This window comes from Hypomesus transpacificus, chromosome 15 (assembly GCF_021917145.1).
Source record: "Hypomesus transpacificus isolate Combined female chromosome 15, fHypTra1, whole genome shotgun sequence".
In the NCBI taxonomy this organism is placed as follows: Eukaryota; Metazoa; Chordata; class Actinopteri; order Osmeriformes; family Osmeridae; genus Hypomesus; species Hypomesus transpacificus.
The window spans coordinates 3,961,776-4,025,243 of record NC_061074.1 but is presented as its reverse complement, the minus strand read 5'-3'; the positions used below and the strand labels follow the sequence as shown (position 1 = coordinate 4,025,243).

The 63,468-nt window shown below is 41.6% G+C and overlaps 2 protein-coding genes across 2 annotated transcripts; both read right to left on the bottom strand.

Moving 5' to 3' along the window:
• Positions 1-23,860: 23,860 nt before the first annotated feature.
• On the bottom strand, positions 23,861-41,339 carry tbx4 (T-box transcription factor 4). Its single transcript, XM_047036167.1, has 9 exons — positions 41,318-41,339; positions 35,947-36,092; positions 35,682-35,776; positions 30,486-30,605; positions 28,510-28,657; positions 25,623-25,775; positions 25,261-25,349; positions 24,784-25,019; positions 23,861-24,577 (listed from the first exon to the last, which is right to left on the bottom strand). Exons 2-9 carry the CDS (start codon positions 36,088-36,090, stop codon positions 23,919-23,921), a joined length of 1,644 nt encoding a protein of 547 aa, XP_046892123.1. The 5' UTR covers positions 36,091-36,092; positions 41,318-41,339; the 3' UTR covers positions 23,861-23,918.
• A 9,471-nt stretch (positions 41,340-50,810) lies between these two features.
• Positions 50,811-59,942, bottom strand: tbx2b (T-box transcription factor 2b). Its single transcript, XM_047035412.1, has 7 exons — positions 58,228-59,942; positions 57,082-57,349; positions 55,812-55,958; positions 54,400-54,476; positions 54,022-54,191; positions 52,656-53,257; positions 50,811-52,421 (listed from the first exon to the last, which is right to left on the bottom strand). Exons 1-7 carry the CDS (start codon positions 58,587-58,589, stop codon positions 51,984-51,986), a joined length of 2,064 nt encoding a protein of 687 aa, XP_046891368.1. The 5' UTR covers positions 58,590-59,942; the 3' UTR covers positions 50,811-51,983.
• Between the last annotated feature and the right edge of the window lie 3,526 nt (positions 59,943-63,468).

Sequence of the window (63,468 nt, the reverse complement as noted above, 5' to 3'; positions counted from 1 at the left end):
GAACAGAATCGGTGACATAGGGCAGCCCTGGCGGAGTCCAACCCTCACCGGAAACAAGTTCGACTTACTACCGGCAATGCGGACCAAACTCTGGCACCGGTCGTACAGGGACCGGACAGCCCCGATCAGGAAATCCGGTACCCCGTACTCTCGGAGCACCCCCCACATGAGCCCCCGAGGGACACGGTCGAACGCCTTTTCCAAATCCACAAAACATGTGTAGACTGGTTGGGCGAACTCCCATGTACCCTCCAGGACTCCGCGGAGGGTATAAAGCTGGTCCACTGTTCCACGGCCAGGACGAAAACCACATTGCTCCTCCTGAATCCGAGGTTCGACAATCCGACGGACCCTCCTCTCCAGGACCCCTGAATAGACTTTCCCAGGGAGGCTGAGGAGTGTGATCCCCCTAAAGTTGGAGCACACCCTCCGGTCCCCCTTTTTAAAGAGGGGAACCACCACCCCGGTCTGCCAGTCCAGAGGCACTGTCCCCGATGTCCACGCGATGTTGCAGAGTCGTGTCAACCAAGACAGCCCTACAACATCCAGAGCCTTAAGGAACTCCGGGCGGACCTCATCCACCCCAGGGGCCCTGCCACCGCGGAGCTTTTCAACCACCTCGGCGACCTCAGCCCCAGAGATAGAAGGGCCCCCCCCGATGTCCCCAGACTCTGCCTCCACGTCGGAAAGCGTGTTGGTGGAATTAAGGAGGTCTTCGAAGTATTCCTTCCACCGATCCAGGACGTCCCCCGTCGAGGTCAGCAGCGCACCATCCCCACCGTATACAGTGTTGACAGAGCACTGCTTCCCCCTCCCGAGCCGCCGGATGGTGGTCCAGAACCTTTTTGAAGCCGTTCGGAAGTCATTCTCCATGGCCTCGCCGAACTCCTCCCATGCCCGGGTTTTTGCCTCCGCGACCGCCAAAGCCGCGTTCCGCTTGGCCTGCCGGTACACATCAGCTGCCTCTGGAGTCCTACCAGCCAATAAAGTCCGATAGGCCTCCTTCTTCAGCTTGACGGCATCCCTCACCTCCGGAGTCCACCACCGGGTCCGAGGGTTACCGCCGCGACATGCACCGACCGCCCTGCGGCCGCAGCTCCGGTCAGCCGCTTCAACAATGGAGGCCCGGAACATGGCCCATTCGGACTCAATGTCCCCGGCCCCCCCCGAGACATGATCGAAGCTCTCCCGGAGGTGGGAGTTGAAGCTCCTTCTGACAGAGGGTTCCGCCAGACGTTCCCAGCAGACCCTCACATTACGTTTGGGCCTGCCAGGCCTGACCGGCGTCCTCCCCCACCATCGAAGCCAACTCACCACCAGGTGGTGATCAGTTGACAGCTCCGCCCCTCTCCTCACCCGAGTGTCCAAGACATGCGGCCCCAAGTCCGATGACACGACTACAAAGTCGATCATCGAACTGAGACCTCGGGTGTCCTGGTGCCAGGTGCACATATGGACACCCTTATGCTTGAACATGGTGTTCGTTATGGACAAACCGTGTCTAGCACAGAAGTCCAACAACAAAACACCACTCGGGTTCAGATCGGGGGGGCCGTTCCTCCCAATCACGCCCCTCCAGGTCTCACTGTCATTGCCCACATGAGCATTGAAGTCCCCCAGGAGGACGAGGGAATCCCCAGGAGGAGCGCTTTCCAGCACCCCCCCCAGAGACTCCAAAAAGGGTGGGTACTCTGAGCTGCCGTTTGGTGCATAAGCACAAACGACAGTGAGGACCCGTCCCCCCACCCGAAGGCGGAGGGAGGCTACCCTCTCGTCCACCGGGGTGAACCCCAATGTACAGGCGCCGAACCGAGGGGAAACCAGTATTCCCACCCCAGCTCGACGCCTCTCACCAAGGGCAACTCCAGAGTGGAAGAGAGTCCAGCCCCTCTCAAGGAGACTGGTTCCGGAGCCCACGCTGTGCGTCGAGGCGAGGCCGACTATATCTAGCCGGAAACTCTCTACCTCGCGCACCAGCTCAGGCTCCTTTCCCGCCAACGAGGTTGTTATTAGATTATAGTAAAATAACTACGCAACATTTGCTGTTGTAACCTTACACATACAATCAATTATACAATAAATGTGAATTCACAAACAAATCAGTGACAATTTGTATTGTAACTTGTATTCACCCACTGCAGTTAGTCAGTGCATGATGATGATGATGATTGTACCATTGGTTTGCTTGGGTAATGAGTAACCATGTCAGATGTCTGTGTTTGGGTTTAGAGACTCAGTCTGGCTTCCCTTTAGAGCCCTTTGGACTCCTGCACCAACCAGGTTTAAAAGGTGAACAAGTAATTATGGATGTACCTGCTGTTGTTACAGATAACTGTTTTATGTTGATTTAGTAGTTGTAGTTTAGCAGATATGGAATAATCTTTTAGGGTTACATTTTTAACAGTACAAAGTACCAAAGAATTGGATAAGATACTTAAAGGAATTACAATAGTAATTATTTTAGCAAGTATCCGAAGCAACGGTACAAGTCAATTTTCATGTATGTTCCTCATTGTTTATTTGAATGGAAGAAGAAAAAACTATGAACAATAATGCATTTAAGTCTTTTCTCTAATAGAACAGTTTCTTAATTTAAGCATGGTTCGTCTAATCGGGATGGCATTATGTGATTATCTGTAAATTGGAGAGGGCCTTTTTCATTCTGTCTGCTTAGACAGCTGCTAGATCTTGGCTTGAGTCATAGATTTGGAGCTCCATGGCCAATAAACCCAGAGGTTAAATGGAATTAGACACCTAATCTGTCTATGTGATTCCATAAGTAGACTGATCTTGCTATAGACATCCTCTGTTTGGGCTCATCATTTCGTGTTTGTGCTCTTAGCTGGCTAATACGATATGGCGATTATGTTGACCATTTGTCACGGGAGAGGGGAGCTAAAGCCTGGATAGGACTTTGGGTGTTTTAACCAAGACTGGGTCTCAGCAGGATAGCAGTAAACACTGGCAGGTTGCCACTTCTACCACCTCCCACCGTATGTTAGGGGCACCAGACAAGACTGTGATCCAATAAACAGCTTAACTGCAAGACTTTGTCAGTTGTACTAAGAGATTCTATGTAGGATTTTATGTACCCTTACTTAGTAGGTTCTACTATTGTTCTAATTCTATATTCTATTATGTCTATTTATTCAAATTGCTAAGATATAAGAATTTTGGGAAACACATTTAGATTTCATGAAAATTGTTAATGTAATATCTAGATAAATATGGTCACCTTGAGTTAACATCAGAATGGAGTGTCTATTTCTAGGATCCACAGAAATCAGCAACGATCCCAGACTAAGCCTTAACTGACTCCTGTTAGAGGGAGGAGGGAAAGGGGGGGATCAAGCATGTTACTTTGATGGCTTCCCCTCCCTGCTCTGAGGTGGTAAGTGATTGGGAGCCAGATGGTCTGGCTTTATGTGAAGATGGCGAGAGTCCCGGCAGGTATCACAGGAGAATGTATGTTCTCGGTTCCAGGAGATCCCAGGACTGAGCATGTCTGTAAATCAGACCAGTTCGTACCAGGCTCTTGGGACAGTGAAACATTTCAGTTGATTTGCTGATACCTAACGGCTGTGGACGGTTAAGCAGGAGCTGTTTCAATGCTCTGGCACCCACCATAACATCACTTGCAGTGCATGCACTGTATGACTCCCTTCCACCCTGTGCATACTTTATATCCTCTTTGCTTACTTATTCCTAAGGGTTTAAAGTGTTAAACTCATCACAACTGGGGCTGGGATCTAAATATATAATTGGTTGACAATGCTGAGGTGATTGTTGCAATGAATGTACCTTTCTTGGGCCAAACCTAATTAGTGTCTGTTCTGCAATAAATACATATGTCCTTCGTGGTATATGGGGTTTGGATTTACTGGGTTATCTAATCTATACCTAATGTGAAGCACCCATGTAGGTAATGCCGAGCTGACAATAGGCACTTAAAGGTCACAGGTTCAAATTGGCTTTGGATGAAAGCTTCTGCTAAATGAATATATTATTATTATATTATTATTCAATCAGTCATGTGTCACAATTTTTGTGGAATCAGTTCTGGATGTCATAACCATGCTCGTCTTTAAATCTCAGCAATAATTTAAGGCTTAGCTATATGTAAGGCAAACTGGAAGTGGGATGAGGGAAGGCGCTGTTGGTGGTCTTGGATGTGTAAATATTGGAAGTGCCAAATTGCAGTGTGTCAAAACACTCCACAGCTTCAAGAGGTCAGTGAATGATGTCCACATGTGAAGTGCCCACAGGTGTTTGTTTAAAGGGGAAATGAAGTTGAGAAATACGATGGATTCTGTGGGGTTTTACAAGTTATATTTTAGGATACAATAATAGTCAATGATAACCACACCTAAATAATGTTACTTTGCAACATATTCATGAGGATATAAAACAAAAGGATCGCAATTTTCCACTCGCTCGTGGGTCTAGGCTAAGTTAGCCTTTATAAAGTAAGATCTATTTAGACTTGACTCATTATGGTAAACATTTTTCGTTTAGAAGTTGGAGATTACTGACACACAGTGGAGCCTGCACACAAACAGTGCAAACCCTCTCATAAGAGGTGGTGTCCTGGATAAGAACTCACATCTCCTACATTCTTCTCCCACTCCCACAAAGCACTTTTTCTGTGAATCTCTCTCAAGCACACATTTCATAGCTCAGGGGGGAAACTGGGCAGAGTGATGATTAGGGGGGAACTCTTTTGTTCCAGCCTCTTAGAACGAGCCCTGAGCGCTGACAGACAGACCGTAGTTAAGACCTGGTGATGAGAAAATTAAACATTGACGCTCACACACACAGACCTACACCATAGTATACATGGAGAGCCGGCCCTGACTCATCACAGCCTCAAAGTAGGTGGACACGCCTCATCATGAAGAAGACCGTTCACCCATGACTGTTTGAACAGGTTGATTCTGCTGGGGTTGTGTCTCCCATTGTGTAGTAAGCAGCTTTCTCTTTTGATAATGAATATTGGCATCACTCGCTGGCCCAAACTTCAAAGAGGGATTCTAAGTCATACTATACTATACAGTATAATTATTTAACAAATGTCTATGCCATAACACTCGACTTAATGTGTGAGAATTGAAATATGTGATTTTACTTACAGTATTAGCTGCATGTAGGCGTGTCAGCAAATAAGCACTCAGATGAGTTGTCCTAGGCTTTTGGGCGCTACACAAGCTCACAGTAGATGTGGATGGACAGGCCTGTCAGGTTCTTTGTCGCTGTGTGGAACTCTCTTATTATTTTTGAATATGTTGACTCAAAGATGATTAAACACACTTCCCATCCTACCATTGGCTTGTGGATAATATCTGTGTCTAGAAGGGAAAGCATTGGGTAATGTGGGGAAATCTACCTGTATAGAACATGAGGCATTTACAGAAATCAGACGTAGAGAGGAATCTGTGCAGTCTCCTCCTGTTGTGATTCTCCACCCGCATCCTGTGATGCATCTTGTAGATCCTCAGATATAACGTGCCAGTAGGTGATTTGGAGGCTGATGACAGTTGAGAGCATGAAATGTGATGCAATATTGTGTCGGTGAAACCCCTTTTATTTATAAAATGTATTTGACAGGGACAATGCAGTTAAACATAGCTACAGAGCAAAGTTTGCAGCTGATGTAATGCACATAGAGTTTATAGAAAGTGCTAATTTTCAAATGGGCCTTCCTACAATAACACGTAATAAAAAAAAATACTAAATAAGAAAAATACACAGTGCAATTTTACACATTCAGAAAACACTCATTCGAAAAACTAATTCGAAAAGTACACAATGCAATTGTACTGATTATAAACTCACTCATTCACACTCAGACATTTACAAATGGGTACAGTTTTGGTTTGTTTTCAGCCATGCCTTAAGCATAGAGGTGAACATTTTAAACTCTGAAATGTTCTTAATCTCTGTGGGCAGTGAGTTCCACAGTTTACAAGCGCTGTAAGAAAAGGCTAATGAGCTTGTTTCTGATGCCACACAAGGGAACCTTAGAACTGCCGCAGTTGGATGCTAGGTAGGTGTGTGTATTGACAGTGCTGGTGTCATTCTTAAGAAAACCTCACCCCTTGGCAATTGCCCAACAGAGATGTTTACTCACGCATCGGTGTCCTCCCTCCGTCCCTCCCTCCCTCCGTCCCTCCCTCCTTCCCTCCCTCCGTCCCCCCCTGTTTCGTGTCAGCAGACAATAACCCTGGGCGTCCCTACCATGTACAGCCGCTGTTGCGACCGGGAAAACACCTCCAAAGCAAACATTGCCACCCGCTCTTGACAAAAGCAGCAAAAGGATTTGCCTTTGTCCTTCCATTTCCCTCCATTCCTTGTCTTGTCCTGCACTCAGGGGCTGCACAAAGACTTGTGCTCTGCGGCAGGTGTCACATCAAGGTGCTCGGCAGATCCATTGTTGGCCTCAGTTCCATGCCCAGCTTCGTATTTGCATTCTCTGCAGCCGTTGTGTTTTTAATGTGACCAGAGAAACGGGGCCCTTGGACTTTGTGTGACACCATGAACGCAAGGCCCACAATCGCGTGTGTTGGTGCATGCCTGTTTTACGTACTATAGTGGCAACTGTCGAGGATTTTGATTGTGTATGAAAACACTTGCAAACTGATTTGTGATTTGAATATATCCCTGTCAAGTGATATTGTTTTACCTTCTTAAACAGTTTCATTTGTCAAATACAGAATTAAGAGTCCAGTTAGATTACACAATAATATGAAGACATTTTATTTTTATCGGCAACACATAAGAGTTTGCGTTTGTATTTTTACACCAAGTTTGTGAAGTTGCTTTAAATGTTGGCCAGCAGAGGTCAGTCTCTCCCTGTAGTTGCAGTTCCATTTTACAACGATTTTTTTTCTGACAATGAATACAAATGTTATATTGCACTCTTTCATTATATATATTTTTTGTTTTCCGCTGATTTTTATTGCTTGCTTAACAACTCTGTGTCAATGTGTATTGCATACCTAATCCCCAGTTAAGTCTCTCCTTCTGGATCTGTATCCCTGTCTTTGTTAGCCTGCTTAGTTGCTACTAAATAACTGAATGTTATTTATAGGGTGAGGAGAAAAGGACTATGGGCTATGACTTTTGCCATTTGCTGGATATAGAGCTTAGGCCTAGGATCATTTGGGAGCAAGATGGAGACCCTCGTCTTTTCACACCTTCTTTCTCCTCGTCACACACAATCACATCTGGCATGTCAGTTTCTCTGCCTGCTCGACCATCTTGTGATGTAAATGCGTGCGAATAAAGCTCTCTGTCCTTTAGACATTTATTGCCTCTCCATCCGCTCAATTTGTCCTCGGTACGTATCAGATTAAACTGTTATGCTTTTTATATGCGCCCAAGTGTCAGAATGCATTCTAAGCAGAGAAACTGTCATGAAAACTGTAACCTCCCCCACCCCATGACAGGCATGACATGCAAAGTGTGAGGGGTAGTGCAGATGATGGTGTGCTTTAGTCTTAGAAGTGAGGTGGTGGGGGCAAGGGGCAATGGCCAAAATGGGCAGTGCAGACTTGGGTCTGTAGCATATCTAGCCCTCCATCCCCCATTCCACTCACTTTCTGTTTTCTCTCTGCTTCTTTATGTCAATGTTTGCTTTAGTGCAGTTAAACTTTTGAAAATAAAAGAGGGCCGAGGAAAAGTGTCCACAAGAACAGAAAACATGTCTGTAACTGCTGCGGCACTGATCCCTGAGCGGCAGTGGAGTCATTCATCAGCTGGTAGTGGGAGCCGTGGCAGTGGACTAGCACAGAGCCGCCAGGGGCTAATGACAAGGTAAACATGATTATTGACAGCAACACAAAGACGGGTTTAAGGGAGTCTTGCACGGCATACAGTGCCCTCCAAAAGTATTGGAACAGTGAGGCGAATTCCTTTATTTTTGCTGTAGACTGAAAACATTTGGGCTTGACATCAAATAATGAACGTGAGACCAGAGATCAACGTTTCAGCTTTTATTTCCAGGTATTTACATCAGGATCTGATGCACAACTAAGAAAATATCACATTTTGTTTGAATCCACCCATTTGTCATGTGAGCAAAAGTATTGGAACAGATATACTTAAAACATATTTAAGTGAATAAGACTTAATATTTAGTTGCAAATCCTTTGCTTTCAATAACTGCAGCAAGTCTGTGACCCATTGACGTCACCAAACTTTTGCATTCTTCCTTTTTGATGCTTTCCCAGGCTTTCACTGCAGCCTCTTTCAGTTGTTGTTTGTTTTGTGGGGTTCCTCCCTTCAGTCTCCTCTTAAGCAGGTAAAATGCATGCTCTATAGGGTTTAAGTCTGGAGATTGACTTGGCCAGTCTAATACCTTCCATTTCTTGCCCCTGATGAACTCCTTTGTTGTTTTGGCAGTGTGTTTTGGGTCGTTATCTTGCTGCATGATGAAGGCTCTGCCAATCAGTTTGGTTGCATCTTTCCTTAAATTGGCAGACAAAATGTTTCTGTAGACTTCCGAGTTCATTTTGCTGCTGCCATCATGTGTTACATCCTCAATGAAGATTAATGAGCCCGTCCTAGAAGAAGCCATGCAAGCCCAAGCCATGACATTACCTCCACCGTGTTTCACAGATGAGCTTGTGTGTTTGGGATCATGAGCAGTTCCTTTCTTTCTCCAAACTTTAGCCTTTCCATCACTTTGGTAAAAGTTAATCTTTGTCTCATCAGTCCATAAAACTTTGTCCCAGAATTTTTGAGGTTCATCTCTGTACTTTTTGGCAAATTCCAGCCTGGCCTTCCTATTCTTCTTGCTAATGAGTGGTTTGCATCTTCTGGTGTAGCCCTTGTACTTTTGTTCATGAAGTCTTCTGCGAACAGTAGATAGTGATACCTTCACTCCTGCCATCTGGAGGTTGTTGCTGATCTCACTAACAGTTGTTTTAGGGTCTTTCTTTACAGCTCTCACAATGTTTCTGTCATCAACTGCTGATGTTTTCCTTGGTCTACCTGTTCGACGTCTGTTACTTAGTACACCAGTAGTTTTCTTCTTCTTCAGGACATTCCAAATGGTTGTACTGGCTATGGCCAATGTTTCTGCAATGGCTCTGATTGATTTTCCATCTTCTCTAAGACTCACAATTGCTTGTTTTTCACCCAAAGACAGCGCTCCGGTTTTCATGTTGTTTTCACCTCTGAATACAGTCTGCATAGACAAAACCTATCTTACCCAATCTGAACCTGAGTGTAGACATTCAGTGGTATTTATTGATTGAATAATGTATGTAATAGGACACACCTGGGCAACAAAACACACCTGTCAGTCATATGTTCCAATACTTTTGCTCACGTGACAAATGGGTGGGTTCGAACAAAAAGGTGATATTTTCTAATTTGTGCATCAGATCCTGATGTAAATACCTGGAAATAAAAGCTGAAACGTTGATCTCTGGTTTCACATTCATCGTTTGATGTCAAGCCCAAATGTTTTCAGTCTACAGCAAAAATAAAGGAATTGGCCTCACTGTTCCAATACTTTTGGAGGGCACTGTATATATTGTGCAGACGTATAAAACACACTCAGAACAGTGGGGACTGACGATGCTTCCCAGCAGTGCTTTTAGACGGGTCTCTATCTTCACTCTGCACACAAACTGGGAACCTGTTGTCATTTGGACCGTGCACGCCTCAACCCTATCAGGTCTTTTTGCTGTGAAACACCCAATGTGAAACTGCCTTCCAATGCCTCAGTATCATAAATGATTATTTAAAACATTTCTCTCTCTCAAACAAATGGGTGGCTCAAAATTGCAATATATATAACTGCTTTGGGGGCATGTATGCCTACTGTTTTCACTTGTTTTGACTTGAATAAAGTACAATACAATTACACTATCCATGTTTACTGGACAGTTTTAGGGTCATTGTTGTCTTGTCCCATTGGCTTTCAGTCCTGACCTAGATTTTGGGCTGCCAAAGCCCCACAAAGCCCTGCTGTGCTCCTAACAGTTATTTGTCCAATTAGCAGCTCAGACCAGAGGGTCGCGGCTGCGTGTTTTTGTGCAAGTGTGTGCCTGAGTGTATATGGGCCTATGTATGCGCTGATTAGGAGTCAGCCTAATAATTGTCCTTCTACAAGGCTACGGTGTCACAGACACATCTTTAGCAACACGGTGCGCTTCGCTGCGTCTCATTAACCTAGTTAGGCAGTTTGATACCACACCCGACGTTGTCCCTCCCCTTCACAGACAGTGTAGGGCGCTCTTGCCTCACATTTTCCACCTCCGTCCTCATACTGTGACACTCTCCAGTCTCTCTCAACCCACGATTTGTCTCACCATGTGATCGTTTGAACAGGGCTTTCTTCCTCCATGACAATGAAGAGACAGCTGTTTCTTTTCTAACTTCACTTCAACAAAGCTGCTCAAATTGAAGAGCCGCTTACGCTTTTACAGAGATTTGAGAGGCAAACATGGACTGAACCATTCTTCTTTTTATTAAATGTTGTGTTTTACTAGCTTCTTTGCCCTGCATCCTCTGAATCTGAATGGGGATGCATTTTGCTAGTGTTGAAGTGGTTGGAGACTGTTGAAACAGGCTAATAAGATAGCCAGAACGGAGTCTGTAAGCGTACACAGCTAACATGGACATAGGGGGGCACTGGAGTCTGAAGGAGGTCCAGACACAACTCTCCCGGGGGGAGGAAAAAACATCAACATAGGGGAACTGAATCTCAAACTCCTCTTCAAAGTGTGCTGATTCATGGGCAAACGCAGCTCTGGCTAAGTCTAATGTTGCCCCTCACCAGTAACTATCAAGGCTGCAAAGTTTTCCCATCAGGAAAACGTTGCTGTTCTGTGGTATGGAGGCCAGATTAGCCAGGTTTGCTCAGGGTGCCACCCGAGTGACAAGCAGCCAGGAGAGTTTATTTTGATAAGTGCCAGTGGTGACATCGGTAGCGCTGTGTCTCCCTTCACACTCTAAGTGGTGTTTGCTTGGCTTTGATTTCTATCATCTGGTTCTCGTTCCTGTTTGCTTAAGTGACAAAAGAGAATTCCTAATGATAGTTTGTCACGCTAGGAGTGAGTCATAAAGGCACTTCCTCTTTGGTGTGGCAGTACTGCTGGTTGGTCTAACTTTGACTAAACCAAACAGGGAACCACATTTTGTATTGGTCCTCAGAGGTGTTTTAATTTTAAAATATTTATTATAGTTTGTTTTTTTATTATTCATACCCCGGTATCACATACCAGCAGTTACAGACATGGCACACAAGGGTCTTATTTGCCATAGTGCTTTAACTGACATGACATGTTTTTTATTTTTTATGTTTAACTTTCCAATTCTATTATGGGTCTCAACCCCTGAAGCATGCATAGAGAGAGAAAGGACAGGGATTCCCCCAGAATACACAGACTGTCACTCCAACAAAGGAGTGCTGCACTCTTACACCCATTTGGCATACATTCTCACACAAATAGTGGTGAAACAAACATGGACTGGGGCAGAGAATAGTCTGCAGAGCAAACATGGGAGGGGAGAGACAGGTTGTTCAGGCTGCAGCCTCTATACACGGAGCTCACGGAGAGCTTTCTCTCCCTCTCCAGAGATCTGCCCACCCACCGTCCCTCCGGCCCCGTGTGTCAAGCTGGGCTCTGCGGCTTGTTTGTGATGGATCCATGGTTAATGTGTGCTCTGTCGACCTGCTCATCAGGTGCCTTTCATCTAACCCCATCCCAGGTTCTTTTGACAACCACTTGGCCCCCGCCGTAAATGGGACAATAAGCATGGGAAGGTGTGGCTGTTGCTTTACACGTTACAAAAACACATTCGTTAAGGACTAGCCCTTCAGGAATAAGAAATGTATGGTCATGCTTCACTGTCCCAATTCATTCTGACAGTTTGATTTAGGTGCAACACACATTTATGTGTACCCATTGTAAAATAGTGATACATTTTGTGCTGGCTGGAAATTGGATTCCTTTGAATGTACACCCTAGGAGTTGTGTTTCACTTGGAGATTTGGACCATACAGACACACGTTTCAGCAAACAACTTTTTGCCTTTGTTTAGATTTGTATGTTTCCGTATGTGTCCTGTATGACTCCTTGTGTTATCCGCTGTGTCGTCTCCTCCCCCATGCAGACAGCTATCAGTGCACTTGAAGAGGCGGCTCAGAGGCTGGCACCTCCGGGCACCCCCATGAAATTGGTCTGTCCGCCCCCAATCTCATCTGGTCAACTCGCACACAAAAACGTACCAAAACGCAACACGCAGTATACATCATGAGCACCAGTCCACCTACTTGTCCGCCCACTTACTGCAACAGGCATGCTGTCTTAATTTCCCAAATCCATAATGATATCAGGAAGTTGTTTGTGCCATCAGAGATTTGCAGTCATTGTCTGGTTCGTGTGAGATGAGTGGTTGTGATACGGACATCTGGCTGCGTAGGAGCGCTATCTCGGCCATCAAAGATTAGAGCCTTGCTACTGTATTCTCAAAGACACACACACAGATGTACACCCTTAGATTTGCATGCACTCCAAAGAAGATCCTCAGTGTCTCACACAAACATTTATATTTGTTAATAAGACATATTTTTTTTGCAATACAACCATTCCTTTTTACAGTTGTACATAAAGCTGTTGTTAACCTGAGCCTTGAGGTAAGATAAGGGTTTTTAGTGCCATGGGCATGTAAATGTTATGGTTGTTGCTGCTGGTTTGTAAGCGTGATGCTATTGCTGGCAACCGGATGTTTTCCTAAAGTTAGAAGGAAGCTTGAGATGCTATCCCACCCATTAGCTGTAATTGTGCAAATTAGAGCCCATATTTTGGGAGGAGTGGGGCCTGTAGGGAATAGGTAGAGGAAGGGGAGGTGTCATCTTTTCACATCAGCCACGAGTGTATCAAGGCAAGGGCAGAATGCGGAGGCAGGATTCCCATTATTGAGATGCCAACTGCCCACCCTTCTAGGGCTTGGTTAATTGTAATCACCCATTTTATTTGGCTTTTGATCAAGAAGCCCATGGTTAAATGATGTAATGAACTTCAGCTGGAGGATTCAGACACCGGGGGCTGTTTGTCATGTTCTCAAGAGGTCACTCGGGGTTAGGACAGACCGTCAGCACACATTGAGATCTGAACGAACACACCTGTCCACTTATTACTTACACTGGTAATACGTGACAGACATGCATACTCAATCATTCACATGGACACTAGCACACGTGCACTGGGGCTTCTAGCCTGTTTGCATTCAGCACATTCCTCACGACGCCTGCTCGTGGAGATAAGACGTCTGATCACTTGATCGCCACTGCACAAGGTGCCGCTCTGGTCCATGTGAGCACCATGTGAATGCTCTTCAGTGTCATCTGTACCACTCCTTCCTGAGGCATGAAGCAGGGACTCTTATCTGCAGCTACGCTCTATCTTTCAACACATACCACGTGTAGGTGGCAAGTATAACACATACACACATGGATAGCATCTTATCTGCTTGTTTTAGACCCAAGGCAAGGATAAGGTTGCCCGGTAACTCATGAAATGTTAGATCAGTCTGTTTTTGACAGATACAAGTAACTATTACCACCTCTGCATGCTGTCCCTTGAGATGGCCTGGCCAGGCAAAGTTAAACACACAACCTGATTTTACGTGAGGGGTCATCAGGGGGTCATTGCAGGACATCTCAGCCTGAGCCACAAAGGGATGAGCTGCAAATCACCTGATAAGACTCTTTGAAGCCTGAGCTGACGACCTAAATCCGCAAGTTTGCCTTCCTACCTGGACTTAGAGCACTCATTGTGAGGTAGCTTGGCAGAGTTACACACATACTCAGTTCTTGGAAAAGCCACCCACTCATTCTTGTCACATCTGGTTCAAGGACGCCACTTTTTATTAATTGGGACTTGACAGTTAAAACAACTTTGGGGTTCATGTAATGGTCTGGAGAAGGTTCCACTGTGTGGTGCAAGTGACTTCTAGACCAGTGTGCATTCAGGCTTTAATTTCATAACAGTTATGTTAGTAACAACATTGGGGTTTCAAACTGTATAGGCAGCAGTTCCTATGTAGTTGTATGTGATTATAGTTTAGCTGTGAATGTTGCACACCAATGGAATAAAGGACAAGGGAGAGGTGGCTGTCCAGGGGTTAGGGATTTTTAGAATAAATATTGGAGCAGTATATTAGTATTAACATCCATTTATTTCTGGAGATGTTGCCAGAGGTACGACCCACAGTTTATTTGCTACGTTGAAAATGTATTTTAGCAATGACCTGAAAAAGATTTGTTCGAGTGTGACCTCACTATCCCTTTAGTCAGTAACGCAATTCTTCCAGAACATAAGCTGTTGTTGCATGAGTAGGTTCAAAGAACTTGTGAGTAACCACGCACCCTAACAAGTAGACGTGGTTGTTGCAAAGCTTATCCTCTCTGCCTTCGTCTTACTTCTATTTGTTCTAATTGGCATTATGGGCCGTGTACGACTTACGCGTGCATAATGACAAACACTGCTGCAATGTGAGCCTCTCCTTGCCTTTCTTTAGGCACATAATCACCTCTGGGAGGATTGTGTCTCCTTGAGCTAACCTGTCAATCACAGGTAGACGATCCCCCTGCTTAAGCCGTATTTGTCGAACTAAACACTTGATCTGGACGGGGGGCACCGCACCGGCCGGAGGTGAAGCTCTAAGGAGCCAGCTCAGGAGGCTCATTCAGACTTAAAAGAGGACAAACATCTTAGCAGGAGATTTGCAAACGCTTCCCTGGAGGTAATCCGATAGATATTTCCTTAAGTCCAAGATGTCCCGCTCGGCCGAAGACTTGGGCATACTGTACTGTAGTCAATATGGCTTTAGGGGTGTCCTTGCTTCTGACATGACTAGTCAGCTGCTGGACCTGCCTAACCCAGAGCTGGATGTGAAGGGCAACGCTAAAAGGGTCACTTAATTTCTTGAATTTGGTTTCCATGTTCCAAGTTGTGGAAATGCCCTCTTTTACATTCAAGTAATACTTAAGGGTTTTGATATCAATTATCCAGATCAGATAAGTGTTCTGCAAACCGGGTCCTTGTCAGCAAAAGGGATGGGAAAGGTGATTGGTGTCTAAACAAGACACAGTTGTTGAGTAATCTGACCTCAAGAATTGTCCCTCATCATGTTTAGCCGTTTTCTCTCTTATGACTTGCCATTTCCCTATTATTCCTGGGCGCGTTTTACTGAAAATGCGATGGTGGCAAGGTTTGTGAGGTTTGGAATTCTAATACATCAGAACCATGGAATGTGACAAGACATGAACAAACTGCTTTCAGCCTGCAATTGCATTCTCTGTCCAGAAGATGGAACGGGCACTCCAGGCTGTCTGTGCAGCTCCATGAGGCTCATTGGCTCAGTCACTGTACTGTCCATATACCTAACATGCATGTGTTCGCTGATGTCACTCCTCATCACAACACAGCCGCCAGCGCCAATGTAGGCCATTTTGAGCTGTCCCTCTTCCCTCCCCCCCAGCCCAGTGCATCAGCTGGTGCCCGTTCATTTGTCACTGCATTAAATAAACAGAGCCAGGCACGTTTGTGATGGATCTATCTCCTGCACACAGGTCAGCATCAACACAGGACCTACAGAACCCAACGCATAATCCCTTTAAAGGGATGGTGGTATTGTTCCACAGCGCAAGAAAGCTGTTTCAGGAATTTCCCTGTTGCCTCTAAAAAGTGTCTCACACAGCATGTAAAGGGAATCTTGTCACTGGGCTGCAGTGAACCTGAAGAAGTAGTGACGAGGGGGTGGGAGGAAAAGGGGGTTCGGGTTGTGGTTGTGGAGGGAGGGACTCTGTTAAAGGCACTCTGTGCTGTGCAAGATTTTGTAACCATCTGTATATACTATTTCCAACTCCGTTGTTGTTGCTGTCTTCCAAGCCAAATTAATTGCACCCGATGTGACAGACTTAAGTTTCTTATGTTGCCTCTAGCTTGTTTGTTTTGTCAAAGGTGTGTGTGTATGTCAGTGGGTTTGTCTGTGTCTTGTCTTTTTCAGTGTCTGTGCGTGAGAGAGAGACATACCAGCTCTGACACTGAATGAGTCATTTTCGTAGCGTTCCTTGTCGGTATGAACACTGTTGTTATCACGGCTCGGGCTAAGAGGAGGAAGGGGTTGGCCGCTGGAGACAGCAACAGTTGCTGATTGGATGAGTGGCCAGGAGTTTAAGAGGCAGAGGAAAAAGACGCTTGAAACGCCTCAGCAAAATAATGAATGTTTTCACCACACCCTTTCAGTGCTGTATGCATATACCTACAAGGTGTATATGTGTGTATATATATGTGTGAATATATATTTTTTTTTTGTATATGTTACTAACATATACTGTAAAGATTTTAAGTATACTTATACTGTATATATATTCACACAAAAAATACAGTTAACTCCATTCTGGCTTTAATCAGAGTTACCAATACTAACATGAAGTCATTTGCAGACCATGCATCTGGAGTCATCAAAAGATCCAGCATTTCTACCACAGCAGCCTCTGTAATGAGACCCTGTTTTCCCCAAAAACATGTGCATATTTCACTGAGGTATGGATCTGGATGGGAAGTCCCTTCTTTCACGTTACATTTGCTGTGCTCTGATTGGTTTGAAGGCCAATTTGAGGCACAATTCTGGAGCATTACGTTTTTTTTTGTTCTTTTTGTGCTTGTTTGTTGGCTTGGGTTCCGTTGCCTTCAGTGTACGTTATTCATCAATCCCTTAGACCCGACTTAATCTGACAGATAAAATGTTTTAATCCATACAGAAATTTCTTGCAAAGAAATTTCTTTCTTCTTCCAAATGGGATTTACTAAGGAGTTCTTGTAAAATAATTATTAATTTTTACAGATGCTTTTATCCAAAGCCAGTTAATGTGGGAGCCCAGTTTTATAACAGGGTTTACATTATTTTTTTTATTTTTTACTAGAGCCAACCAGATGTACCTTTGATCAAGGGACACCGCCACAGTTAAGTGTCCCACCACCAGAGAGTTGAACCCACAACCCCCCCTCTGGCCTCACTCCTGAACCCCCTTCACAGCCATTCTCTCACAGCCTGACCCACCTCTTTGGGGAGTCCAGAGTTCTCTTGCCTCCTTCCCATTCTGCTGCACTTCCTGTGGCCCCTGGCAGAGGTCAGTCAACTGGGATTCTGTTGAATTTAAACAGTGGTTGGTGAGGAAGAAGAGGATGTGGGATCCTGCTCTGCCACCTCTCAGATCCACCTCCCTAACTTGTGGTTCAGTATCACCCATCCATGGGATGACAGATATGTAACACCCTAAAACACGCTAGCCCACCAACCAACCCTTCCTTGCACTTTTATCTCTTTTGCAACGGATCTTGCCGCATGTGGATCAAATCAGAATCATCCACTAATTGACTATTTACAGGGCTCCAGAAAAGCCCTAATGGACTTGATATTAAATCCCTCTTCAAGTATTTAAAGTGTGTTTTCTGAGTGCCTGGGTGAGGGAGAGGACCCAGCCATTTTTTTTTTTTTTTACAAGGCGGCCCAGTTAAGCCCGTCAAGAGGGGGCCGGAGTAGATCCGCCCACTCCGGGCAGCTCTCAGACGGGATTATGGGACGACATCGGGAAGGGCCGTGTAGTGCAAGGGAAAGAGGCACGGTCAGAGCTCTCTCCAATGAGTTCCAGATGGACCTGGGCCCCCAGTTCTCACAGATAGATACGGCCACAGATACACTGTACTCCGCAAGGGCTCAGACCAGGATTCTCTATAATGGAGATACACTGTGTTTTATGTGGAAAGTTAGATGGCATAAATTTAGATATGTCTGCTGGAGTTTTTTTATTAAGGCTAGCTAGAGCCAAAGGTAATCTGCATGAAAAAAGAAAATGAAATAGGCAAATGAACTTTTGTCCCTCGGCGCTTAAGTTCTTTGGAATGTCTCTTTAGGGTGTCTTTTATGAAACAATACATACATAGAACTTTAGTGTTCATAATTGTATTATATTTTATATTGTTTCCATACTTTACAAGAAAGTCACTTAAACTCAATCACAATTGATTATTTGATTAAACTAAATCTGTTCATATGGTATATGTAAGTCTGGTCTCATTGAATATTGAAATATGACACCTTTTTTGTATCTTTTTTTGCTTATAGATCTGGTTGGCACCTGCTGCGGTTCAATTCTGCTCCCTTATCCAAATCCACAATTCTGCGTAGCTAAATCAAACATATCAGTCATACACCATGAATATATGGAAGGGCCTTTCAGACACCAGAGTATTAGTCTGAGTACATCACTACATAAGCATTGCTTGCTGCTACTTTAATTTGCAGTACAAAGGCATGTATACAATGTTTTATAGCAAATGCTGGCTGGTTAATTAGGTCGTTTTTGTTATGATGTGTCAGTGAAATGTTGTACCCATGTGTATCCTATGTTGGTAATTTAAATACTCTGCCAGATTTAAATTAAATTAATATTACTAATTGTAATCATGTTGTACATGTGCAGTCTGTGGAATTTTAGTCACAACAGTGGAACTATACTTGGATGCCCTGCTTGCTCTCTTGGTAAGTGTGCATACTACATAGGGTAAGGCCTCACCACAGGGGCCTAGGTTTGATTCCGGCGGGGGCTGTTTCTGGAATGTCTTCCCATCTCTCTATTCCTGCTTTTATGTCTGTCTCTATTGACAATGAAAATGACAATAACAATGAAACTGGACTGCATTTATTTTATTGAGTAGAAGTTGCACATCCGATACTTCAGTAACATATTTGTATGTATTTAAGCTTTCTTTATCACTGTCAAAAATATGTATAATCCCCATCGTCATGATTTCAGTGATTTCATGATTTAAGTCTTCAGTCTACATAGTAACTTGGCATTTAATGCCGTTTTGAAGGTCCTAGATCCCTGACCATTGATTTGTTGCACTGGTAGCTCCCTGGACAGAGATGCCTTTCCCCCCCACAACAGACTAGAGAGGCAGAGAAGGAAAGAAGAAAAGGGAGAAAGGAGCTGCTGACAAGAGCCAGGGCCCGACCATCACCATAACTCAGGACCTAATGAGTGCTGTGTGAGAGAGAAAGCAGAGGGCCAGCTAGACCCTATGCTCTCACACCCTGCCATTCACAAACATACCGAACTACGGTTTGCACAATGTAAAACTATGAAATAACCAATTCAAACATACAGTGCCCTCCAAAAGTATTGGAACAGTGAGGCCAATTCCTTTATTTTTGCTGTAGACTGAAAACATTTGGGCTTGACATCAAACGATGAATGTGAAACCAGAGATCAACGTTTCAGCTTTTATTTCCAGGTATTTACATCAGGATCTGATGCACAAATTAGAAAATATCACCTTTTTGTTCAAACCCACCCATTTGTCACGTGAGCAAAAGTATTGGAACATGTGACTGACAGGTGTGTTTTGTTGCCCAGGTGTGTCCTATTACATACATTATTCAATCAATAAATACCACTGAATGTCTACACTCAGGTTCAGATTGGGTAAGATAGGTTTTGTCTATGCAGACTGTATTCAGAGGTGAAAACAACATGAAAACCAGAGCGCTGTCTTTGGGTGAAAAACAAGCAATTGTGAGTCTTAGAGAAGATGGAAAATCAATCAGAGCCATTGCAGAAACATTGGCCATAGCCAGTACAACCATTTGGAATGTCCTGAAGAAGAAGAAAACTACTGGTGTACTAAGTAACAGACGTCGAACAGGTAGACCAAGGAAAACATCAGCAGTTGATGACAGAAACATTGTAAGAGCTGTAAAGAAAGACCCTAAAACAACTGTTAGTGAGATCAGCAACAACCTCCAGATGGCAGGAGTGAAGGTATCACTATCTACTGTTCGCAGAAGACTTCATGAACAAAAGTACAAGGGCTACACCAGAAGATGCAAACCACTCATTAGCAAGAAGAATAGGAAGGCCAGGCTGGAATTTGCCAAAAAGTACAGAGATGAACCTCAAAAATTCTGGGACAAAGTTTTATGGACTGATGAGACAAAGATTAACTTTTACCAAAGTGATGGAAAGGCTAAAGTTTGGAGAAAGAAAGGAACTGCTCATGATCCCAAACACACAAGCTCATCTGTGAAACACGGTGGAGGTAATGTCATGGCTTGGGCTTGCATGGCTTCTTCTGGGACGGGCTCATTAATCTTCATTGAGGATGTAACACATGATGGCAGCAGCAAAATGAACTCGGAAGTCTACAGAAACATTTTGTCTGCCAATTTAAGGAAAGATGCAACCAAACTGATTGGCAGAGCCTTCATCATGCAGCAAGATAACGACCCAAAACACACTGCCAAAACAACAAAGGAGTTCATCAGGGGCAAGAAATGGAAGGTATTAGACTGGCCAAGTCAATCTCCAGACTTAAACCCTATAGAGCATGCATTTTACCTGCTTAAGAGGAGACTGAAGGGAGGAACCCCACAAAACAAACAACAACTGAAAGAGGCTGCAGTGAAAGCCTGGGAAAGCATCAAAAAGGAAGAATGCAAAAGTTTGGTGACGTCAATGGGTCACAGACTTGCTGCAGTTATTGAAAGCAAAGGATTTGCAACTAAATATTAAGTCTTATTCACTTAAATATGTTTTAAGTATATCTGTTCCAATACTTTTGATCACATGACAAATGGGTGGATTCAAACAAAATGTGATATTTTCTTAGTTGTGCATCAGATCCTGATGTAAATACCTGGAAATAAAAGCTGAAACGTTGATCTCTGGTCTCACGTTCATTATTTGATGTCAAGCCCAAATGTTTTCAGTCTACAGCAAAAATAAAGGAATTCGCCTCACTGTTCCAATACTTTTGGAGGGCACTGTATGACAGGATTTTTTTGTTGTTGATTATTTCTTTAGATGCATTCCTTGTTTTGATTGATATATCAGTGTACAAATGTGTTCAAATTAGTTGGTACCACCTCCACAAAAAACGAAGAACACACTATTTCTTCTGAAATAACTTGAAAGTGACAAAAGTAATTGGCATTCACCATTGTTTATTTCATATTTAATAGAAATCAGACTTTGATTTTGTTTTAGAACATAACATTGTAAACAAGAGAGGGTACAATTTCTGTGGAATTTGTGAGGTGTGCTTGCGGCCGCTGCAGCTGGGGCATTTTATCATCACCAAACCCACTGTTAACCAATATCAAATGTCCAGATAGTTGGAGTTTTCATGGGTGTACTTACATGGTAGGCTACAACTAATATTTCTATATATTTTTTATATACTTATTTTTGAAGATTGCATAGATTTAAACGCATACACCAAAGTGAGAGTATAGAATGAAACTGGGTTCTCTTCCTGAGTGCAAGAGCTGTAGCTACTTAGATGTGGCTCACATGGTTGAAACAGTTCCATCAAAACAACGAAACTGGGCAATCCTGTGTAAAAATTGTCCTAAACTATATTATGATTTCAACTTCCCAATTTGTACCTTTCTGGTGTTAAGCATTTGTCATATTGTATTTCATTCATAAAGAAACCCCTTTGAAACAAGCTGATTCAAACAGCGTTAATGTGTAACTATCTTGGCATTGTGATTCAAACAGTAGGCTACCATATGCTAACTGGAAGTGTGTCTAGTGTTGCCAATCTACTCTAAGCGACCTTTCCCCTCTAGCGACAAATCTGGCAACCTTTTCCAACAACTTCCGTTATAAATAGACTATGTGTTAGCTAGACTAACTATAGAAGTACAGTACTGTGTTTATCTAACTGTCTGAAAACTAAATATTGAAGCTAGCTATGGTCGGATACACATTTTAGCTGCCTATCCAACTGTAACTAACCAACAGCCACTGTGTGGCTTTGGAGAGGAAAGTTTAGGCCACTTTTCGCTAGGGTCCCACAACTTTTCTTAATCGGCCAAACGGCACAGTTACTTTCCTCTATTTAAATTGTCAGAATGACAGATTACAAGATTGGAGACATGTGATACCAATTAAAGAAACTAATTGGTTCGAAAAATCACTTATCTTTCCTAAGGGGCACCAGAAAACGTGTCCAGACCATTTTAGAATATCTTTGTAAAATGAGCAATAATTTACCTATTCACATCTTCTTTTCTTTATTCTATGATATACCAAGGCATGCAAGTATACATTATGCAACAACCTTTCATGTCATCACTTTTCAGGAGGGATTAAGCATTATTTCAATGAGCTGCCAACCCATTTTATCACGTCAGTATGTCTGTGTTTGTGTACAGAATTCATTAATACCTTTCAAATGGGTGTATCGTTTTCCAATTAATGGATTACGTTTTATTGACCTTCCATACAGCAAATTACTATTGGTGTCATATATCTTTGTAAACTTAGGTCTTCCCTCAACTCCTGATCCTGCATCTCAACCCATTTCCTGGTGTAACTCAGGTGAGTGCTCAAGTATATTAAAGCCTTTGAGTTGTTTCACTAATATTGGTCAGTTTTTTATGAAACGTGCCTGTTGTTGGTTTGTCTTTCTCTTGTATCTCATCCTCCTTCCTTTCTCCAGTCTTAAAAGACAGATACACAGCGAGAGACAGAGATGCTGTCTTGGATAGTCCTGTAGAATGACAGACTTGACGTTTTATTGGGCCTCAGGATGAAGCAATCTCTAGTGATGAGGTATGTGTTGTAGGAGTACGCCACAAATCAACCATGTACAGACCTCTCAACTTGTCATCAGGCACTTTAATCATGTTTTGACTAACATTTAATATCAAATCTAAATGACTCTCTGTACTTTACTAAGTATATGCACCCAGAAACAAACAAAAAAAAGTAGAGTAAACATAACTGGAAACATCAGTGGGAGGCATGAAAATATTTATTTGTTACGTGTGCAAAAAGTTTGAAATATGAAAAAAGTTATATTAAGTTAAAAACATGAATGAAATGGATTTGTATGGGGTAAAATTAAAACAGTCACACAGACCATCACCCAGTCCATTGTACCACATTGTATATAGCTTACGCTTGTATCCAATGATGTAAATTCCACAAGATAATGTGGTATTCACTTGTCAATACTTGGAGTTTGACAGTGCTGAATGTTACTCCGTAGACTCTACTTCAGCACAGTTTTCCATGTGGCTCCTTGCCCACTTGGGCTGTTTTACATTTGCAGTCTTGTAAGGATTTTTCCGTCTCAGTCATTTGGGTCTGGGATTTGTGCAGCGCTTTCTGTTCCTTTCCTTGCTTTGGCTTAACGACGGCTCCTTAAGCTCCCATCTGCTCAGTTTGGGACCTCTCTGATGTCCCACATCACCAAGATCATCGTTTTGGACTCTGGTTAAAGGAGCCAAGTGCTAACCGCTGTTTTGTGGTTCAAAGACTTTGGCTTAATGCTAACGGTCTTTAGAAGATGGTTTCATGCTAATCAAAGTCACGATATAGTGTGGCTAGCATCATTTTATGTGAAGGGATGAAACCTGCACACTCTTGGCTATACTGTTCAGGACAGTATGGGTGGGCTTGTTGTCCACCTATAGTCTATTTGTTTTCAACAGTAAAAAATATATTTAATACTTTTAACACACTATTAAAAGTCTGCTAAGCACATCTCCTTTTGGCACTGCATAACATTTATAATTTTTTTCTGAATAATAAATCATGGCACTCTTCTGCATAAATACATGGAGGGGGGGGGGGGCCCATCCTATGGAATTATAATCAAAGCATGTAGAAAGCACTGCGATGGTTTGAAGCTGCAGTATTCTGGTAAATCTTTCACTCATGTTTGGCCACCCTGCTTTGTCTGTAGCTTAACTTCTATGGCTTCAGTGTGCAACATGGCTGTGTTAATTACATGCTTCACAGCCAGCGTGGCTCCTTGGGGACCTTGGCTGGCTGTGGGTGGGCTGAGTGGACACCACCACTGTCTTTGGGGTGTGACTCATTAGCTCTCTGTCCAGTGGGCCCCAACAGTGCTCAGTCCCATCTGATACTGATAGGAGGGGTCACGGATGGATGGACCAGTCTGTGTCGGGAAAGTCGAGAAATCCCTGTGAGGCCGGAGAGGTGACCCTGGCTTTCTGTGGTAGAGAGGTTGATGGGCCACCCTGTCCCTGGAGCCTGCAACAAGTGGAGAGGAAGATGAAGAGGAGGACGAAGAGGGTATGGCGGTGAGGCCTCGCTGGCCTGAGGCCGGGCTGTAGAGCCCTAAGTCAGACTGAGGGCGCGGAGCCATAGAGGCGGAGTGGTGTGGCACCACAGAAGTGGCGGTGGCAGTGCTGGTGAAATGGGCGGTGAAGGGCTGGTATGGGACAGCGTCTACTGTTTGCATACTGTAGCGAGGATAAGGCTGCACTGATGCCCACATATTCAGTGGTGGGGGAGTCAGGTCTTCCGCTCCGCCTGCCCCAGCACCTGTTTCCCCTTCCATGCTGCCGTACATGCAGGCCTCCCTAGTGCTTAATGTCTCACCGCAGTAAGGGTGAGATAGCAATGGTGGCTCATAGGAAGGAGGGGATCGGAAGTAGTGGTCTTCAGGGGCTGCGGGCGCTGCTGTCTCCAAGTATGGACGTTTACACCCCAGTTCCAAGTGCCTGGCATTATCTGTCAAATAAATACATGGGACGTATTTTTATCAAGATCTACACACCTCTGCCCATGCCTGCTACCCTTTGCTTCTTGTACTGTACCTGGCCTCAAGCTATGCCAGCACCCTAACTCATCAGTGAAGGCAAGCTAAACATTACACCTAAAAGCCCTTTTCTGCAACTGACAAGTTAAGATCGGTAGTTGAGTGTTCCTGAACTCACCTCTGTGTTTAAAGCAATGATAGAGCAGCCCAGGTTCTCTGCTCGGAGGGAAGGGGTTGGAGAGGTGATCCTGGTGGTCTGAGTTGGACAGGGGGACTCCACTTTCATACTGATAATGGGACAGGACTTGGGGATGCCCTGTCAGAACGCCGGCTCCCAACTTTCCTGCCAGGTGACTGTGTGAAGATATGAGCCTCTGACGTACCATGTTCTTAGAAATCACTGGGTAGTCTTTCCTAAGAAGGAAATATAAGCACACCAATTAGCTAAGCATTTCAGGAACATTAAGCTTTCTTGAAAAGGGACTTAAGCACACTTATTCCTTTCACAGTTGCTTGGCACAAAAAACAAGTATTGAAGCAATGGAGGAAGGAGAGTTGGTTCCAAAGACCAATTCACAGTGCCAAAACTATCGTTTCCGCCATCACTTCAGTATTTCATTGAGACATTACGAGTGACAGGTTCTCTGAAACATACCCCTGGAGTCTTGAGACACGCAGGTCCCCTTCATCACTGCCACGGAAACCCTTGGCAAATGGATTGTTCTCAATCTTCAACTGAGTGATCTAATCATAAATACAATTATGTTTTATGACATGTCTGACAGTACGACATGAAACAATAACAAATATGACTACTGTAACTGTGGTTCAGGGGGATTACTACTGATACTATTAAGATTTTTCGGTTAACTGTTTCCATAATATAATAAATCAAATTTACATTGTCAATGCAGAATCAAATCTTGTAAATGGTAGTCAGTGCTCCGTGTACCCAGATTGTTTCTCACGTTATTGATGTCATGAGAACCCGGTACTCACTGAAGTACAGTGTGTTACCTTATGATTCTGGTAGGATGTGACGGAGATGAAGGCAGTCTCGTGAAAGACGTGAGTACAGTAGGCCGTGTTCTTTGAACCAAACGCGTTGTTCTCATCTGCCTTGACAATGTGCAGTCTGGGCTGGTACTTGTGCATAGAGTTGAGGATGATCTGTAAGAGAAAGAAAAAAAAGTAAGACCTTCTTCAGGACATGATTTGACTAAAGCAGAAGTCAAAAATGTAAATTTCTGAAGTTTAATGTATTCTATAGGAAATAGCATGGCAACCCTGTAAAGCAGAGTTATAATTTCTATCATGATCATTTATATTGACTTGAATAGAGCCATAGTGTGAATGGATAGATTTAGTTGCTCAGGTTTTCCACACCTATTGCTTTCGCAGGTACTTGCAGCTGTTTTAATAGTTATGGTGTATAGGCATCAATTATGGGCTCTCCTTTTCAAGGGTCAGGGTGGATTATGGATGGGTCATGAGATGGATATCAATTCACAGTTAAAAAAAACTTCAACAAAAAAACACTGGTTTCTACCTGAAAATATATAGACAGCGTAAGCTCATACTGTATGAGTATAGTATATATAAATATTTCTTTGATTATTTTATGGAAAGGATATTTAAGCAGGCACATGTAATAAGAATACATTACAATACAACAATTCTTTGATAAATACACTGATCTCTTTGCTGTCTCTTTTTAATAGCGTTGAAAAAGTTGCAGGCACATTTTCATTTATCTCTTATTCCAATTCATGTTTAGCAGTAAACATGCTCTCTGAAGCACATCATTGTCACATTTGGGTTGACTGCAGTTCGATTGTTCAGTGCACCAGTCAGCACATGTGTTAACTATGATCAGTGTTTAGCTTTGTTTGGGCAGGTCAGCACACCAGCACCAGTCTGTTCAGAACAGACCTAGCTGTGTGTTCAACGAAGCGTTCATCTTCGTGGGGCAGGGTCATCTCTAGCTCAGTTCTGTCGAAGGCGATGATCATCAAGCTCTCCACCCCCCCACCCCATGCCTTCTAGACGCACTGCCTACAAGCAAGGCTAAGCCTGAAGGAGTCTGCTCCACCATGGGGCTCCTACAGAGGAGTGAAGACCAGCGAGGCACAGGGGCTAGACGTAGGACCAACCCTCCACAGCCCAATACTCACATGCTCTTGTTTTGGGGGTAGGGTAGAGAGGAGGATAAGCTATTGATAGGTCGGCTGGAGAATCTCCTGTGATCTTTTTCTGCTCTTTCTAGTTGGTGTCTGGAGGTAGTCTGGCTTACCGCTGTCTAATTGCATTGATCAAGGTAGGACCCTCAGAAAAATGTAGAATCCAAGCAAGCACCCTTTTAATAACCTTGCAAGTAACGTTTTGTATTCACCAGTACAGTACATTGAAGTCCTTTACACTGGTTATATTGGTAATCAGCAGGGACTTAAATCTCAACCATTTGCAGTTTGAACATGACAATTAGTTTCAATAATGTTCCACAAAAGTGGAAAATGATATAGGTCACTTAGATAACACACATTTAGTCATTGATTCCTAAATGGACAATATATTTAATATTGTTTGAGAAGGGTGGGGGGGACATGTAAGTATCCTAACACAAAAAAAGTAGAATCTGTATTTAAAATCACTATCAAGGGTCATGACCAACAGTAGCAGAGGAGCCCAGATCAGTGGGGGTTTTGCTTATTCTGCTGATGTTGAGCATCTCTGGGGGAGAGGTTGGAGGTTACGGCAGTTTTGGGTTAGACTGTCAAAATCTAATGCAACGGTGACAGTCATACGGACGTTGAGTCTGATGATTTTCTCCATATTAATTGAATTCATCTAATCGTTGTCTAACGGCATCAACGGATATTCTTGTCTACCGACAGGCTGTTTTAATTTCAGCTCTGAGATTTTAATAGGAGTGATTTCTCACTCTGCTCAAGTGTGAGTGAGCCTAGGGAAGGTTCCATTGGAACACAGTGAAATGGTGGTTCCCTTGTGTCCCTGTTGGTATGGGCGTCAGCCGTACATAGCCAGGCCTCCCTCTCTCTCAGTTTTCGTTACTCGCCCTTATCACTGGCCAGGCGCTCGACTCAACCTGACAGCAGGCCCCGGCGTTGACCCGAGAGGTTATGAACCTAATGAGCTCCTCTGCTGACAGGATGGTTTTGGACAAGCTATCCCAGAGTCCCTCTGGGCTGCACTGCCACGGTCACACTTTTCACCTCCCTCAGCGCCAAGACGCTCGATTCCTTTCTCTGTTTCTTGTGTCAGACTGCCTCCCTTTCTTTCTTGAGCCCGCTACCTCTTTCACACTTCTTTCCTATGTGTATCTCCCTCCCTTCTTCTGTCTTGTCTGCATCTTTTCCCCTCCCCTCAATTCTGAAACCTTTGACCTTTTTTAGGTTTCCGTCAACCTACTAGCCAGTTGTCATTGAAACTCACTACCTTCCCAGATTGGTGATTGTTTCCTTCTTTTGAACCGGCAGTAAAAATTTTAATTGAACAAGATCAAATTGACATCCTTCTGAGCCCTCAATCTGTTTGTCGCTCTGCTGATGACACTGATTCGACCGGTTATGGACTTTGTTGATGGGCAATGGACTGGAAGGACGTAGTATGTGCCAACTGAAAACTGGACTATGGTGCTCTGATTGGTCAACCGAAGGTGTCCGGACTGGGGCTCAGAAGAAAGTGGACTTTCTTCTGAGACCCCAACTAAAATGGCAACCCTGTCACTGACCCCAACTAAAATGGCAACCCTGTCACTGGGTTGCCATTTTAAATATAAACAGAATCATTCATTCATTGCATACATACTGATTTAAACGCATCTGACAGTACTCTAGTCAAAAGTGTTAGGAATATACTTTAGGTAGACAATAAGGTGACTCACATGGCCAAAGGGGTCCAGGTGATTGTTGGTAAGCTTTAGCTTCTGGAATGACACCAGCTGTCTCATCCAGTGAGCTCCTGTAGCAGGGGAGTCTGGGTGAACGTATAGTCTACCTGGCATTGCAGGCTCTGCCTTACCAGCTACCATCCTGTGGAAGTAAAAACATTGGGAGTAGGAAGGGGAGAGAGAGGGTGATGGATTAGTAATTTCATATCATCTGCATCTGGGAAGTTCATGGCAAACTGCAAGAGTAAAAGATGCCTCAGTCTTTCCACCCTGATTCAGAAACCACCCTGTCAACCCCTGCCACTAGACGACAGCTCTCACGCAACTGTTTTCTGGCTCAGTGATGGGCTGGATGGTGTCCTTTTCATGCCAAACACAAATATAGTAATGATGCAAAATACTAGTGGTTTCAATGCCCACACCATGGGAACCTTTCTTTTTTTCTGTTAATTTTTTTGACTAGAGGGGCTTGCTTTAACCTAACATCACTGCTAATTATGCTCTTCCAAGGTGTCGCTGAGTAACTCCAGAACCCACACTGGCAAATACTGAAATTCCAGGCCATCCCACAAGATCTGGAAGAAATGCCTGTAAAAATGTCAGGGTTCTGAAGAAAGCTTGCATCTTTACAGCGGTTCTCTTGGCATAACCTTTGTTTTCGGTCCACCCTTGGATACAGTTGTTTTGGCAGTCGCGCATTGCCAGCCTTGATGTTGCTTTAGGGGGCGGAGTCAATGGCGATGGTATCGCCCCCAGGCGTAGGGTCAATCAGAGGACAGTGGGTACAGCCCAGCTGTTTTTAGCCCGCTGGTTTTGACAGGCGGCTTGCCAGTGCCCTGCGGTAATAAACTGTGTGCTAATGACAATCCACAGCCACCGTGAGCATAGTGACAGCAGCCTGTTCTGCTGTAACACTGAAGTATTTGAAATCAACAAAGGACCACGAATGCTATTAAACATGGCCTTTTCAATCTCAGAGACACATTCAAAGACTTATCACTTCAGAAGAAGTTTGACATCTGACAGCTGGTTAGCTGTGAAGCATGTAATGCAAAATGGTGGCATTTTTTGTTGGATTAAAAAATTCATTCTCCATGAGCAGACAAGGATTATCCTTGTCCTTTTTAGAATACTGATTATGAAAATTACAGAAACCAGTTGTTTCCCCCCATTATTCCACCACATCAGCTAAATCTGTCCCATAGCTGGAGGCTTCAAGTGGGAAGACTCACGCTCCATCTCTCCATCCCAAACAGATGAAGCGGATTGGAGAAAAGCAGCACTTACTGTTCTCTTTGGTACACAGCACATGCCGGAAGTAATACACCAACAGCATGTCTGAAAGTAAGGGTGAGCAGCTGTATTCGAATCCAATACCTTGTATAGTGGTTGTAGGAATTCTGAAGATACCAGCATCCAGGCAGTGTGTACAGTTGGAGTTTGTGGAAGGTATTATCTTAAGCATTTGAAACTCTCTCGGTATGATCATGTATCCCTCTTTTTTGCACTCCAATGATATACTCAGTAATGATTTTGCTTTGGTGAAGAGAAAACAGGTAGGGTAAAGGGGAATCAGAGATCCATATATATATTTTTTTTGGCTCATCCTGTCATTTATGTCTAGACCCTCCATCTCTTTCATTGTGTTTAAACTGCCTTGCCTTATGCAGACTTGTGTCCAAAGCAATAAAGCATCAAATTAACCTACTGTGACAATGCAAATAAACCGTTACAGTAATAGATAAGCATATGGATGTGACTGTCGATTGACGTAACTCTACAGTCGCACGATGGATTAAAACCATTTTTTCCATGCTGTCAAACTACAAGTTTGTGAATCCAAGAGCTCTGGGCTTCACAGTAAGACACCAAGCTTGTCATACATGCCAGTGATGATGATTCACATGCAGAACTCTGGGAATGCACGTGAACGAAAGATGCCTGGAAGAACTACTTGGCTAATGACTCACCATTTGTTGTCACAGAACTTGTAGCGATGGTCATCGGCTGGTACAATATCTGTCAGGAGGATGTACTTGGTCTTTGGGTTCATCCCCGTTACCTTGACCTTGTAGCTTGGGAACATCCTCCTGTAAGGAGCAAAATACAGAACGGATCGGAATTTGTTTTTTTTTTCCTCACTAATTTCACCCTTTAACTGGATCTCCTGAGTTATACTTTAGCCCGGAGAGATGAAATTGGTAGTTTACCTGCTTTTAGCCTTTTCTTAATGTCTGTATGTGTGTCAGTGACACATATTTGAATGTAAATTTTCAGTAAGTGTCAAGAAACGATGACAGTGATGCCACTTCATCTCTACTGCTATGTAACAGCTTGTTAGGACTAGGATGAGGTTTGATGGGTAATAAGGACCTATTAAAAGCATTAGGTAAAGCCTTACCCTTGTTTCTTCTACATTAAAGCTGTTCAAGAACAAAAGCGACAAGGAGCTTGGATAATTGTGTTAGGCACCTACCAGTAGAATTACCAACATTACTTCCAGCCTGAATATTAATTCACACAAAGGTGGCTATTTCTGGGCTCAGCATCCCGGATGAGAGTAGAACAGTTGCACTTTCTGAGGGCTTTAACCAGCCCTTATTATAATTGTGAAAGTGAAGACATTAGCCCACTGACAGTAGCTAAACAAGGTCTTCAAAAGACCTTCAAAAGGGATCAACCAATATTAGTGTAGATTCGTTTTAAATTGTTGGAAATAATTTTCCCCATTAAAGTTTCTCAATTTCTCCATTCCTCTGCATAATGATAGAGATTTTCCAATGCAACTGTGGTACCATACTGCATCTTTCATCCTCTAGAGTACTGCAGAACTGGAAGAGAGTATGCTAATATGGCTGAATAGGCCATAAAACACATAAATAGCGCCAGCTTCCGTGACCTTTTCCCTGAAAACTGCTCTTTTTCATCTCCATCTGCGTCAAAGCAAAAGTTGCAAAGGGAGTCAGCGCCCCTTAAAAAGCTTAAGTGCTTTTTAATGGAAGCTCGAGTCCGACAACAGTTTGGACAGCTGACTCGTCACTGCCCCCAGCGACTGCGGTCAAAGGGCCTTATCTGTTGCTGCTACCCCCAGCAACAGGTTGAAATAGTGGGACACACTTGTGAAAGCCTGACATATTCTCTGAATGGATTACTTTGGGGGCAGTACTCCTTAGCCCAAGCGAATGGCTCTTTGCTGTAAACGCATAACTTCAAAGGCCCATAGCACCTGACACTGGAACCCGAAAGCATGGCCTTGGGTCACATTACTGTAAATACTCCCACAGTAAGAGAGCAGGGATTGTAGGCAGGTAATCTCTACTCTCTCTCAGGCTCTGAATTAGTGGGGATCGGGGAGATCAGTCCTGGGCTGAAACAGTTTAATCATAGGGGAACATCCGAAACAGACACCCTCACATCCCTAAGTCATGGAATGTCATATACATCTTTGGTCAACAGAGATCTCGATATGAAAACCTTCCAATACTATTGACAGTTATTTTTTTACCAAAAAATACTGAAAGCTATAAGCAAGTGTGTTATCTTACTCTGAAAATATATTCAGGTCCCCATATTCCCCCTAATAATAGTTCACTGAAAAACTGAGTGAGAAAGTGTTCAACTTGCTCCTGAATTACAAGCATCCAGTTCTTGAATCAGGTTATGGAATTTGTGCGTAAAATCATTCACCTAAATACTGATTATATTTTGCTGACAATTGTGTATGACCTGATGAGGTATTACTGCACTGTTAGAATTATTGATTTATTTAAGTAGTGATTTATTTCCAGTTTCTCACTATAGTTTAGTTCTACCAGTCAGTGTTTTATTCAACCCATCAGTTTACCCAAGTGTGTCATGAAAGGGGAGCAGATAAAGATGGGAAATGCCACGCTGAACCTAATTCATGGCGGTACAGTGGAATGCTATTCTTTTCCCGTGGGCCACCACTGACAGAGCTCCAACAAGGGGGCCCACACTGGATCACATGGCATATCTAATGACTAATGCCTGGATATATCAGTTGTAATGGGGAGTGCCTGGATAGCCCAGCCATCTCAGTCCTGAGTTTCCCTGGTGACAGACAATGTTATTTCCATGGCAAAGCATCCAGGTGTGATGGGGAAATGATAAATGTCCAGGCTTTACAGTTCCTTTTTCTTTAAGTGAAGACCACTCTACAAGCACGCCTTTGTTTATAAATAATAAAAAGTTTATAAAATTAATGAAGAACAAGTTGATTATCCAGAGCTGCTTTTTACAGCACATGTGCTGTGGTGTGCTAGTGAGAACGCCTGAGAATGTTTGTGTGTCAAGCGGAGAGGATGAGAAATGGACGTAGAAAGTGTGTATGATATCAGTGTCAGGGTGTGTGTGTGTGTTTGTGTGGCCTGCCAGCTGTTTCTCTCAGCCATTCACTTGTATGCCTGGGCCCTCCAGTTAACCATCCCCTCTCTGGGAACCTACGGTGCCGGGGAGGAGATCAAAAGGAGCAGCGGAGGGATGATGGAGCGCCCAGCCCCAGCTAGACGCTGTCGATCGCGGGCGCCGGGCTCCTCTTATCACCCTGCCGTCGCTCCCCCTGACGGACTGTGTACAGAGAGAGAGAGAGCGAGGAGAGGGAGCACCAGGCGCTTTGAAGAGGGAGGATTAAGGCCGGGACTGTGACACTCACAATAACAAGCCGTCCATGTTCAAGTTAAGGTGCTGGCTGTGAGTTCACGGCACGGCTAGAGGCTGAAGGGTTGAGCTGGAAGAGTATTTCCACCCAGCACAGACAAAGGGGGTAGGCCGATGCCCAATCTTGGGGATAGCTACCCCTGGAGCTACTCCAACCAGGAAGTTGGACAGTTCAGCTAAAAACAAACTGACCTTTTTCTTACCCCTTGCTTATGAACTTGTGCACCTGTTGGATATCTACCTTAGTGTAGATAAAGTAAAGAAGTAACCCTTTCATTCCATGGTCAACATTGGGCTTAAAAGCCTCTTAAGGGACGAGGGTCCCCATATAATGTACAAACATCACTTCCTGGCTGCTAAATATGCATCCCCTAGAGTTGCAGACCTCTTTCTAAGCTGTACTCTTAAGGGAGTAGACCTCACACTGTTGGATTCCAGATATCGTCAGTGTCCATCCCCTGACATCGCTATCTTTGAAATAGCGCTGATCTTTTACTCTGCCCTCTCCCTGTGGATTAGATATCTACTTGTTTCCCATCTTTTATCCTAAGGATAGAAACCACTCACTGGCCACCCGTTAAGAGATTGCCATTCTCTCATTTTCATTCTTCCTACATTTATTTGTCATTAAAACCTAGTATAAAGTTGCATACTAATATTACATCTTGGCATATTGTGTGAATATTGTGTAATATTTTATAGCTCGGAATTTACAAATGTGCAGGTCCATCCTGGTTTTTATATTATTTACTTTTTATCATGTTTTTAATACTAAAATAAAAAAAAACATGATCTGCTCTTTTTAATTTCAAATAACTGAAACTCAAGAAACTTTGTACTTGACATATGCTCCATACACTAGCTCCAATTAGAGTTAGGGTTATCCTCTTTTTTTTACTGTGCACAATGAGCATGGTCTACTACAAAAATTACTATTTTGGTCAACAAATTTTAATGGCCAGTATGCCAAAAGTGTGTTATGTTTAGCATGAAGCTAAATTTATCGCCTCCAAGCTTCATTCCTTAAAAATGTCGCTGCCATTAGCTTGGCATCCCCATTGCTTTAGCACACCCAGCTATACAAAGCTTTCTCTGTTAAAACTTTTTGAGCAAGGTGGCTAGCTACAACTTTTGTACCAGAGTAACATTTAATATTTTGGATACAGATGGAAAAGGTAAAAACATTCAGATAAACCTTCAAACCCTTTGATAAACTGTGTGTATTAAACGGTCATTTCACACAAATGATTTCCACCATTTTAGTTAAGGATTTGACATATTAACGTTATGAATTTAATAACATACTGTTCACGACTTGGATCTTGTCGTTGTGTAGATTTTGGTATTGGGTAACATACTTAATCTACATGAGTTATAAAAATGTGGTCTTCCATTTAATTTAAAACATTACATGTCCAGATTCTAAAAGACGTTTGCAGATTAACACTATAACTGATGATTTGTTAGAAACTTACAATTGACCAATGTTTATTTATGTATCATCGATAACATACCTAATCTGATTTGTTTAACAAATATTATACATATTAGCTGCCACTTTTTAGAGTTGACCAACACTAACTGCACTTTTAACATGTGGTAAGTGCCTACCAAGCATTATTCATTACTTTAATTTCTGTTGCTCTCAAGAGATTTTTTTTTCGATGTTGTAACTTTGAATGATAGACACATAGCTTCTCCATGACTAAGCAACATAAACATACTCTTTTGCTGTAGACCTGACTGAAAGTAAGCCTATTCAGGTTTTCCAGCACAGCTGTGTAGTTAAGCGCTGCCTAGGCCTTCAAAGGCTTTAAGGATTCTAAGCGCACTTTATCAGCTGGACAAGGGAAAGCCCATCTTTCACAGTGATGCGGCATTAAAGAAAAATGTGGCGACCTTTTCCATTTTGGACTACAAAAAAAAAAGCCCCATGAGAAATGAGAGGTGGAGGTCGGTAGAGAGTGTCGACTCATCTTCTGGTCAATGTCTTAAGGTTACAATCTAATCCATGGGGCACATTAAATTTAACATACAGACCAGACAGTCGTTTGGGTCTTAAATTACATATTCACTGGTATATGAATTTTGCCCCTACACTACTTCGGGGACAGGGCCATAATAGCTGTTACACAGTGTGTTGTGATTGGAACTTACCAGTTGGTCATGGCAAATGCAAAAATTCAGGTGGCACAAATAATTAAGCTTTCCATAAACTGGCAGTGGTACAAAACCTTCAAACACCGTTGGTAAACAATATTGAACACATTTTGAATGTAAAAATATTTTTCTAAATACATTAGGCTGCAAATCAAATGAGGACACATTCATCCTTTAAGTTGGATAACTATTCTATAGGCTTTGCATGAACAGGTTGCTGCATGAATGTCTAAACAGAAATACACACATAAAGACAATCCCATCTACAAGTACATTGTGTAATGTACCCCATGCATTCACTGTGGTGTATGTTTACTGCTTGGACTCACCTGCCTGCTTTAGTTATGATCATTTCTGTACCAGCCTCATGAAACTTCTTCCATAACTCCCTTTCATGTAGAAGTACCTTGATACTCTCAATATTCTACAGGAATGTTCAAACAGAAAAGAAAACTGTTAGCAAATTCCTGCACTATACATAATTGTTTAAGCTGAGACAATACATCTAAACAATAAAAAAATATACTTAGGTCAAAAACCAGTTTGTGGACATTTACATTTAATCTACAACTAGCATTCTGCTTTGACTTTTACCTGGTTAGGTTCATTTCCCTGAGGAATGCTGGGAGTTGTAGGCAGGGCCAGATGTGAAGAGTTGTGGACAAGTTCTGGGGGCCCTTCAGTCTGGGCCCCAGTCACACTGTCATCCGTCACAGCTGAGGCCTTCTCCTGGAGCATCTCTACATAGGAGCAAAGAACAGAATATTTTCAATAATTACCCACTCCCTCGTATGAATCAATACATTACTTATGATTCAAACTGTTACGCACAAGCTGACAGTTGTAATAGTACTGCACACATTTTTACTTCAATAACAAGTAAAATATTTTGTTTTGGCTTATCTAATTGCAATCATTTAGTGTAAGGCTGTAATTAATCATTGTTTTTAGCAATATTATTACAATTATTGGACATCTGTGATGTCTGCCAAGTAATAAACCTTCCATTACATGTTTGGCCTTTATCAAACTTAGTAAACAGATCACACATACACAAGTATGAAACCTATATTTTTTTCCACAAAAATACATTAAACATCAATAAATGTCAGCAAATTTGAAGTTTGATGGATGCTAAGTGTGGACATTTTTGGTCTACTGAAAACAAGTGCACTTGTTTTGGTTGATCTGGGCCCCAAGCTAGTTATTGTTCATAAACACTTCAGAAGTTAGTGACTTTAGAATTACATCGGTAAGCAAAGTTATTTCAAAGTAATTGCTGATTTCAACAGAAATGTACTCGTTTTGTGTTATTAAAAGTCAGTTTATGTTTGGCAATTGGTTTTAAAAAGTTATAAGCCCTATAGTTCATTCAAGATTCTCTGCTTATTTTCATTGCCTTTAGATGGTGAAACAGTATTTCCATTTCCTTGTTGAGCACTGGATTGATTATAATTACCAATTTGCAAGGTAGTCTTGAGAAACGTGAGGCATCACCTCATTTCTCAACCAAGACTGCTGAGACCCCTTCCACAGGGTCAAGATCCATTTGTTCTTAAGAATTGTTTGATTAAATATTTACACTCCTAGCATTGCAGTGGCTCAGTTTTATGTAACAGGGCTAAACACTGTTCATTCCATTAGCCGAGGTCATCCAGCTGAGTTTCCCTCTCTCACGGCTCTCAGGGCCCTGAAACAAACATCACAAAAGAGCCAGAAGAAACTGAGTGGGAGCTCTACTCCACTCAGTTTGCTGCTGGTTCCTGTGAAACAGTTTCCTGGTTTTCCCAGCTCACGCAGAACGACTTGTTCATTCCTGCAGTTTGCACCCGACACTTAATCTCAGGCGTGTAAACAATGTGAGTGCACACTCTTGAGGATAAAAGGCAAGAAGCGGCTCCTAGTGTAAACCTGCGTAGACATTTGCAAAACCTAATAAAGATAAGGTCTGACAGGCACGGCTAGGCCTTCCGCAAATTGGGCACTGGGTTGTTTTACAGTGTGAATCGGGGCCTTTCACTTACCCTGTTTAACTAAGCACGGTGAGCGGGCGCTCTGTTTATATCTGTGTCAATCTGTGACATATAATCCGCTAAACTTTTCATGGCATATACTCCTCTGTTTAGTCAGTTAGCTTTTTCTCACTTCCCGCCGTAGTCAATCTGATATGCTGATGGCTATCCATAAAGTAATTTATTTCAGTCAAATCTGTGATTATGGATTGTCATTATAAATTTGGGTGAAGTGTTTTTTTGGTCTTGTATTTTGAAGAAGATTATACCTTTTATTACAAATGATCTAGCATTGTGTCTTCATTGGCATCAGCATGTAGCATAACACTTGTGTGTACCCCTACAGCACGTGGTTTGACAATAGGTTTATTAGTTATACGGTGTGTGCATGCAAGTGCGCTTTTGTATGTGCCTGTCTACACTGGCACATGTTCATATGACTGTATATGCGCGTTTTAGTTCCGCTTTAAATGTATAGATATGATGCATGTTATTGAGACAGCTGCCATAAATTTCAGTGTGACCTGCCATTTTGTCGTCAAGTTTTGTTGTCAAGTCTGAATCCTATCGTGTATGGTACAGAGAGAATAAGGCCCAAACCTCAGCCCGAACCTCAGCAAGTCCAAGCAGCAGCATTTTCATCACCCCTGTACACAGGACCTGTCTTGTTACTTGCAACTATATCTTATAGCTTGTCATAAAAATGTGGTATTCTGGTACGTTTCATTGCGAAACCCATGAAGAATTCAATCTGTTTGTCGCCAATCACTCTTAACACAATAGTCAATTCTAAACTTAGGGTAGATCAAGCACCAATAATCAACCCTAGCTTTGTCTCAAAGATGTGTCCCTTCACAGGCAAGTTATTGCCAACAAAACCAATGGGATTTGACTCACTGGAAAAACCTCAAACTGGCATGGATTACAGGTACCCCATACATGAGTTATAAAAATGTGGTCTTCCATTTAATTTAAAACATTACATGTCCAGATTCTAAAAGACGTTTGTAGATTAACACTATAACTGATGATTTGTTAGAAACTTACAATTGACCAATGTTTATTTATGTATCATCGATTTTAGACTTTTAATCAAGTGTTAGGGTTACGCATATCATGTTGGATTAACATGTAGGTAACCATTACAGAACAAAATATTTAATTGATTTAGAATATTGAATCATCGTAGGTTATTAAATTACACGTGTTATTATATATTTTGTTTTGTTTATTATTAGTTGTAGCAAAACTGTATCTGAGACTAATAGGGATTTAAAGTTGTATAAAAAAAATATAGACCGATATTGCAATTTTTTTATTATCTTATGTTCACGATTATATTTATTGGATCATATCATCTACTGAATTGTTTTCTTGTTCAAGCAATTGATGGTATTTGATAGACTTCACTCAGATTAAAATAACAAATGTATCATCTCCTTTTGAACTGTTAATGCAGAAAATTAGGTTACTACCTACATTTGCAAGATAATTTAATGCTATTTGGCCATTGTATTTTCTATTTGTGTATGTGTTTACATTCTGAAAACATTAAATTACATGTAAATGCTCCATAGCTAGTACATGCCATGTTCTTCATTCAGTATTCTCTTATCTTTGACCATTGGATGCACTTCTTTCAATGGTGTATCATAAACTGTTGCACATCACTTTAACAAAGTAGAATTTCATAACCTTCCATCCTTGTCCTTACATTTACATGACCTAATCACTTTCTCCACTCACTAATTCAATAGGCAGATAATGCGTGAGAAAAAAAGACCTGATCTAATCTCATTATTACTCAGCCAAACGACTGCTACTTTGTGCTGGCTACACAAGCATGCTGATACTGAAGATAAGCAGCTGTAGTATACTTTACCTCATGAAATATTACGAGCTGAAATCCATCTCTTTCCAAAAGAAAATGTTCTGCACAAACGAAACTTCGAGGAGTTATGCTCCTTTGGGATGTAGCCTACAATTGTTGCAGGTCCTCTGGCATCGCATGTTAATTGACCTGCTTATCTTTTCGATATAACGGTAAGTATAAACTCCTGGTCACGCGTGAACGCTCGTGTTAACCGTTCCGTTATATGCATCTACGCTCGTGTACCCTCTGCGCGTGTGCAGTGCGATTTAAGCTTAGGGGGAATTTACTAGGCTACGTGATGTTTTCTCAGAAGCACACAAAACATTTTTTTTTTATTGCTCGACCCCTTGCTTTGGTAAAACATTCGTTGGATCGAATTATTTGGCTCATTCATTAACCCACTCCCTCCCTCTCGCCGTTGCAGCCCTGATGTTGCTGAAAGTGCCATGCACCACTTGTGAGGACTCTACTCCACCAAAGAGGTCTATTGGAGTAATAATTACTGTTGAAGATATCAATATAACCCCTCTTGTTTCGCAACACTTGCCAAGCTCTTCCTAGATTTTCAACAATGAAAATCCAATTATTCTGTTAAAAAGCCAAGAACGTCCAAATCGTTTAGCCTTAAGTATTTTCATGTCACTGATGACATTTTCTTTCCTTTTGTTGAAGTCAATAGGTTCCATTTCAGCTAACGATAACCTACCGTTTTGTAGGGAAATCCATCAATTTAGCTCATACAACCACGAAGACGTGCCAATTGTGGTGGCACATTCAACAATTTGAGAAGAGTAGATGCGGCCCTACCTGTAAGGTGAGCCGTGGTCAAATCAAGTTTATCGTGTCAATTAGTCCATTTTAAAGAACGCAGATGAGATTAGACGTTAGTGAAGACTATTGTTAAGTGGTCTATTCTGTGAAGCTCTAGCCTAGGTCGAAGGTCCATTACCTAGAGCGTTCTTCGGCCATAGTTGTTTTCGTCTAAAGCGACGCAGTCATGGCTGTATGACGCAAAAACTTTCTTACATTTTCTGGTGAAATATGGTTGTGGTTTTAGAGTAAATGGGTTGAAGCTAAGGCTGAAAGACTATAAATCACGTTAGAAGCTGGTGAGTCGGTGGGAGTTTGACTTATATTTGTTGGTGACATGACCAAATGAACGAGAACAGGCCAAATATCCTCCCAGTGACCGTTTGTCATTTTTCTTAAGATGTTTGCATACTATTTGTCACCCAGTATTGCTGACTTTACAATCATCCCACAGAAGTGTCTTCAATAAAGTTTTGATGCCCTATCATTTTTGTTGCAGGTTTGTTTTCCTTTTTTATTTATTTTTGTAATGGCAAATATATCCATACTGTTTGGTGTCTGTTTGTTGAAAACGTAGGCTAAATGGCATTTCATACAGGCCTGGTTATCTCTGCATTGGATTTCAACCGTGCTGTTGAGAGTTTTGATGAGTCGAATAGGCTACTCATTGATCTGACATTTGGTTTGAAATAGAATACAATTTTACATGCGAGAAACAATAATATGAAAATATAAATGTTAGGACTGTTAGTTGCGTGTAGTCACTCATACTCAATAAGAATTATACGGATTTTTGTATTTGGCGTGTCTTATTCTAACGGTTAGTGGAATGAAATGCGTTATTTCTGTTGTTTGATCTTGCGATGTCAAATCTCTTGTTGAAGTAGCCTAAAGCAGAAATGGTAGCCCACAAGTCGTGTGGCGCGAAAAGGCCAAAGCCTTCACATGAAGGCCTGCTGATCACGCGTCACAGCATCAATACTAGGCTATTACAAAATAATTCAACGTTTATTAGCCAACACATTTACTGCATTGGCTTATTTTATTCAAATTGGGCCGTATATTGGCTGAAATGTTAAGCAACTTGAATTAGCCTAGCATGTTGAAGTCTATAATAAAACTTAAGTTCAGCTACATGCCCGTTGATCATGTTAAAATAACAAACAGGAGTTAAAGCCTAGGTGTACATTTAGTTATTATGGAAATCACATACGAAAATATGGCTCACAATGTGGCATAATCTCCACAGATATATATATCAAGTTTTTACCTCGACGTGATTGCAGGGCCCGTCTGGCAAACTTGACCTCTGTAGCCTATAGTCCGTTAATGTCCTATTCTTGGGGGAATCTCAAGCCGTCTTACAAACCCCAGCCGTGGTATATAGGTTGCTGCTATAAAATGGTTGATTTTTTTTATAGGGGCTGATTTGAGCTGCCTCTCTGAAAGGGAATTTAAACTTCATTCACTCCCACCGTCACGTGGTGTTAAAATTAGGAACAGCAGTAGACTGAAGGCTGGTTGTGGTAGACATGGAGCTGTTTATGTTACCGGGAATGGTGTTGAACATATAGTTCAAACATTTAATATCACGTTTACTCATCCATAGTTTGTAACGAGTCAAATCTTTTCGTTTTCTTAAGTTAATATTTGTTTAAATATCTGTTCATGATATGGATATTGTCCATGGAGGGACATTTCTGTACCCAATAGGAAATGTTCCTATTTTTTCGACTGTTTGTGGATTTCTTTGACTGAAGCGTTTTGAAATGGCCACCATTCAAACAAGATACACTCTTTTTTTGTTTCTTTGAAATGTATTTCATTAAGTTTACATGAAGAGAGGAACCTTCATGCCACGTTAATGATATAGAATACAAATCAAATGCATTGATAGAAGGGTTACGAAGTTTGAATGAAAGGTATTAAGCAAAGTAAATCAACTACAATAACTACTACGATTTTAAACGAACTGACCTGACCTAATAAAATACCATTAATTATGCATTGGATATACACAACAGTTTCCTTCAGAAATTTTACACAAATTATGCCTTTCTATAATGTCCTAATTTTGTAAAAGACCAAGTTTGAGTAGTATTTAGTTTGAACAATTTAGGTAATTTGTATGGATTTGTACTGCACACACTGTACTTCAAATAATGCATGTCTTTGTTGTAATAGGTGACGGTTTTCTATTGGTTTTGATTTATTATTTAGCAAGCTAAATGAACTGAATACTTTTCAACTCTGTCTTTCATTCAACTTTACATTGAATTAGTTGCCTCTTTTCACCTCTCCAACTCTGGCACATGGCATACAATTGTATTAAAATGACTGTGACTTAAATTTGTAATATTTTGTTACCTTTCCTGCTAATATATTAATTTATTTATGTATTGTCTTGTAGAGTAGGCATTTGAGAAACAAGAACAGTGTCACTGGAGAATAAATTGTCCATCGACTGATTTACAGCAATGGGAGTCTAGGTTTTTCTTTCCTTGGGAAAACATTTTGGTATGTAATTGGCAGCGGGGGATGGTGGGGTCACTGCTAATAAACAATAAAAGAGGGCTGATGTGGTTCCTCAGTGCCTTGTTGTTTCACCTCTTAGCTTTTTCTTTATTCTCTTGAAGTGGAACTGTCTCTAAGACCATGGTCATTTTTCCAGTCCAAATTTATTAAATTGTGGTTAAACACACCTCTAGTTCTTAGATGATTATTAGTTTAACACACTGCTTTATGCACAGAAGCTATTTACCCCCAACCCACCCTGGTGTGAGGCCCACCATTGCATAAACTCAATGGCACTAAGTGGTTGTTTAATCTCATTTGGCCAATGGCTGCCTAGATTTGGCCACTGCTTGTCACAGATTGGTGGTGCAGTCTGTTTTTGTAGATTGCGCTGGTGCTCTGCTGTTGTCCGCTCCAGGCGGCCCTTTGTATCCGTAGAGCATCATGGGAAACTGCAAACCGTCCTCTACGCCTCCTGTTTATTATAACAGATTAACTGCAGCAGGGTAGTGCTACTATGTTAACAAATAATTATAGATTTACTTTATATTATTATGTTGGCTCTAACATATTTATTGGATTCAGTTGTGTGTCATTTGGTCTGGTTTTTGCCTAAATTGTGTTGTAGGTTATGTAGAATTTGATCTATTGCAGTGTTGTCTATCGAAGGGCAAGTCTGCCAGGGATTGTTTTAATGTTTATTTATTTCAAGTTTTTTCATTTAGTAGATTGAATTCAAGTTAGTGATTAAAGGTACGTTAATGTTTTCCAGGTGCATACATCAGTCCCATATTTTTGACTGTAATTGCAGTAGGAACAACAAGAGACTGAACTTCATGCGATTGATTGGTACTCTTGATTTAAGAAACAGTCTATTGAACAGTGGCTTTTATCCAAAAATCTCCAGATCTTGGCTGGTGATTTTTGCTAGAAATATTGTTGGGCAACCATACAGTGAAATTCTTGGCACCATTGGAATTCAGAATCTGATCCCTCCAAAACTAAATGGGGGATTCAGTCACACCACTGCTGACTGTATTTTCTGAAAGGGCTTGTTTCTATTTTCCCCCCTCATAACTCAATCTTTGTTGTTTATTTCAATTTTAAGTAACATTGTACTGTTGCGTTGTTTTGAAATATGTCAGAAAGTAAGTATGCTTAATTTGGAAAGTAAAAGTATATAGGCCAAGTAGCTGTGTGGTCGAATTAAATCTCCACCCTCTAATCCTTTGGGGTCAATTACTTAAAAATGTGGTTTGTTGGTCAAATTTGGATGGGAAATGCATTTGAGTTGAGTCAAGGTTTGTCAAAAAATAATTTTCCAAAGTTCATCATTTTTAATGGGAATTCTATATTTCCATACATTTTCCTGCTGTGTTTATAGGACAGTATAAATCCTAAGACATTAGTCCCATGTAAGTTACAATTTAGGTCTTAGTAAACCTTTGTAAACACCTAATTAGATGTTAACATATGCTTCATAAATGTTTAGTTTATATGGAAAAGCAAAATATCGTTTTTGGTCAAGTCATGGATAATGTATTTGCTAATACATTTCTATTCATATTTTATGGTCTAGCAGTCTGGTATACCAGTTACTGTGATAACTAATATGTACTTTTTCTTCTTTGCACTGTATGGTACAGATTAATAATATTAACATTATTTAATCCTGGGTGGATTTTAAATTATTCCCATATTAATCATGCATGCCAATGTAGACATTGTCATCAGAAGACAAGCAAACCAAAATACATTTGTAACATTATTGTTTAATAAAAGTAGCCACAAGTGTTATTTGTTGTTTTCTGTTGACCTATAAAAGCAAAAGAAATGACCTGGAGAATAAGTTCATGCTAGGCTAAATTTAAATGCTCAGTAGAGAGTTTTGTGGCCTTCAATACAATGTAGGTCTGCTGATGTAGATTGGCTATGCTAATAAACAAACATAAACCATCAATGGGTGACCCCTGAGGTATGGGAAAACATTTTGACTATAGAGTCTCGCCCATACCATAATGTGGCCCTCTTGGGGGTAGAGCTAACTCAAGCTCTCTTGACATCGTCTGGCTTTTCATCAAGGCGAATAGACAGTTTATAGACATGATTCAGGATTGTCAAGAACAAATGTAACTTTGGACCCAGCCTGTCAAGTAGTAAAGGGTGTCTTGGTACAAATCTCAACAAAAAACCACATGGTTGTTTAGCCTCCGACTAGCCACAGGGGGAAAGACAGACTCGCATTCCTTTCTGAGTGTGTAGGTACTGATGGGTTTGGTTTAACTATCTCCACACGAAAGTCAGGGCTAAAGAGATACTGGATAATAAGACGTATTATATGGCTTGTATGGTTGTTACACTGTTTTTTTCTCTGTGTTCTTTATGTGCACTTGTTGGTCATGTGCAGGGCACCATCTTTACAATAAGTGTATTTGCGCATCATAAAACAAACTTGCATACTTGATAGCTAAGATAGCTCTAGACATAGTGACTTAGCATTATTCTTGGACAAGTGTCATGCTCTGGCCTGGATCTCTTGGCAATAATAAGCCCTCCAGATCTTTGAAGTGGAGCCGTGTTTGCATTGTTACCATTTAGTTCATAGCAGTGCTTGATGATATTAGTGTCAGGGTCAATTGTTGTACTTGGTCGACTTAGGTATCACTCTTGTTGAGGGATAAGTAGGCATCATGTGCTATGTGGTTTAGGATCCGGTCAAAGCTTTTCTCTGTGCACACACAAACAATCTTTTCTTGGCTTACACTCATTTACCCACTCACACACACAAACACTCGCACACACAGACACTTTAGTCTCACATACGCATACATACTCTTGTCTGCACACACATACACACTCATTATTATAGTTTTGTTATACTCACTCAGACATTACACACCATAGACCTGTCTACACACACACACACACACCTCTACTCCTGTTCACCGCATCTGATTCCTAATCATGTGACACGACAGACATGGGACACGGTTTAGCCTTCCAACATCACAGATCTCTCCTGCCCTAGCCCTCATCATGGCGCTCGGACCTCCCAACGAGGGGGCAGGCTCCTTCCAAACCATATTTCCCTCTTCCTGTGTATCCTCTTTTTAACACCCATGCATCATAACACACCTTATCATCTGCAAAAACACCAAACCACAGAGAGAGGAGGAGGGTTGGGGCGGTGTCACCAAATGAACAGGATGTGTTAGAACGTAGACTGTGATTTTCCTACTGCCGTTGTGACCTTTTATGTGGGTTTTCTTTTTGTGTTCTGATAAAAGGTCTAGTGGAGCTGCCTTTTCTTCATACAAGATTCCAAGGTCACAATTATAGAGGGCGTCACACACCAATGTGTGTATATACATGCATTGAAAAAGGCCTAGGATGCACAACCAAACTGGTTCTGAACCAGTGGGACATGTTGTCTTGAGTACAGTGGGTGGACATCTTTTGAGTGTTGTTTAAAATTTGCTTACAAACCTGGGCTGGATTTTATTAACTTTTATTTGTTCGGTTCTCATTATGGAATTCTATCTCTAGTACTTTTACAAGTTTCTCAGCCACTCCAATAGACCAGGGTCTCCAAAACTCCCCCTGTTGTCCAGCTATTGCCATTGTAGGACTCTCCGCCAAAACGACTGTTTTGAAAACAAAGAGTTTGTGCCTGTGGGGGAAAGAATGTACTCGACTTTATTTATTGTTTTAGTAAGGTAAATGAAGGTTTTGTGGTTCTGATGGGACTTGGATTGTAGAAAACGCATTTCCAACTGAAACTGCTTGCTTCTCCTGACTTTAAACTTGCAGGCCTGCGTGTCTGTATGTGTCAAAAGCAGGAAAGTTGTTTGTCATGTGACACTTCACTTTTTCCCCCTGTTTTTATTAAGTGCTATTGACTTGTCAGTGTTCATCTGACAATGCTTTTCAAACGACTTTCCTAAAGTCTTTTGTTTCTAACAGAAGAGATACTTTTGTGTCATAGATAAATAGAAACGCTTGGACTGAGAACTACTAGACAGTGCTGTGGCACCGTGCATCACACAAACGGAGCACTGATTACACAGGTATATGTTACTCAGTGTGTTTTTGTCTTTCCATTTACATGTGACATTGTGGCAGTGTACAGTACTGACCATGTCTGTATGCGCTTGCATGAATATGTGTACTGATAACCCTATATAGACGTGTGTGTACACACATTTGGAGTTTTAAGTATGAGCCATATCCACCGGTCACAAGTATGTGTCTCTAACACTAAACTCCAGGATGTGTGAGAGGATTGTATGTTTTTAGAAGAGCCGACTGGTTTAGTCTCTGGCCTGGCTAAGCCCAGCGCTTCGTTCATCATGACACAGACACTGTTAGTCTTTGTTAATCTCCTGTGTCAATCTCTGTCAAGCATGTGTGTGTGTCTAAGTATGTGCGTGTAAGTGCAGAGTCTGTCTGTATAAGGGTCTGCATGCTAGGAGCACAATTATTTCTCAAGGGTCAGCAATAGGAATCCTTCACTGATCCTCTGTGTTTTTTTCAGGTGGTCCTCAACACTTCCCCCTGTATTCTACAGATGAATAGAACCCCTCAGGTCTTCACACCAGTTAAGATGCATGTACAACCCGTAAGTCCGTTTCATCAGCATGTCCTGTTCAGTCTTGAGTTTGATACTGGACAGGAAAGGGGGAACCACCATTCCATGCAATGTCACCATTTATTTTTCTAGGAAGAATGAGAAGCTCTAGGCGTACTATGACAATCCTTCCAAACATGTCATATATATTGTAGCATTGGCTTTTCTGTGATATACAGTTTTTCCATTTGAGGGTTTTTGGTTCATACATATTTAAGTCTTTGGAGATGTTGAAGAGGTCAATGTACATCCAAATGTCTCAAGTCTTTGAATTTGTCTATTTCATAATGTATGTTCAAAGTACTAATAGTTGCAGGCAAACTTATGACAAGCAATGGGATGTTTGTCAGTTGAACTATTATGCTTATTTTTCCCAATCAGACTAGTTGAATAGATAATGTACACTACAGCTTGTAACTTTCCTAACATGCGCATATCTTTAAGACATGGCATTGCCTACAAGTCAACTGCATTGTTGGGGAGTTTATTACTGTTGAAGAAAGCTGGAGACAAGCGATGATGAAATCATGTTTTCCCTCAAATTATAAGTTTATCCTGAAAAGCAAGTAGTTGGGACATCTAGTGGTTGGTTTTAGTTACTACAGCTGTGCTAGGAGATTGTTGGTATGGAGGGAATAGCAAGAGGTTGCAGTAGCACACTGTAAATGCAACTTGTGTGCCAATTCAGTTAACCGTGACGTCTTTACTCGACTATAGATTCAGGAGCATTTGATTTGTGCTAGAGGGATATGCCCAAGTGGTCCATAATTCATACAAATGTGTGGACAATGCATGCTTTTTATGGAAACACTGCAGTATGACGCACAGGACAGTATACCACTGTTTTAATTATCACTTTATATCTTCATAGATTTTTACAGGCAATGTCAGAGAGTTTCACAGATGCCTATAGATTGGCATATATTTGGTCCATTTGGTTTACTTGCTGTACTACAATTCTACTATTCACAGTTCTTGTCCTGTATATTGGCTTTAAATGAAACAGTTTTAAATAGTCAGGAAGGGGGCGGAATGTCCAGGAGGGGGCGATGGCTTGTATTCAGGGTGCCAAATTAACAGAGTTTGATCTAGCCTAGCAGTATAGCTGAAGAGCCAAGTAATGTTTGCCAACCTGGAAACGCACAGACAGCTGTCTGTAGCGAAACAGAGCCTGTCTAACATTGATCGATGATCAACAAACAACCCTGTCCTCGCTCCCTCATTTTACATGTGTGGCAGTCATGGACACATTCCAAAAAAATTGATCTAAATAGATATAAGTTGTAACACCTTTTTGTGACTCAGAATTCACTTTAAATGTAATGTTGAAAACACACTCGATTTCTTCAAGGCGCAAAAGTGAGACGTCCCAATGAAGCTATTTGGTCAACATGAGGCGCGCGCCCACAGAGGCCAGGCTTTTCGTAGTCTATTCCTGTCTGCATATCTGCTTCCTTGCTTGGTTATCTCGACGAGGAAATCTGTCTCCAGTCGAGTACTGACTTGTCCGTGTTCTCCGTTTTTTTTCTCGAGATAGTCCTGTCGCTAAGATAATTACGAGCTGGAATACACACGAATTACTTGCAATGATTGGCACTACAGTAGACCCAATGTATTGAAGGTTGCTGTATCGCACGTAGACTAAATCAATGACTTGTCTGTACAGTCTCCCAATTTTCGTGTGTGTGTGTCAACTAATTAGAGACAGATACAGAAAGGCTTTGTTCGTACTTTTTCTATAATTAGTTTATTAAGACGCTGTGTTGCCATTATCCAAATATGCTAAATATTCATCGGGGAAAGACAGCTTGTTATTCAATTTAGGTCTCTAGTGTCCCTGGTGTTGCCCATAGATAGGCTATGTTATATAACGTGTCTGCTTATTATCAGCCCATTCAACAGGTCACAAGCATCTGCCAAAGGCGCAAAATTAACACTTAATTTCGCAACATTATTACCGACCTATTCAGATGTCCTTTTACGGTCAGACAGGTGAAGGGTTGAATCAGGTAAATGAATATGTGCGCAAACTGAGATGTTATGGCTATATAGACCCTTACGGTTACGCACTTTGTTTAGCTTATTCTTGTTTTACACTTTGAATTTACTTGATTTATGTGTGTCCTTCGGTAGCCAATGGTATGGATTTGCAGTTGTACTACAAAAGACAATAGCGGCACACACTGATCATTTAACAAAGTTGTGAATAGTCTTGGCCTTTTTACCCCGGACCGTCACCTAACATTAGTTGCGAGCCGCGAGGCCGCCACAGGAGCCTATTGATCAGTCATTGACTGATTACTTTAGACAAATAGTTTTTTATCCGAGAGTGCGAGGTCGAGTAGCTCGCTCTGTTAATTGAAGATAACAGAGTGGTAACAATGGCCCAGTAATATAATGAAAGTTTTGTGATTATCGCTGCAGAAAGAAAGGAAAAGAAACAAGAAGGGGTTCTCTAATTAGGAACTACGGCTCTCGGGATCTCCCCCCTGCTTTTGTGTGCGGGTGTGGGTAGGCTGTGTGGCCGGCAGGCAGGCGACAGGCGCCGGTTGCTGGACAAAGGCCTGTCTGCTGCCAAAGTGGTTAGGCGTCCAAGCGCCCCATCCTCCAAAACTTCCCAGCCTCAGTGCTTTAACCCTTCAACGTGATACGGGGAGGTTTCCTGCAAGCAACCCACTTGCACCCGGTACACCTTACATTTTGACATAGGTACCCTCATCCAGGCTAGTGGATGTGTGGGTGCGTTGTAACGAGTCTGGCCTTCGATTTGTTTCATTAAAACATTGCATTTTCAATTTGTAGACATTGTTTTAATCAGCTTTTTTGTTCATACATTAAGCTAATGGGCTATGTCAAAAAAAATACTGGACTTCATTGAAACTGGGTTATTTGGCAAGGTGTCCTTAATTTGTGTGAAAAGTTTGTGTGTTTTTCTGACATTGCCTACTCGAAAGGTTAACTGCAGGACTGCTAATGTCACTGAAAGTTTAAAGGATGTGTGTCATTTGCCAACGAAGGAGAATGAACTTCCGTCTCTTGCCTTCCTAAAAATACACTTGCATTACGATTCAATTTCTATAAATAGACAAATGCAGACAATACTACAGGAAAAGATGATTCAAGCAGTGTATATAAAAGGGACGCCTATTGTCATCATGTTGCCAGGTGTGTCTATTTTAAGACTATACAGCAATATTAATGATAATAAATTACGCCTTTTAGTCTGTTATATTTTATTTCATATTCCCAATTCTCTGATCACGTTTCGGTTTGTAGTAAAGTAATGAACATCTCCTAATCTCAAATGTAAATGTAAACTCATTGTGGACAGGCAATTGGACTGTTGAACAAATGGAAAACTATGTTTTTACCTTAATTATTTACCGACAGAGGGCGCACAAGGCTGATGAGCTGAAGTACTTAGGTCGAATTTCTGTGTGTGTGTGTGTGTGTTTGTGACCGAAGAGTTAGAGAGAGATTAGCCTATAGCCTACTGCACAAGTGGGAAACATTCTGAAATACATAGCATACTAGTAATATGCAAGCTTCAGTTGGCTGTAACAGTTGAGCAGTGAGGCAAATTGCAAGGTCAACCTAGAGCAAAGAACACGAGGAATCATAATAATATTCACATAATAAACACATCGATTTTTATTGAAACTGTGAAAGAATTCAACAAAAAAGTTACCCGGACAACCAGCATAAACGAGATAGCCTACCTTTCAATTTTAAATATTATTTTTATAGCAAGGTCGATATGCGTTGTGTCCATTTGAGGAGAAATGTTATCTTCCCCGATGTTGGAGTGAATACCTGAGGTTTTCTTATGTCTGTGTCTTTTGCAGATTATACAGTCAGGTAAATGGACAATTAGGAGCGCTTTCTATTAGGCTATTATTAGTGTTTGCAGCAACTAAACATGGCACACATGTTTCTTTCACGTGTCACAGGTAGGGCAATGTATCACAGATAGAAACATTCACTGTTTCAAACCAACAAGCGCTAAATAGCTTTCATTACAGTATAAGTTGATGTAAAAGGAAAAAAGCAATGAGTTAAACTCTAAATATTATATACACGCCAATGTACAGCTGAATAAATTAATACCAATTGCATATTCTTGGATCCTTATAGCTTATTTACAGAATTTTCTTTTAATTACATAAATAATTCGGAAACAGTTGTCTGGCAGAAATGACAAGTTCTTAACAATTCATTAAACGGAACGTTCATTTCCCCTCCCTTTTGAAATATATATAGCCTAGTATGTATTTTTGGATGTAGCTTGTTTTCCTCTCTACACGTAGGCCGATCACCTTCAGCTGTCTATATGGGCCAAACTCACACCAATTGTCAATAGTAATGCAGTGCTCTTTAAAAATAAAAACAAAACAAAGTAGCCTATGTCTGTTGATTACACTAATAAAGATGTCTTTCTCAAGTCCTAAGACATTGCCACGATTTTGTAACTGGCGTTTTAATACGAACATGCTGTGTTACCGTTAGTAGGCATATGCTGTTGGTATTTTCCTTCGTTTGTCCAAGTTTTAGCCATTACGCTTGAAACTCAAATGCATTTTGGCTTCTTGTATTATTGAATTGTGACAGTTGTCTGTCTGTTAAACTAAGGGTGGGCTACCCCAAAACATTTGACCTAGAAGTGAGGACTACTCTCTCCTAAGGCTGGAAGCAAAACTAAAGAGGAAAAAAAGCCATTTGGTGTAATGTCCTGGACCTACAAAACGAAAAGTGATATTTCAAGCAAAGTCTGGTGGAATTATAATTCCAACTCAAATTACTTCGTAGATTCTCTTGAAGGAGATCTCTCTCTCTGGCTCTCCAAGCCGCTTACTAGTCTCTGTATGTTCTGGAGTTCGTTGATGGAGTCCTTCAGGGCTGCTTTGGGGGAGCTGTTCCTCACACTCGAGCCTGCTTTGTGGTTATGGTGTTCAGGCGCGGGACTTGTTTCCCTGCTGCCGGATTTCGATGACTCGGAGCCTGGGTTTAGGCCACCTGGCAAGCCAGTGGCGAGTAGGTTAGTACTCTGAGGAATGGACACGGGGATCTGGTACGGGTTGAATCGGAGACGAGGACGCGAGTTGCTCAGGAAAGGATTCCTTGAGAGTGAGCTAGCGGTGCTAGTGGCGGGAAGGGCAGATGCCGCGGCTGCTGCGGCCGCCATGTAGGTGTATGGATAAGGAAACAGGCCACCGAAAGTCGGCATTGGAATGCCCTAAAATCAGAGGAAAGATTGTAGTTAGTACACCGTCTGAAAAGCTTGCGAAACCTTTCAAACATGCAGACATTTGATTCTGACAGACGCACTTATTTTGTGAATTACGCACCTAAATCCCATATAGGCTATTCTACAGTAAGATCAGGCTGTTGTATGTTTAAGTATAACAGTACCCTTTTAGGGTAGGGTCTACGCCACATTAATTCAGAAAATAATCTAATCGTCTCTTACCTGAGAGGCCAGCATATGCTGAGATAGATGGAAAGGAAATGGGTTCGGGGTACCCCCTGCACCGGCGGAGAGGTTGCCATTTTCCAAACCACTTGTTCCCGATACCGAGGCCAAAAGATGCCCCATGCCCATGGCAGAAAAGGCTCCCGGGCCCATGGCAAACTGTCCGGGGTGAAACAACAGTGGTGATCCGGTGTTTAAAGGGTTAAAAAACTGCTGACTGTGCAAGCCAGACAGAGCGAGGCTTTGTAAATGGCTCGCGGTGAAGTGTGAAGGGCTCTCCGTTTGGACCATCAGTGGGGAGAACCCTTCCTTGCTCGCGCTTATCCCACCGATATCCGAGTCCTTTTTGGACAAATCAGTGGCGTCTTTCCTGTGCCTGCTCTCCGTTTTGTCTTTCTCAAGGTTCCTTATGCTGAATATAGAGTCATTGTGCTTCCTGGCGTCCGAATATTCGTCCTTCTTTTCATGATTAGGCCTATCCCTAATTCGGTCCTCGCATCTCGAGTTGAATGGGGATGGCGGCTCTGGTCCCGGGCTGTTCGATCCAGTACACCGCTCAGGGTCAAGTTCTTGCTCACTGTCAGTGCCCGTTTTTTCATCTGATTACATAATAATATAAACACAATAGAAAGTAAGTCAATAGACAATATATCAAAGATTGAGAAGTGGCAAATCTCACCTAGTTATGAATATTAGAAATAACATAAGGATTTCTGGCCTATTGTCTTCATTGGCTGATGGGAAAAAAGCATTTGAAACGGCAGAGGGTATAATATTTTAATGAAAAGGCTATTCTCAAACGCGCCATTTAAGTATAACAATTTTGTATCATGATTTAGTGTTAACATGCCCTGTTGGACCATTTCCTTCCCACATGTCAACACATGTCATGTTTTATTTTTAGCAAAAGTTGTGGCAAAGAGTCATGTGTCAAATTATGAATACAAAATTAAATTTGCAAACACTATTTTGAAATGTCTATGGGAATTATTTTCCAGCTAAAATAGTTGTGTCCTACCTGGAGTGTTCTCATTCATAAACTTAGTACAAACTTTAGGATTTTTTTCTTTCTGCCTATGTTTGCCATTAGCCATCAGAGGTTGGAGACCTAATTCCAGTTAGCCTGCAGGTTCATTTAAAATGTTCTTATTAATCTGAAATGTTTTTTCGGTCGAAAACCAAAACGTATGAAATATTATGGAGGAGAAATACATACCATTACCAATACAGTTTATATTAGGCTACTTGAGTGTGCTTAATTTGCCCTTCACTATTTTAAAAATACAAGGCTACACATTGCTTACAGTCCAATTTCTGGCCTACATAGGTCCCACCTATTTGAGTATAAATTCCTGTTTCTTACCTCGACTGGTTCGACTTAATCTTAGTGGGCTCGACACAGGTCCTGAGGGTGAGTGGACAGTGTCTCTGCCGGCTGTTGGCTCACTCGAAGAGGCGTCCGAATCACCCCCATCTCGGTCCGCTTTGCATTGATCGTCATACATGCGAAGTGATGGAAGGGTCAACTGCTTCCTATAATTGAGTTGGGGTTTTTAGTTAAAGTATGAAGAAAATCTTCAATAATCAAATTCAGGAGATCATGTGCAAGCCATGGCTAAAGTCGTTTGGCATTCTCCATCATATATGTCATAATTTCCTCAGTGATGTTGAGACTAAATTAAATGACAAAATTGAAACTATTGTGTAATTCTGGAAATATTGTAGTGTATATGTACTATACCTTTTCTCTCTCCTTCCATTTCCGGTATCTCTGAATCCTTTGGCAAAAGGATTGTTGTCTATCTTCAGCTGTGTTATCTGGAGAGAGAGGGGAGGGGGGAGAAAGAAATACAACAAAATTATTAAATCAAATTAAAAAGATATGTTAAAAATGAATATATGATGAAGAAAGTAGCCAATTGACACATGTCATAGGTTGGCAATCTTGGCCTATGGATCATGTGACTTAATTTATTCTGAAAATCTCTCTCACCAATGCGGTCCGTTAAACAACCCTAACCCGAACATAGCCTACTCGTTGTAAATGAAGACACGGTATATTTTACATTATTGATAGGCTTGATGGCGAGACATTATTCTCAGGAGCCCCATAAAAAATCGGCGATTAATATTTGTCCATAGACGGCCTATCTTTCAGCCAGAAAGGGAAAGTGGATAACTTCAACAGATGACTGTTTTATCAATAATTAATAATGTGGTTTGGATCACTACTGCTAAAACAGTAGGCAGGCAGTATAGCAGGCAACCAGTTACACTGTTGCAGCAGTGTAGGCCCTACATCGCCTATACCCGAATTTTGCTTACCGAATTGGATCAACTCGAGAGGCCCATGTTTTCCTCTCTTCACCTTGTATGGAACTCTTGAGGAATTCGTGAATTGACCAATCACGGAGCCCACAGGTTTCTTGCCTTGCGTTTACCATCTGTCAAGCTTTGATTGCACGGCCTCAGATACTGTGTAGCTCGCGGACAAACTGACGGGCTTAAGTGCCTTCTAATCGATTGTGACTCTTTGCCATAAATTTTACGATAGCAACAAGACCACCAATGCACACTGAACACAATCACCAAGTGGCTTAACGAGAAAATCAGTCCAGTATTATAATATTACCATCAAATATATTACTGTCACGATTAAGGAAACCCCAGAATCACACTTTTAATCAATGATCATATATTTGTTTTGAGTAGCCTACACTATTGGTAAAGTATGGCTCTACAATTGACATGTTGGTGCTAGAGACAACCTAATGGATTTTGATAGTCTGCACATAAGTTGTGTCAAAGTACAAGCTTGAACATTTTGACAAAGGCAAGTAACATTTTAAGAATGGGAAGACCACAATAAAGACAGATCAAGTGTCATCTAAATCAAACACCGATTTGACTTTGCCTACTTGACCTGATGACTGCTCATGAGCATATCTATAGGACTAGACGTACTAAAAGTAAATGTTTCTCAATTAATCTTACAAATTATGTAAGCATACTGGAACAAATCAAAACACAACAAACAGAACAAAATGGCTCCTAATGTTAACCCCTTGTAGGGAGAAATACAAATATATTGTGCAAAGTAATGTTTGGTTTAGTTGGGACTCAAACGTTAACTGTTACTATATGCGTGCTTACCTTGTCGTTTTGATAAGCTGTGACTGCAACGAAGTCAGTCTCAGGAAATACATATGTCCTGAAAGTGCTGTAAGGGAGTTTCAGGATGTCGTTGGCTCTCACGATGTGGAATCTTGGTTGGTATTTGTGCATGGAGTTCAAAATCGTCTGAGGAAAACAAATACAAATTTCAATGCAACGGACTTCACTAGGCCTACAGATTTCTTTACTGTTCAACCACAATGCATTTTAAGTTTGGGCCTTTCATCACACCTGTTGTTAAATGCATTGAGGAGTTAGGCCAATATGTTTTGCTTGATATGTAGATTTGGTGGTTTTATTGTAGCCTAGACTATAGGTTTATCTGTTTAATTACAGAATGTTTTTTGTCGACTCTAATGTAGTTTACTTAGTCATTGTGCCCTATGTGGATTATAAGACTGGACATTGTCATTCTCGACAAATCAGGCCTAGGCTGAATATTTCAAAATAATGTCAGCAATAGCCTATTGCATATGCTTCATCTGGCATATGGTTAGATTTGTTTGCGCACAAGAGTTGAAGACGCACTGTAATGATGGCTTCTACGTATTTACTTTCTTAGCATTAATCATTTCCCTTCACGGACTAGCCTATTTTCACAGTCTGAAAATACAGCATATCAGGTTGGCGATACGGCGGCGAAACGTGCAGAGACCACCGAGTGCATGCACACATTGTTTTTGTTACACACTCAGTCAAGATAAGTTGAAATAAAGATATCAACCCAGACGTCAAAATGTGCTCTGTACGGAGGCTCGCTTATCCATGCGAACTCCATGCCTGCCGTCTCCTTGACCCGATTTCTGATGCTGTATCCAACCATGCATTCATGACTCCTGATCGTCTCGAATAATGTTTGAATAGCGACTACATGGAGACTACGTAATGCATGCAATATATAAACAGTATATGTCTGGAATGGCAAGAATATGTCGCACTTCATGACCCGTCAGACTAATAATATTCTACATGAGTATTTGAAAACATATATAGGCCTCAGTAAGCAGTTGCAATAAAAATGGAAGTGTCACATTGTCAGAATCTTTGGTAAATATCCAGTTAACCATATTAAGTGAAAATAGTAGGCTACCAAATCATAAAGCATAAATCATTAACATTACATTAACATAATCTAGCATCTAATATTAACTCATATTGCATATTACATAGCTAATATCTTAATTAGGTTACACATGAATTGAGCAAAATGGATTCCTGCTTAAATGGACGTATAAAGTCGAGTACTCACAAATCCATGCTTGTCCGATATATTATTTGTCAGCTTCAGTTTATGAAAAGCAACAGGCTTGGCCATCCACTGTTCTCCCGTTGCTGGACTATCCGGGTGAATGTACATTCGCTTGGGCATCTCAGGGTCGGCTTTTCCAGCTACCATCCAGCGCGAGTTGTGGAACTTGTAGCGGCAGTCATCGGCAGCGACTATGTCCATCAAGAGAATATACTTCGCTTTTTTATCAAGACCATTGATTCGCACTTTAAAAGGGGGGAACATTCTCCTGAAAGAGAAATATGTCAGCGTGGAATTAGCTCAGAGGGTTCATAAACAATGTGTTTCAATACACCTAGCCTACACAAAACATTGATGACAAAATATAAATCATGTTTTTGTAAATTCCATGTAGCCTACATTGCCAGAAGATAGACAACATTTAATAGCCTACATTAATTACATTTTCAGCAAATGGTTAGCAATACGCCAAACAAAGTATGCCAGTTCTATATTAAATGTATGGTGTGCTTGATTTACCTATTTCAATGTGAATGTTATTAGGATACGTCTGATTTCAGCTAAATGTCATGCCACTATAGCCCCACTTGATCAGAATCCCAATCCACTTTTTCAAGTGACAGTCTGTTTACAAATCCAGAAGCTCAACTGTCATGACAGATTATTTTATTTATTTATTTATTTAGCATATTTTGTTTAAATACACGTTTGCAAGTAGGCTATGTTATGCACCACTTACCAATTGCCTACACTTTTGATGATCGACCATTTCTTAAAAGGTGCAATTGATAGCCTATTTTACGGAGAATCAATAAGCTATTGTTTAACAAACCGATAACAGACTACAAGCTACTTTTTTTACCGTTGCATATAGCCAAAACAAATATAGTAGCCTTTTAAAACAATATTCTTTGTTTTAACACTATTTAGATGATTAATAAACTCGATTTTCATTGGTAAACGAGGTCACAAAAACATGCGTTGAGTTGGGTTTAGGCCCTGAACTGAATTACGTTTCTTTTGTCAACCACTCATCTGTTAGATATTTTGTGAAACAAAATGTGAAGCTTTTACCAGGAATACTTGGGTACGTAATATGTACATGTACGTAGGCTAATATGTCACATATTTGGGTCATACTCTTACCTTCCAGACTTGGTTATAACCATCTCTGTTCCTATTTTGTGAAACTGATCCCATAGATCCTTGGCTTCCAGTGTGACTTTTGGGTCGTCATCTACCTCTTCATCGGGTTCTAGGCTCTTAAGACTGCGGAGGTGAGCCGCCTGATGGTGGTGGCTCAAAGCCGGATGGAGCCCTGCTTCCGCGGCTCCAGCAAGAGCGTGGTCCGACATCGGCTTTGTCAGTGCCCCTGGAGGCAAAGTGAGCGTCGGGAAGAAGGAAGGCTGCGCGGCCGCTAGGAAAGCTGACATAGGGAAGTCGGTCGGCCGGTGAGCGTGGAAAGGGTGATAAGCCATGGCAGTCCCTGTAAAAACTGGATCTCTCATCGGTGCATCCAAAAATAATAGTGAAATAATATACAGTGGTACAAAACCCCAGCAAGAAATCTGTAGGTCCGTCTCCAGATAAATGTATTTTGCAATAAATAGCCTACAGAAGTAATTCTGAATTGTGAAGGCAATCACGGTGTATTTAAGTAAAAACCGGAATGGTAGTCTTAAACTACTGCGTAAACTCCCCGTTGCTGATACTTCCACAGAGTCCTGCAATATTATCAGTTAAAGTGAAAAGGCTATAACGAAGCTATGAGAGCGGAATCGGCTTCCCTGTCTCTCCACCGGTCGCTCTCTGAAAAATAAGATGTCTCTCTCGAAAAGCTAAAGCAATCATTCCACGCGGACGCGGAGTTGAAATGGTGAGATGTTGCCCCGTTCACTGTAGAACTGTGACTATCTCACATGTCCTTCCTGCCTCGATCCCAACACTAATGAACCAAGCCCCTTTGATTGCTGATTTTACGCTTTCTGGACCAATTGTGGGCCTCTATAGGCGTGGTTTTGACAGCTCAAGGCAGACTCGAGGAGAAGGGGGTGGACAAGAAGGTGTCGGAAGCATTAGCAGTAAGAAAACATGTCAACAGAATAAAATATTAACCAATGACAGGAAAGATCGGGAAATCCCACCCCCATCCCCAAGCCAAACACCGGGTCAGCCCTCAATTCTTGCCGGTGGAGACATCACCTCGGTCGGCTTGCGCTTTATAATCCCGATGAGGTACTCTTACCTTGTCCGCAGCAACTTACATTCCCGAAAGAGTACCCGAGTGGCATTTGACGTTTATAGCTTTACATTTGCTGTAATTATGTGGATAAATGTTATATGTAGGCTACCGTGTATTTTATATTTTCATTGAGCCTGGGCTACAGCCTAGCTAAAACCTTTTTTTCATTTTTTTTTTTCAGATTCGCTGCTTGATTGTGAAAATTGTTTTGTTTTGTGTTAGTCAATCCTCCCATAGGCTATGCCATTTCGATTCTTTATCCAGCCTATTGTTGAAAAATTGTAGTCTAGACTTGTCGGTGTGTGTATATAGCCTATATTCTGCCTTAATTGTAGATACATCTTCACTCGGTTGACTTGCCTTTATGCTGTTGCTAAGGTAAGGAATTCTATATTTCCCTTCTCCTGAAGGGTAGATATCGGAATTAAGTCATTACATTTCAGAATATTACATTTCCGCGACTCGCTGCCGTCATGAACAACTTCACGGGAGAGACAGACGCTAATAAACCGGACATTGCCTCTTTAAAGAAAGCCCCGGGTCATTCGAAAAGCGCACTTTCTGCGTCGAGGAAGAAAACGATGAATGAATTGCCAGACAAAAAGGGACAGTAAATGTGGTGAGTGCTTACTTAGATGCATTCAAAACGATGTATTTGCCCTTTAGCCTAGTGTGTTGGTTCAAAGTCTTCAAGGAATACAGACTACATAGGCTACTATTCATATTTTTTTGCAAACATGTTATTATTATTATTAGTTTGAGCTTCAGAAGAATAACATCTATAAACGGTTAGTCATATTTCTTGCGTCTTGGTAAACTATTTATTGCATAGTCAGGAGGAGTCAGGAGTCATGTGCAAGGGCACATCAGCGTCCTGACTCGCATGGACAGATTGTTGGTCAAACCACATACAGCAAGCTACATAGCACACTAAAGACTGCTGCGCGACCCCCAAGAAGACCGGCTTGGTCTGAGCGCTGTTGTGTGTGCCTTTAAGAAATCCATTCTTGGGCCCCTTGATCAACTTCGGTTCAGTTTGTTAAAGAACCGCTTGGCGCCAGTCGGCTGACGTACCACAATAAGAGCAGTCTCTTGTCACTTCATATTTACTCTAAAATCCTTTAGCAGCGCTTTCCAATCCCCTCACCATTCACGCCAAAGCTGAGGCTTATGCTCGAGTTTTAGGCTGAGAATGCTCTCGCCGTGATTATTACTTCGCGTCAAAATGTGAGAATTTGGATAAACAGGGTTTCTGTCTAGATCTGATCCGGGGAGACATGCTTTGATCTCTGCCGTAGACTTTATAGTTTTGGCTCTACTCCCTCAATCCAGAACATCGTCACTTCCACATAAAAACTGAAACAAAAACTGATAATCCCTCCGAATGAATCTGTCAGAGACAAACGGCACATTTCCGATTAACCCCTTAAACGTCAGCATCAAGTAAACCCTGTGTCTGTTTTCCTTTTGTTTAACACATTAATCGAAGTTATAAACTAAGCATAATTTATAAGATATATATATCAGAAATGGTTAGACCTACATATCCCTGCGTATATAGCCTAGCCTATATAGGCTATTTAGAGTGTGCTCTCATTTTGAATATAGGCTAATGCACATTGTAATTTGTGGCTGTTTGGATGCAATCTTGGTGGTAAAATGCTTTTTAAAATACTTACAAGTCGTGGTTATAAATGTGTTTCAAAATAGTTATTCACGAATGGAAAACTAACCTCTTGGGATGATCGAGCTAGGGTTTGTAAGGCACTTGTTGCTTTACTGATGAGAGCTGGCACCATAATCATGTTGTGAGATGTTATTTAGGCTATTATATAATAAATACACTTTATGTAAATGTAGCTCTCCAAAATATATTTTTCTGCCTTGTTCCCGCTTTTTGGAGCACAGATGAAATGATCACAGGTGCACAGAAAGTCACTTTCGTTGTAGGCTACCATTGTTTAAAAAAAAAAAAAACCTTGGTGAACACATTTCACTAAGGTTCTGAACTTTTATGTGTCGTTGCTATATTTGACACTCCTGAGTCAATCGATGAGAGTATAGTTCACATTTTTCAAATCATTATTTTAATTTGACTTTTTATTTTCAAACCTATAGTTTTAGTCTATTTCATCCTGAAAGTGGATGTAGACATATGTGAACACGTCCAAGTCGCATGTGCACACAAATAAACTTGCTTGAAATAAACAAGTATCCTAAAGCAGCACACTTCCTTATCCACGTGCATTAAATGGCCTACATTTGAATAAGGAAATATCTTGCTGCATACTTGGCTCCAGGTCATTGAAGTGAGACATTCTCAATCCAAACAGATGCTTCTGTCAGACTTCGGAGCCACATTCTGAGTGGAAAAAAAGATTAGCAACACACAGAATGTTAATGGGTTTCGATGTATATACTTAAGGAATTGATTACATCAACAATGGTTTTGCAATTACGCTCCATTTGTTTGCTCTGTGTATCCTCAATGTACACATTTAAATAGACAATTATGCAATCAACCGACGCGAGGTTCTTCCAGATGACTTAAACCTCGTCCCTGCTCAGTTAAGTAAAATGTTGCTTATGAACCCAACTCTGAACTCAATGGTTGCCTCGACACCTGTAAGGCAATCTGACCAATACGAAGTTTTATGAAGGAGATTTCAAATAATTCTGGAACCGGAATATAATGTAGTAGGTCTACAATAGCTTACAACCTTTGTCCTTAGCTCAATCGAATAGCTAACGTTAGGTAAAAATGCACGGAAAAGAATATGCGGCGCCACGGGATCATTCAGAGACCCGTGTTATTGATACGCTGCAGACTCTCTAATTAGGAAATAACGGGGCACTGTATGCCTTATTTGTCTATAACACGGTATTGTTTTTTTTTCACTCTCTACATTGTTACTCTTGACTTTCATCTTTTCATCTTCTCTTCCCATCTCGCTGCATCATCTCTTCTGCTATATTTAGCCGGTAGACTGAGGCCTTGGCGCCAGACCGTTTAAGACCTGTCAAAGTCCCTCATATTTCCCCTTGTCACATGTATACCCAGCGCCTCCTCCAGCTACCACCAACCCCCTCTCCTCTTTCTTCCCCATCGCTCTTTCATTCTCTCATTCTCGCTTTCCTCCCCTTCTCCGACTCTCTCTCTCTTCCTTTCACTCGTGCACCCTCTCCCTCCTTCTGTCTGTCTCTCTCACTCTCACACACACACACACACACACACACACACACACACACACACACACACACACACACACACACACAGTTGCCTGTTTACATTTTTCTCCATCACTTTTTTTCTAATTAAAGCCGTGGATTTAATCACTTTCTCTCGGCCTCTGCGAACTCGTAATTTGCTAGTGTCCGTGCTGGCCTTGTCTCATTGACCCGTGTCAGCGGGACTGCCTGTCCGCTGTCCTGTTCGCTCGACCAAATTACGACAGATTGATGAAAAATGACAAGTCTCAGTAGCAGTATCCCCCCACAGCCCCTCAGCGCACGTCATTCCCCTGGTGTTATGCACCATTCGAAATTATGCTCGGTACCTTCCACACTAGAAAATGCATACACAGATTTTGCAGAGCTTTACACTTCTTGGTAAAATTATCCTTCAAAAAAGTTAGCTAATATCGGATAATCAGTGTCATTACGATGAATGCCTAACCGATTGGTGCCTGAGCATCCAATACGACCAGCTCATTTTTTTCCGCCTAAGATTGGTCTGTTTACCCGACGTGCTCATTACTTGAAAAGCACTAGTCTTGAGAAAGAGCACCTATCTCAGGTAACAGGTGGGGGCGCTAAAATTACCCATGGGAATCCAGGAACACCTCTCTCCCGTTAAGACTCAAGGAAAACATTAAATTTCGGTAGCCTAGCCTACACTATGCAGTACATCAAATTAGGTTGACACCCTCACAAAACCGAACCTCTTTAGCCATTGTTTAGAAGTTTATGAAGTGTAATCAATGCTTTTGGTTGAGATAAGGTTGTTCATGTTTTATGTAAACGTTTTAGTTTTTAAAGTCACGCCCTTTTGTTGACACAGACAAAGCCTATTGAAACAATTTTAAGTTTTTGTATTTTATAGTATTTTTTACAAATTCTTGGTCTAAGCTATCAGCTGCATTTCT

Coding starts and splice junctions, on each gene's coding strand:
- tbx2b (XM_047035412.1), bottom strand. CDS start 58,589: ATGAGAGATCCAGTTTTTACAGGGACTGCCATGGCTTATCACCCTTTC. Junction 54,192..54,399: donor AATGGAAGGAGAGAGAAAAG/GTATAGTACATA, acceptor ACTCAATTATAG/GAAGCAGTTGACCCTTCCAT. Junction 53,258..54,021: donor ATTAAGTCGAACCAGTCGAG/GTAAGAAACAGG, acceptor TTATGTAATCAG/ATGAAAAAACGGGCACTGAC.
- tbx4 (XM_047036167.1), bottom strand. CDS start 36,090: ATGCTCCAGGAGAAGGCCTCAGCTGTGACGGATGACAGTGTGACTGGG. Junction 35,777..35,946: donor AGGGAAATGAACCTAACCAG/GTAAAAGTCAAA, acceptor ACATTCCTGTAG/AATATTGAGAGTATCAAGGT. Junction 25,350..25,622: donor CATCCTACCAGAATCATAAG/GTAACACACTGT, acceptor ATTTATGATTAG/ATCACTCAGTTGAAGATTGA.